Source organism: Leguminivora glycinivorella, chromosome 9 (genome assembly GCF_023078275.1).
Source record: "Leguminivora glycinivorella isolate SPB_JAAS2020 chromosome 9, LegGlyc_1.1, whole genome shotgun sequence".
NCBI lineage: Eukaryota > Metazoa > Arthropoda > Insecta > Lepidoptera > Tortricidae > Leguminivora > Leguminivora glycinivorella.
Genome location: NC_062979.1, coordinates 8,354,791 through 8,409,633, shown reverse-complemented (window position 1 = coordinate 8,409,633; position 54,843 = coordinate 8,354,791). Strand labels below are relative to the sequence as shown.

Here is a 54,843-nt window from a genome sequence, read left to right as displayed (position 1 = left end):
ACGTAGGTAAACTACTACGAGTAGAAATTATGATTTGCCGCATCTATCTTATTAATCTTAATAATAGATGAAGGATTGGAATTTGTCGATTCATTCGCGGATTTCATATGTAGGTATTATTCTAGCAGTGTCTTTTTTTATTTTAAAAAACCGTAAATAACTTTAAAAGTATAAAAAGTAATGTAATACCTAACATCTGATCATACCGATCATGTATAATTTGACAAAACAAATTAAATGGATACCTATTGTAAACCTACCGCAAAATATCTACATTTCGCAGTAGACCTACTGGAGTGATTGAACTATGTTGTGTAAAATCTACTATTGAGCAAAATTAAAAAAAATAATATTGCAGTTATCGTAGATTTGTCCTCACAACATAGCATTGAATTTATTGTACCTAATTTCAGAATGTACTACTTTTTTTTTTTGTAGAGATTAAGAAACTGTTTTAAGCACTAATAAAAACAACTGGGGCCCATTTCTCGAAAGTTATTAGTCTAATAATATTAGTGTGTTGTCATGGCAACCTATACGATTCGACAGTTCGTGGACTAATAATATTAGTCTAATATCGTTCGAGAAATGGGCCCCAGGTCGAAAACTTCGTGGAAAGAAAGCTACCTATCTATTAATGCGATATTTAATTTGGGGGCGTGCGGTCGTGTAATAGCCGCAAAATTGGCTGTAGAAGCCTTGTAGTAAATTACGAAAATTAATATCTTATTTTTAAAAAATTATTTGGTTTATTTTGTGGTAAATTACTTTTTTCATTTGTTTTAATTAATAGGAATTTAGTGTTTTATAAGAACTATTTCTACAGGGAGCTATCTATGATTGTAAAATAAAGTCTACGTAATCCATGTTATGAAAATTAGAACTTTACTATTTTCACTGTGTTGAAAGACTTCATTTCAAAAGTTGCGAACAAAGTTTATAAGTAGACTTATATAATTAAAATAAGTAAATAAATCGTTTTATAAAGTTAAGAATCAAAAGTTGTACTGGATTTAAAAGTTGCCGTACAAGAGACGTGTAAAGGCCAGTCCAGACGGGGCAATGAAATTATAAATTTGATCAGAAATTTAAATTTTGCGTCTATCGCATCTTTAAAATTGCCCATGAACGCCTGGATGATGGTCGATTGGTCACGGCAAGTATCTATTAGATTTAAATAGTAATTATTACGGTATAAATTAAACAAAATATACCTAATCGTAATTCACGTAAGTGTAGGTACATTTTTGTGTAGAATAGACACGTATATAAACTAGTGCAGAACAATAACACAAAAAATAAAATTGCTTTAAGTGGATAACTGCAAAAAATTAGACCCCAATCTTTACCCTACTTGAAATAATTCATAAATAAACCAGCTTGAAATGTAACACCACTTTTATTGCAAGTTCCCTAAATAGTATATTACGATACAAATCAGGTACAAGTGCGAAAGGTAGAAAATTGGCAGTGAGTGCTGATAAAACAACCGTAGGGGGTGTTAAAAGATCGACGTAGTTGCGAATTACCCAAGTATTCACACGTGTATTTTCCGTACATATGTACGTTTACCGTACATAATTATTATTATATAATATGACCGTTCAGAGTTACAATAAGTCAAGTAGTTTTTTCATTCGCGTACAATGTAGTACAATTCTCGTACATATTTTCTGATTCACAAGAAAGTTGCAAAACTGGACTGTTACATAGTGAAATAGATAGCGCCCGCTAGAAAGTATGCTTCCTGGCGGTGACATATTGATCACTGTTTTCTTGTAAATACGTGTAGTACATTTTTTTTTAATAAGCGTACAATTTAGTACAATTCTAGTACATTTTTTTGATGTGACTTTTGATTCCGTAGGATACCATGTCACCGCTAGAAAGTATGACACAATTTATCGCCACTCGTTTCGCACTTGTATGGTAATCATAGAGGAATTCCTTTATCCATGATCGTAATACTATTTCAGTACAGATGGTGTTTTTTTACGCACTAGTGAAGTGGTCCGTCATATATATGTCAGATCGAAACTTCGGAGATTCATCTGTACTGAAATACGTCGTACGATACACGTGCGAAAAGGAAATTTGTAACTCTTGTACCTAGATTTAACACTCCCTTCGGTTGTGTTTTCATTTATCGCCACTCGTTTCGAACTTCCTTTTTTACGCACTTGTATCGTATTTCACTTCTCATGCTCAAAAAGTGCATCTTTATGTCGTGCATCGTATTTTATGCTCTAGAGCATAAAAGTAAAATTTTCTTCTAAGATCTAAGGTAATCGGTCTCAACAGCCAAACAGTTAAAACATATTGCACAATTTTACTGAGAATTTTATTGGTCAATAAAATTGTTGATAACAAAACTTGTTACATTATTTTATTTTTGCTACAATTTATTAGAATTCCGTATTTTCTGTCATTAAATTTAGTAAATCACGTAAAATAAGGAGTCGATAGTCGTTCATAGATGCTCCGAAATGTTTGACTTGGCAGAAAACCAAGCGTCTGAAACTCTGATCACATGTTGAAAATAAAAAAAAAAATTAAAAAGTTAGTTGGCGGGAATTGGGTATAGGCACAAACTACTAAGAAGATACTACGGTATAGGTAATGTTTTTTGAAGACAGACAAATAATATATTTTTCCCCTCACCAGCTGAAACAGTGTTTTTTCCTTTAAAACAGATAGCAAAATTGCATTTTATCCACTAGTGGATAAAGTAATTTGACCTTGAATATAGCCAAATGTTCTGCTTTAAAATTGATAAAAGTGGATTAATCTAGTGATAAAGATGTTTTACCACCTGTGGAACTACTGAAGCATTTGATAAACGCATGTTTTGCGTTGTAGTTTCCTAGTATAGTGTGGGAAAAGTTTTGTGTTACACACGGTGCAAATGTTTGTTTAACTTCTTCGTGTGTTAAAAAACTTCGCAAGTTCAAGATTCTATTTTGAACCACTCGCTTCGCTCGTGGTTCAACTATAGAATCCTTTCACTTGCTCGTTTTTCAATTCCACATCGGCGTTAAAATACAACTTTGCCCCCTTGTATAACAAATAACTATTTCTTATAGAATACTTTATAACGATCATGGAAAGGTGGCTTTTTTATTTTTATTTCGTGTTATTGATTAATTAAATAATACGAAATAAAAAATCGTTAACGTTTCCTACCAGAAAAAAACATTATTTTATTTACCTATCTTCAAAAACCTTACCTACCTAAATTGCCGTGAAAACTATAATTTATTTTCCTCGCAATCGAAGTGAATAGCAGAGTGTACAAAGAACAAGGGCATAAATGTTTTTACTCTCGTCTACTATTTTGGTAAAAAAATTGCCTCGGGTAAAATGCGTCACTTTATGCCCTAGTTGGACAATCTAATATTTTTATATTGAGTTAGGTATTTCACTTTGTGTCATTAGTAATGTAATATATACACAGTTTGTACTTATACAGTGACTGTAGATTATTTATTGCGCAATAATTAATTTATGAACAAAGTACATTACGAGTAGTTTTATGGCGACAAGGGCGGCAAAATTAAGAGAGAGAGAATTTATCAAAGAATGTATTCAACTATACCGTAGTTTACCATCATTGTGGAATGTAAAAAGCAAAGTTTACTATGACCGAGAAAGAAAGAAAAAGGCATATGCTGTGTTGTTGTACAGGGAAATGTTTCCCGAAGCGACCAGAGAAGATGTTAGGAAGAAATTTAACGTTTTGCGAACAAATCACCGTAAAGAATTCAAGAAATACATTAATCAAAGGCCGGCAACGCACCTCCAACACCTCTGGTGTTTCGGGTGTCCATGGGCGGCGGTGATCGCTTACCATCAGGCGACCTGTCTGCTCGTTTGCCTCCTATCCCATAAAAAAAAAATCACCTTAATGCAATGGCTGCTTCAGAATCATACACACCTTCACTATGGTACTTTCATGAAATGGAATTCCTGTATGATAATGAATCATCAGAGAATGTTTGTGAAAATTCTATATTGGATGCTCAAAGTTTCACGATCGATGATGAAAGTGATGAAGATGTAGAACTAACAAATGTTGAGGTAATACTGGTAATTTTGCTTGATCTATAGATTTTTGCTGTATGCGATCATTTAATTAGCAACAGGACTATACTTGATTATAATAATTTTAATCTATAGAGATTAGAGACATGCTGCATAATTGCATACACAAGTTAATTTGTACTTTTACAGTAGCCCGGCAGGTCCGTTTTAACTGCCGCCCCAAATCTCAAGGAAGGTGGTTCTCAATTCGTCTGTATTTTTTTTTAATGTTTGTTAACAATATCTCCGTCGTTACTGGACCGATTTTGAATATATTTTTTTTTATTGATGCATACAGATTGGTCCCATTATAATCAGAACCCAGTTCTGATGATGGGATCCTGGAGAAATCGAGGGAACTCCTCAAAATCTGAACGGCACACTTATACTGACTTCGGTATTTTTATAAGAACAGCGTGCACTTACATCCAGAACAATGACATTTGATGCAGTGGAACTGCTGATGAAGATCAAAACGGAACTCCATAAATCTGAACTGCACGCTAATAATGACGTCGGTATTTTTATAAGACCAGCTTGCATTGACGTTCAGAACAGTAACATTTGTTGCAATGGAACTTTTGATGATGATCAGAACGGAACTCCTCAAATGTGAACGGCACACTTATAGTGACTTTGGTATTTTTATAAGAACAGCATGCATTTAAGTTCAGAACAGTGACATTTATTTGTTAGGAGATTTGTTCTCTTTGTTATGTGTGTTAAGCATATTGGATTTTCTAGTCAAATTTTGTCAAGCTCGATTTCTTATAATCGGATATCGGATTCATGAGGAATTGAGGAAACTCCTCAAACCTTAACGGCGGTATTAAAGATTTACATTAAAAGCAGTTTTAAAAAATACCTACACAATCCATCATTCGCAAGTTTCCTTTCACCAGAACCCCAAAAGCGGCGGTTTTTTTTTCTTAAAAATTATATTATTTAGGTACTGATGGATTTTTTAATATAGGTACATAAAATCCAGTCTATATGTTTTCCAGGAAAGTTCAGAAAAAAGATTAAAATTAATCAAATTTAAAGAACAAGAAACAGTGTCAGAATATCCAAATGTAATTGAAGTCAGGGATGAATTCTACTATTGGGCAATGGCATGCGCTGCAGACCTTCGGAAAATGGAGCGGACTCAACAACTTTATGCTAAGAAAGCATTTGCTGATATTATTTTAGAAGGTCAATTGGGAATGTTGCACAAACATTCTATTAAAATAAATGAAACTTGAGAAGTACCAGAACCTATATACATTTAGCCCTACATGTGCATTAGGGTAATTTCGAATGACAGAAATGCTCGGGTAATTTCTAAAGGGGAATCTTGACATGATGGAAATTACCCTAATGCACCCTATAACATTTTTCTCACTTAAGCCAGCCTTACACAGTCTGAAATATCTGAATCAGTCTATACACATTGAGTTTTTCAGCTTATGAATTCCTCAGAATTATCTGGTTCAGACTGTGTAAGGCCAGTGGGCCGATTTTTGAGTCTCACGCGTTCGAATTCAGAAAATAAAATTGTCACTGAAAATAATACAGCAAGTCACCGTTTTCAACCAGTATTTTAGTGACAAAATCCCGTATGCGAGATTCAAAAATCGCCCCCCAGCATCAGTAAATGTTCTGAATTTCTCAGTTCTATGAATTTTTCAGACTGTGTAAGGCTGGCGTTACTGTAAGCCCTTTAAAGTGGTTAATGGTGGTGGTCACACGTACTATAAATTGCTATAAAAAATAAGCCTGTTCTTTAGTGACTGTTCAGTGTTTACCTATATAAAAGAAAATAAAGCTCTGGCCAAATATTTTATCACTGCCTTACATTTTTCAAATTTGCAGCCTTTTTATAGTGACAAGGATTTCTTAGGTACTGCACTATAGTTTTGTTGTGCAACAAGGGAGGTAAGGGGGATTTTGTCAACGAGTGTTATTGATAACTCGCGACAGCCGCAGGCTGGAGAGAGTTATAGACATGAGTTTACAAAATCCTTACCTCCTGAGTTACACAATATATTTTTCATCACATTTGAGAGGAAAACACAGAGAAAAGAAATCATAAAGCCAGCCAAACCTTCAATGAATGGCGGTGTTGTACTGCCCATTGCTATGGCAACGCGGTCAAGCGCAAATCGAGAAGGTCACAATTTCCTGCCATTGCAAATTATATCGATTTATCTACGTGAAATTTACAAAATAAATGTAAAACACACTGAAATAACTTTAAATCATAAATAAAATGCATTTTTCATATCGTATAATATTTTTTAATAGCTTAATAGTCAAATTTTAGTTGTGCGAAAAAAATCCTTGGCTGATTGAAACACCTTTGCCTGAAGTATTGTACGGATTGTATTAATTTTTAAAACTAAATTCATTACTCCCTTGGGAATAAAATAGTACATTATTTTTCAGTACACGTAGACGCAATGAAACCTTTAAACAGCAAATGTGATGAAAAAGTACCTAACACACGACCTGGATTTTTTTCCAAAAATGACTGCGATCTTATCATTATATTGTTTTCATTGTCTCAAATTATATCAAAATTCCCACGAATAGGTTTAGAACGATAAATATGACCTTTAAAGAAAAATAATGCTATGTGTGGTTTTACGACTAGGGTGACCAATCTTTTTTCTTGCATGGTATTTACTCTTATTGAATGGAGCTAAATCTATCAACTTGGTACGGTTTCTATGTTCATAGTTCATATCACAGTATAATAATACCAACTTTATTGTTTATGTCTTTACAATTAACATGAATAATATTAAACTTTTCAGTGTTCCAAAAGATGAAGGAAGGAGGCAGCGTTGGCTGTCGATTGTACCGATAAAAGGAAATGTTTCAGAGGGTTCGACAATTTGCAGATTTGCACTTTAAGCCTGAAGATTATGACACAGAAAGAAATTTTAAAAATCGGTCCAGTAACGACGGAGATATCGTGGCATAAACATTAAATTGAGATACATATATATATATATATATATATACATGCGAAGAGAATTGAAATACGTACGAATTGAGAACCACCTTCCTTGAGATTTGGGGCGGCGCTTAAAAATAAAGATACTGTTTTAAAACGTCCTAGTATTTCATTATTTCCCCATTGACAAATACTTCCCTTATATTTTTGTGGCTATTCCCACTAGTTACCACCAAGTTTTTACCTGTCCTAACTACTGGGATTTTCCCACATTGTTAATTACCACACCGGGGGTTGATAGCTACTGGGATTAGTTTTCCCAGTAGTTACTACCAAAATATTATTGTGATAGTTTAAAGTGACTGAAACATTTTTTAATAAATACAGGTGTCAGTAAAAGAAAAGTTATATTTTAAGCCTCGTGTTGCAACACTCACCACGCTCTTATTCTGGAACGGTTCTGAAAAAAAAATCCCAGTAGTTTACCACTGGTAAAAACTGTACCGTATTTTGTGGCGTAAGGCAAAGTAACTGCAGAGTGGTATAGAAATGGACCTTATTGGCGGTTGACAAATTAGTATGCAAGACCGGCGTGACGTAATTCAAGGTCAAATTTTCTGGCTTCAACGTAATGTTCGGCACGCAATATCCATGGTATATAATATTCTTGACTGCGAGGAAGAGTTTTGTTTCTAGTTTCTAGGAAGTTTCTCGTTCTCATGTACGTGAAAAAATCCCAAAATCGGATGGGTGCGGTCGTTTGTCAGCTACATAAAATCCAGTACGATAGTCTGTTGTAATATGAACCCTGTCAAAAACGTTTTGTTATTAAACTCGAAAACAACCATTTGACAGTAACAAAATAAGTACACAATGAACGAAACGCATGCTAAAATAACCTCAAAAACATTGAGTTGGGCATGTTCGATTGTTCACTGCCGTATTTAAGATTTTCTTATTATATTGAAGTTCTATGATATGTTAACATAGTGAATACAAGTACAGTACAGTTAATTCTCCAAAGGTATTTGCCGTCTAACAGTAACACTATGGAAGAATCGCCAGTATCAGCGTTTGCGATCTACAGCGCTAACCGAAAACCCGATCAAAAATCAAAACCAAAAAATTTAGCCCAGAAACTCAAACGTAAACAAAAGAAGATAAAAGAAACAAAAAACATTATAACAAGAACGAAGAAAAAAAGCCACAAAAAGAAGAAGTCTAAAAATGTCGAAGAAATAGTTCAGATAAATGTACATAATAAGAAAAACAAAGAGGTTAAGAAAAGTTTAAAAAGTAAGAAAAGCAAAAGTGAAGATGATATAGAGGATGTGCCTGAGCTTGTACCAGCTTTTGATGTGAGTCAGCAATTTAATTCTTCTATCAGCGGTGTATCCAACCAGTCACAGTGTAGTGATTGTAGTAACTGCAGTAATGATGGTTCATTCGATTTCACACCAGTCGTGACCGATAGCGCAGAAGAAGGCCTTAAGGTATTCAAGTGGATGATTGCACCATACAACCCCGACCAATTTCTTAATGAAATTTGGGAAAAGAAACCACTACACATTGCTAGGAAGAAACCTGCATATTACAAAGAAATCATGTCTACTCCATTCATTGATGATATGCTTCGCAACGAGCATATTCAGTTCACTAAGAACATTGATATTACTTCCTACGTTGATGGAAAGAGAGAAACTCATAACCCGGAAGGCAGGGCCCACCCACACCTTGTTTGGGATTTTTATCTAAATGGCTGCAGCATCAGATTGTTAAATCCGCAAACTTATATGCCTAAATTGCACCTTCTTAATGCTACACTGCAAGAGTTCTTTAATTCATTTGTAGGGGCTAATGCTTATTTAACACCACCTGATAGCCAAGGTTTTGCCCCACATTATGATGATATTGAAGCTTTTATTCTACAAGTTGAAGGGAAAAAACAGTGGCGCATTTATAAGCCCCTCTCAGATAATAAAGTTTTGCCAAGGGTATCATCAAAAAATTTTGAGCAGGAGGAAATAGGTCAACCAATAATGGAAGTAACTTTGGAAGCTGGAGATATGCTCTACTTCCCTAGGGGCTTTATACATCAGGGAATCACTATAGATGGAGAACACTCTCTTCACATAACGGTCAGTATGTATCAGAAACATTCTTGGGCAGATTTATTTGAAAAAATGATTCCAGCAGCCCTCCACCTTGCTGTAAATGAAAATGTAGAGCTAAGAAGAGGTCTGCCCTTTGATATTTATGACAACTTTGGGCTTGTTAATTCTGACCTCAAAACACCAAGAAGAAAAGAGATTCAGAAACTAATTGTATCCCTGTTTGATAAAATAAAAGATCATCTGCCAATTGATGAAGCTGTGGATCAAATGAATAAGAACTTTCAGCATGATGCTCTTCCCCCTGTTTTAACAGACTTAGAAAAAGCTGTCACAGTTTATGGAGACACTGATGTCATGGTTGATGATGGAAAAGTCACTAACAGAGTTGAGATCAGCCTTGATACTAAAATCAGGCTGTTGCGTAAAAATATCTTAAGAATGGTTTCCGAGGAAGAGAATATTAGATTGTATTATTACACTGAGAATTCTTTGGAGTACCATGCCAATGAGTTACCATATCTTGAGATTGAGGAAGACATGGCACCTGCAATTGAGACACTCATCACATCATATCCTAAATATGTGGCAGTAGAAAATCTAGATGTACCTAATGATTCTGACAAGTTGAATATAGCAGATGCTCTGTGGGGGCGCGGACTCGTTATGACTGAATATCCTTTAGAAACCATTGAAGATGATTGAATAAATTATGTCATGAATTTATGCTTTTAATTCTTGTTTTATTTATTGGGTTTGATTAAAACACTTCTGTCTCTTAAATTATTATATTTAATTCTGAATTGCATATAAATTTTGTAATTTGTGGACTTTCTGTTACAATAGTACTCTCAAACTGATATATTTTTGTATAAAACGCTAAAATATGTTTACAACTATTGTACCAGAGGACTGGTGCAAACATTTCCCACTTGGTACGTTATAAACAGAAAATTCACACACAAATTTATACCCTAAGCTTAATCCTCTTTTTAATTAACCTATTTAGAAATACCATCTAAAATTTAGGTACTTAATTTTTCTAACACACACACTCGCACGCCCTTAACTCGGGTCTGACGTTTAATAACAACATAAGACTTATGGAAACATTCAACAAAATGCAGTGCGGCGCGCCCGCCGGCAAAACAACCTCAAGTCATCAACTCAGACGTGATGTAACAAAATCGGGATTCATTAAAACTAAATTGTATAAAAGTAAAAATAGATTAAATTATCTATTTTTACAATAGAAGAAGTTTCGAAATGGGCAGTGGCATAACATTTAGTATTCAACTGTACATTGATTCAATGATTTCAATGTAATTTATTCATGCGCGATATTATGCTTGGTCCAAACAGATACACATTTACTCGACGTGAGGATCTGCCAGCCACTATGAGAAACCTTAATTCTTGGAATCCATTTCCTTTGGGTCTCATCGCAGTTAAAACAAGTACCCTCAATTCACGATAGCACATTATGATAAAAGTAAACCAATAGTATCAAAATATATTCTTATTTGAAATCAAATGTGTCACTAAACATTCTGATTACTTTTTAATTCTTTGTACTGATTTTATACAAACTTCGAAATTATAGAGTACCATATCCTAACTTCAATACTCTAGCAAAATTTCAAATTTTATCCTAGTCTTATAAAAAAACCTTTAATTCTATTGCCTATAGCTAGAGGAGACAAACCGCCTCCAGCATTGGATCCAGAAGATTAAAATTAGACTGTTAACATTCATGTTAATCGTAAATATTTACAGTGAATACTAAAATTGTTACAGATACATTAGTAAAAGTTAGTATGACAAAATTATAGTGAATTCTTGATATCCCACATTTTATTATTACAATGAAACATTATTCTTACAGTAGATCACTTATTTAAAAGAAATAACGTGGCCTTTCGTTGACACGAGTCCTAACCTTTAGCGGGCATTTACACTAGTATAGGCCCCTGACCAATAACTGATCAATGATACACAACAGTGTATAAAAGAAATTACATAATTATAATTTACCTTCACTCAGCATTTTCCTATAGTATAACAATATTCCTGATCATTCTTGTGCTTCATAATTACTGTACTTCATCAGTGTCAATAAAATAAAATATTTCATAAATATGCACATAGAGGGCGTTATTTTTTGTGTTTCCATCCATCCCCTTTTAGATAGGTGCAAGACAGAGTCTCTTGAGCCAAGAAATTACTGAACTGCTTAGCTTTCCTCCTTTGAATTACATATACAGTTTATGACTAAATCAATGTTCACAGACTGGCATTTTGACAGTGTTATTATTACATTTATAATTTGCAATGACGACATGATATCAGGTGCACATCTAACACTTGGATTGGGTTTCCTTACACCTATAAGTACAAAACAAGAGAACATTTAAAAAGACATTAGAAATAGTATTCCAATTTGGAACATGATTAAAACATCTGTCAAAATGCATGTCAACCGAAGTTCAGATACAATAAAAATCAATATAAAATGTAAAACATTATTATGCAAGTCCATGTTGTAAAAATAAATATCTTCTAAGACACAAAGTTACGACCTTACCACGAGGACGATACGTTTGATAACATTTGTCTACTCGACTGGTTTCAATGGTTGCATTAAAACGAGAAAAGTAGAGAAATTGACAACTACAGTGAGTCTTCTGTGACGATGAAAACCGCTATTCACTTTTAAAACAAATACAATAAGAATACATATCAACTTAACCTAACTGTTTGTTGCGACATATTTGGTCAACACATTCACTGCCTAGCGGACTCTGTAGAGGCTTTTGGCAACAAAGTGGTTTGTCTGCTTTGTGCTGAGAATTTAATATCGTTCTATATCAACTAGGCGAAGCTCGCGCTGGCAGTAGATGTGTTAAGTCTGGCCGATGTGTTTGTTCTTCATACTAATTTACAAAACCTCCGAAACAAACAGATAACGTAATGTGGCCAAATAAGAACAGTTTTCTAGAACATGTTACAGATTAGGAGGTTGATATTAAATCACCATTGATTTAGGGTCTAAACATATCGACGCCGAAACGTTTTTCGCCGATCAAAAATCGCTCGTTAGTACGAACATGCGTACGCATGCGTTCAGTGACAATGACGCGAAAGTGTCTTCATACTAAGGGCAAAGCCTGACGCGGCGTCTTTTTCCATACATTTGGCCCGACGCTACGCTCGCGAGACGCTAGATGGGGGGGCCCTAACGACAAACGAGCGATTTTTGCTTTAAACTTATTCCGCGTCGATAGGTGTGGGGGAACCCTTACTTTACAGATTATGTTTTAATTTCTTATTCTTTATTAAAATTGAGCCTGTAAGAGCGGTTTTGATATTCACTAGAGTCCCTCACCGCGCTCGGCGTGCGGTCACGCGCAGTGTGGCGCCGTGGCGTGTCTCGTATTATTTCTTCGCGGGGGCTTCCGCGGCGTGCGCGTGGTCTTACCAGTCGACGTTGAGGGCGTGGGCACGATCGGGGACGGTTTGGTGTCTGTGGGAAAAGGTTGCAATTAGAAACACGAGCATTAAGCCGGTCTCCTTTATTAAACATTATATAAAAGTAAGTAAGTAGTAGTCTGCCGTGTGGTGACGGGCTGAGAATTTCACCACCCCTTTTCTTCCCGTGGGTGTCGTAGAAGTCGACTATGGGACATGGGTTAAATTGTGGCGTAGCACTCGCCTACGCCACAATCTGTCACTGCAATGTCACAGTTTCGTTTTCTTTCAACCCCTTTTGCCAAGAGTGGCACTGAAACTTGAGTAGTTTCATGTGATCTGCAAACCCCTTTATGGGATATAGGCGTGATTGTATGTATGTATGTATATTAAAATAAATAAATAAATAAAATAAATAAATATTATAGGACATTCTTACACAGATTGACTGAGTCCCACGGTAAGCTCAAGAAGGCTTGTATTGTGGGTACTCAGACAACGATATATATAATATACAAATACTTATATAAACATAGAAAACATCCATGACTCAGGAACAAATATCTGGCTCATCACACAAATAAACGCCCTTACCGGGATTCGAACCCGGGACCGCGGCTTAGCAGGCAGAGTCACTACCCGCTAGGCCAGACCGGTCGTCAAAAAAAAAACCAAAAACGGTTCTATATGGCTTTTGTGTTTTAAATTTAGTTACTTTACGAGCGTTATGAAAATACCGGACACATTTCTGAAGACTGCATTGCAAGGTTACACCAGGATCATATCTATCATGCCACCAGATTAGGACCAGAGAGTCTGTAGCTGGTATATATCTTGTTCTCTTCTCTTACTAAGGTTTTAGGCGTCGCCTTCTGTTTGATTGGCGTCCTTTTCGCTTTTACTTTCCCTTCACCATGTCGGCGTTTCCTCCTGTTTTACCGGCGTCCTTTTCGGCGCGCTTTCCCGTCAAGACTGATCATGTATTACATTAACTTTACTTGTCACAGTTGACCGTCTCCCGCACGTCAGCAGCGTCTCCAGTTATTTGACTGGCGTCCTTTTCACCGTTATTTTTCCGGTTTAGGGCCGGTTGCATCAAACCGTCTGTTACCGTTAAAGCGTCCGTTAAATTTTATTGTATGAGAAGTTCCATAGACATCTGCTGCGTGACGATGATGTGTCTGTCAAATGTGGTTGATGCAACTGGCCCTTAGACTGAACATGTATTACAAGATCTTTACCTTTCACAGTTGACCGTCCACCCCGCGTGGGCTTGGCCGGTGGTGGCGTCTCCTTCTATTTCACTGGCGTCCGTTTCCGGTCAAAAGAGAATATGTTCAGAATATTTATGTACATATTATAATATATTTACCTTTCACAATTGACCGTTTTCCCCGCGTGTGCATAGCCGGATATGGCGTTTCCTTGTTTGACCGGCGTCCTTTTTGTCGTCTTTGCCTTTTCCGGTCTAAATTGAACATGTATTACATTATCTTTACCTTTCACAGTTGAACGTCTTCCGCGCGTCGGCGTGGCCGGTGGTGGCGTCTCCTTCTGTTTGACTGGTGTCCTTTTACGAGACTTCCTGTCAAGACTGAACGTATTGTAATACGTTCTTAACAGTATCTCTTTACCTTTCACAGTTGTTCGCCTTTCCCGCGTTGGCGTTTCCTTGTTTGACCGGCGTCCTTTTCGTCGTATTTTTTGTCTTTTCCGGTCTATGTACATGTATTATATTTTCTTTACATTTCACAGTTCATAGATTCTCCCTCGCGTTGGCGTTTCCTTGTTTGACCAGCGTCCTTTTCGTCGTCTTTGCCTTTTCCGGTCTAGATTGAACATGTATTACATTATCTTTACCTTTCACAGTTGACCAGACTCTCCCTCGCGTTGGCGTTTCCTTGTTTAACCGGCGTCCTTTTAGTCGTCTTTGCCTTTTCCGGTCTAGATTGAACATGTATTACATTATCTTTACCTTTCACAGTTGACCGTCTTCCCCGCGTGGGCGTGGCCGGTGGTGGCGTCTCCTTCTGTTTGACTGGCGTCCTTTTCGGCGTCTTATTAGCCTTTGCCTTTTCCGTTACTGCTGTGGCCGTCTGAAAAAGTTAATATGTTCAATACTTGCTGAAAATACATGAAAATTCTTAGGGGGACCGGTTGTTTTAGTAAAGACTAGATAGGTATATTCTTCTATAATTACATAGCTTCTAGCTTTTAATAACTAATTTTAATAAAATCTAAGCAAATATAAATGGATAACGAAATATTTTTAATGTAATAATAAAGGTTATCAAATTTTCAATTTCGAAGAAATGAATTTGGCTTCATTAAAATTTCCTTAAGAATATAATATATCTCATTTAGACTTTCCATGCAGTACAAACATGCTGTATATAGGAAAATTCTATAAAACAGCAAAATATAAAAGGAAAGGCAAAACATCAGAAAAAAAAAGATTTTTTATAAATGTAGAAAAACACAACAAGCAAGCAATGATGAGTGAGAGTGAATGAAGTAATTATGATAAAAATAGTTTCGTAGCTACGACCCCACGTTAGAAAATGTTCTATTAGCAAGCTACTTGAGGTGGGCCAAGGGTCTCCGAAACCTATCGACGCGGAATATAGCTTCCATCGGAAACCAAAAATCGCTCGTTAGTATTAACATGTGTAGTACTCATTAGTTGTAATGTAATAATGAACACAGTGTAGCAAACATTTTCAATTGTTATTTATAAAATAAGTCGATTTTGACTCGTTTCCAAATAAAAAATCCACAAAAGTTATAATACCTATATAAAAAAAAATTAATCCACCAAAATGTATTTTGGCATTTGGTAGAAAAATATGCCCAAGAAAACATATAAGAAGTAGGCTTGCTGAGAAATTTTCTTTTTGTGGGGTAATAGCATTTCGTTGAATATAAGATATATAAAAACTATTCTTAGGTCTTCAAAGAAATATAGAAAAAACTATTCCTAGCATAAAATTCAAAGAAATATATAAAACAATATTTAATACTATTTTTACAAGACTTAAAGATCAAGATCTCGTTTGACCATTTATTATTTAAGGCCCATCAAATTTGTATTAAAAAGCTTGCATTTTCTAAAGGAAAACGAGCTCTAAAAACGGACGATTTGCTGAATTACTAATCGCTTCGCCGTCGAGCGGACAGGTGAGAGGTGCCTTATGCATTATACAGGGTGTATCAAAAGTGTTAGGTATGAATTTAAGGGGTCATATTATGTTGTAATGTTCGCCTTTTGTAGGAATAGCAATTTATTCAAACAATACGTCTTTTTTTTCCTAGTTAGTCAATATCACATCGGTACCGAATGTAATCTTAATCGGATCTGCACAATTTTTGTTACTTACTCCTTGTATTGTACTTCGCTAAAAGCACGTCAATTTACTCCAGCCCAATATCTTACTCTTTATTGGCATGTTAGAGGAAGAAATAAAAATAAACTCCTTCAAAATCTATTTGAATTATTTTTCCAAACTATTTCAAGCATACAACTAGGGAACAAATCAAATTATTTTATTAAATTATTTTATTGAATATATTACGGCGGGCGTGTGGTCTAGTGGTAAAGACGTTAGCCGCGTAAGCTGATAATAATTTCATTAGGAATTAATTATTAGGGTCCATCTGGTTTAAGACATTTATCATCTCATAAAGAATTTATATCTCCAATGCATTACTACAACTTCTATCTTTAATACATTCAGGCCCTACATGAACTTTGTTTTTTAGATAAATATAATATTGTTATAAATTATTTGTCATTTTACCACCATGTTTCGTCTCTTGCCGTCATGAATACATGTTCAATATTTATACGTATAGTAAGTTATTTCATAATGTAATGATTTTTGTGGAATGGCAATGAATAAAGAACATAATTTATACCTCGACCCAAAAATAATGCTGAGTAGTAACACTGAAATTATATAAATACATTGGCATATTTTCAATTACTTGCATAACCATCATAGCATGCACTTCGGAAAATTCAAAGAAATCTATGACTAATTCTTCAGTAAAAAATATCGTAAAGGAAAATAAATTCATCTATTTCAATACAAATCAGTGCCTTTATCTGCTTTTGTTAAACATTATTTACATTAAAATACCGGTTTCTGTAACTCTCCTATAGAACATATTGATTAACGTTTTAACGTTTACTAACATCTCTTTGCTAAAATGATGACTGCTTATTGCATTTGCAATACTTATTTTTATCGTAAAGTAATTAATTGCAACATGATTTTTGATCAAAACTGTAATCAACAAAAAAAATTGAAAATCGTATTATTAATATGGTTTCTAAAAACCTAGTGATTCGAATGAAATAACGCTCCCGTTTTCTTTTTAATATTGTTTCAATCTCTGGAAAAAGTAGATATATCGGCACTAAGATTAATTCCTAGCTCCCAGCTGTGTGAAAACTTCCAAGTTACACCTATTTTCAAACCCCACTTCAAACAGAGTCACAGAAACCAGTAATAACTCAAATGGAAGCCAGACGTGTCGCTATCCCGCGGACGCGAGAAAGAGACGGCACATGCATCCATAAACCACACCTCTTACTCACTCTCGGACATGAATGTATATGCTGATGATTGCGGATACGTACATTTCTATATATCCGTTGTACTATGCCTACCTTGCTTGCCGTCGCCACTATGGGCGTGGTACCTGCCGATTTTCGTTTGGTTTGTTTTTGCGGAGTCGCTTTCGATTTGCGCTTGGGACTGCGCTTTGGTGTGGTACGCGCCTTTTTAACTGGCGTCGGTACTTCCTTCTGGAAGGGAAATTGATGTTATGGGCGGCGGGGTAGTTGGCTAGTAGGTATACTTTCAAATATTTACAGCAGTTTTTGCAATTCGTACTTTGCAAGAAATAGGTTTGTTCCGTGGACGCTTTAGTACTAAATCAATGAACCTCTACCAAAACTATAGTATAAATAAATAAGTATCAATACAGGATCTGTGTTTATCCTTGACTGAAGGTGAGGTCAGTCTCTTAGTGAGTCCCCTTACTGTTGTACTTATGTTTTCTAGGTCACTTGGAATTCCGTACACCATGTTTAGGATACCTCGGATATACTATAACCCAGTCTGAAGATGATCAAACTGTTCGCGTAAGCTGAAGGCCCGGTTCGATTCCGGCTTCGGCACCAGGGGATTTGATCTTTTTCTTTGGTGTATATGATATTTAATACAGTTTTTAAAAAAGATTACATTTGACCTCATCATGTAACACTATAGACTGTAGAGTCTGTGCAGAGTAACACACCTCTTTCCACGCAGATTTTAAAAATGCTTACTCGAAATAACTAAGACATAACAGTAAGAGGTGGACTTTGTATGAACACTTTTACTTATTTATATCCATCCCAAAATCTAACTAAGGTACAACAGGGCAAATCTCGACTGGGGGGCAAATGTAACTGGTCCATTTTTTCCACAGAACTAGATAGAAGAAACAAGTTCATCTATTTGTATGGGTCCGAGCGTGTCAGATTTTTACTGAAGTTGTTTTGCCTGTGTTTTTTATGTTGCCTCTGAGTGTTCATAATTTTTGTGTTGTTGTAATTAAATATCACGTAACGAGGCATTTTAAATGTTTTTGTTGACTTCAACTTACAAAATCTGACGCACGAAAGCTGCAAGCTGCGATTAAAGACGGACAATATGGATTTCACTGAGTTCATTTGACACGCTAAGTAGATACGTGTGATCTAGTGGATATGACAGAACTCAATATTTGAATAATAATGGCTTATAAAAATCAGTGGATTAGAACTCGTTACAATTGCCCCCAGTCGAGATTTGCCTTACCAAAATACCGATTTCGACTTCCTAGTTCCTACTTTATCGTCCACGGCACTAACATATTTCAGGAATAACACAATTATTTAACAACACAACCACAATACAACAGACAACTACCCTTTATGCAAAAAATACCAATGAACAATGATTACAAACCCTGATGAGTAGAGTATCAAAAATGACGAGTTAAGTCAAGCCTCAAACGTGTTAATGATTTTGAGCCAATTTAATTACAATTAACTGAGCTATTGTATACCTTAATAATAGAGGTAAGGTACATAAATGCCAGTTAATTGTGTTGTTGTTAGTGTATTAATTAACATCCCAGGAGCCAATGCTAACGGAACTGTTAATATGTACAGAAATTTTAATTAGAATGTGCAACAGGTCAATTAATAATAAGTTAAACCCTAAATCATTTAGTGAAGTCTAAAATAGAACTTCATGAAATCATATATTCCCTGCGGGCCTAGCACACTAGTGTATCGGGCCTATCGCGACCATGCTTGCCAGCCTGATCAAACACTCGAACTTGACAGACTTGACTTAGTAGATAGAGATACAGACAGAGATAAACATACTGTTTTACATTAGTGCTAGAAGCCAAAAGGGTTGTGTAATTTTTTTCTAGCTCTCACTAAAGGACCTTGTGTTTGCCAGACTATAAGTCGCCATCAGAATAAGTCTGATTCTCACTGTATCTGTGCTTCAATTGTCCGTACACATTGGCTCCATAAAGGTTAGTACACACATGACGAAGTCAGCGAATACTCACTTGTGTATCGGCTTGGCGCGGAGACGACTTGCGGGGGGAGGGCTTGCGGGGGGACGACTTGGACGCGCTGCGCTTGCGCGACTTTTTGTCCAGCTGCGATTCGTCCGTGTACAGAGATAGGTCCACTGTTGGATGAAGTTAGTGTTAGTTTGGCTCATATGATGTAAGGGCGAATAATTAGGACAACTTTGACCCAAACAATGTTTTTCTGTGTATTGACAATAATTTTATAAAAACATAAGTATAAATTTCAAACATTCGTCCAAAAATATCCTTATGTTATGAGATAAGTATTACTCAGTAAACAACAATCTTGAACAGGTACTGTTGCACGAGCACGTTTAAAATACGTCGAACTTATTTGTCCTGCCGGCGTATCATGCTTCTAATTTTATCACTTATCCACGTGGATAAGACTTCTGTCACGCTTTGGCAAGTATGTCAGTGTGAGAGTGACAGATGTCTTATCCACGTGGATAAGTGATAAAATTGGAAGCATGGTACGCCGGCTGCAGGGAAACAAGATTTCGGAATGGAGCGGCTACTGTAACTTGCTAAACTGCATCAGGGAATGGGCTCGTTGAGCGCAACAAGTGACGACCTACATGTTATCTCGTAGGTGTCAGAGTATTCACAACTTAACACTCTGGTTCAACGACAATGTAGAAATGACAGAAACCAGTTCATAGACTCCATGTGTGACGACATAGAAAAGTTTGCCAGGGGAGCTCATGCTAGGGACATGTTCCAGAGGGTTAAAGTACTTGCCAAAGAGCATAAACCCAGGTCATGGTCTATTAGTGATGACAAGGGAATCCCGATCCTAGACCAGGACCGAGTACTAGCAAGGTGGAGGGACTACTGCCAGGAGCTCTACAGTGCGAGCGATGAAGAGTCTGCGTATATTAGGCTTGATTACGGAGATAGAGAGCCTGATATTTTGCTTAGCGAAGTAGAAACCGCAATAGCTAAGCTCAAACTGAAGGCTTGTGGTGGTGATGGGCTTACCGCACAATTGCTCAAGCGTCTAGGTCCGGACGGCAACAGAATAGTGCTCAGCATTTGTCAAAAGGTCTGGAGGACAGGCAGCTGGCCAGATGATTGGGTTGAGTCGACCATAATCCCCTTACATAAGAAAGGATCCACCTTGAAATGCGAAAATTACCGGACTATTTCTCTCGTTTCGCATGCGGGTAAAATTCTGTTGCATATCATTAACAGGAGACTGGAGCATTTCATTAAAGGACAAATTGCGAAGGAACAAGCTGGGTTTGTAAAATGCAAAGGTACACGAGAGCAAATACTTAACATACGGCAGCTCATAGAGAAATGCAGAGAATTTTTTGTACCGGTAGCTTTCTGCTTTATCGACTACGCAAAGGCGTTTGACTGCATAAGCTGGTCTAAAATGTTCGAGGTGATGAAGGAGATGGGTATACCCGAACACCTGGTGTTCCTTGTGCAGAACCTGTATTTGGACGGCAGCTCAAAAGTTCGCATAGAAGACGCAGTAACGGCACCTTTAAAACCGGAGAGAGGAGTCCGACAAGGCTGTATACTATCTCCCCAGCTTTTCAACCTGGTTGGTGAACACATCATGCGCCGTGTGCTGGATGGTTGGACCGGAGGGATAAAGATTGGTGGCCATCTAATCAACAATCTGCGATTTGCTGACGATACCACGATTGTTGGAGCTAGCGAAGCGGAACTCTCCGAACTACTGCACAGGATTGAACTGATAAGCGCTGAGTACGGGCTTCTCATCAACCGTAGCAAGACCAAATTGATGTTTGTGGACCGAGGTGGTAAAATGGATAGAACTAATGAGCTGCGTGACCTGGATACTGTGCAAGAATTTGTCTACCTTGGATCACTAATCTGCAACAATGGAGACTGCGACAGGGAAGTTGTAAGGCGAGGACAAATGGCCAAATCAGCTGTTAAGCGTCTGGAGAAAATATGGAGGAACCGCAATATCAAACGCAGTACAAAAGTACGCCTCATGCGCACACTAGTTTTCTCCATCTTTCTCTATGCAGCGGAAACTTGGACATTAAAAGAGCAAACGGTGGCCAGGATAGATGCGTTCGAAATGTGGTGTTGGCGTAAAATGTTGGGAATTTCTTGGACAGCACGTCGCACTAACGTATCTATTCTACAAGAGCTCAATGTCAAGACTCGCCTCTCTGCTATCTGCCGGGAGAGAATTATAGGCTTCTTTGGCCATTTGGCCAGACGAGATCCTGACAGCCTTGAGAAGGCGTTGATCGTCGGACCAGTGGAGGGCCATCGTAAAAGAGCCGGATTACCCACGCGCTGGTTCAACACAATAAAGAAGGTCACGCGCGTTGGGCTCCAGGGATCCTTTAGGAAGGCAAAAGATCGGCCTGAGTGGAGAGCACTGCAACGTCTGCAACGTACAGCGACTTATGGTGGTCACGACCCTCAGTCATGAGGTTTCGACGAAGAAGAAGAAGAAGGTGTCATGTCTTCATTCTTGCGTACTCACTGCCGTCCGGATTCTCTTTAGTGACTGTCAGCTTCGCGTCGCCATGTTCGACATGCAGCGCCCGCTCGAAAAATTAATCGAACCTCATTTTGTTTGGCTAGCTCGATGATCTGAAGAGAATAGTGAGAAAACCGCCAAGACAGTAACCAGCTGCAATTCCAGCAGAGAATGGGCTGGATGAACGCAATAAGTGAACACCCGCCTGTTTTCCCGTACGTGTCCCTACACTACTTCTATATTTTTTACAAGTTGGGGTACTGTCAGTACTCACAGCCATCCGGATGCTTTTCGGTGACGGCACGCTTGACGTCTCCCTGCTCGGCCTGCAGTGCGCGCTCGAGTATAGAACGAGCCTGAGCTCGCTCGACCGACCTCAGGATCCGCGGAGGACTGTATGTGGATGCCACCAGGACAGAAACCTGTTCCAACTCCACCAGAAAATGGACTGGATGAACGCAACAATTGACCACCTCAGTTTTCCAGTAGCAGTCCATTGTCAGGTCAGTACTCACAGCCGTCCGGGTGTTCTTCAGTGACGGCAGGCTTGGCGTCGCCCTGCTCGGCCTGCAGCGCGCGCTCGAGTATAGAGCGAGCCCGAGCTTGCTCGGCGGGCTTCAGAATCTGCGCGCCGCCGCCGCCCGGCGCTCGCGCCAGGGACAACGTTGTTAGGACGCACTCCATGTCTGAAAGAAAACTGGTTTAAAACTTGTACTGAAAAACTATAGTACCTAACTACCTACACCGTGTTTTTTTTATTCCTTTAAATTCGACACGTTGTTAGGTTCATTATCAGGAACCACCCTGACCCTGTATATCACTTTTAGTTAAATTTGCAAACAGTTTTTTTTTTCATCGTGTTCATACATAATAAATGAATTAGTTAGTGTGAGAGATCTTTAAGAATAATATTCAAGTCAATGTCAAGTGATTGAAGTGATTGACAGCACATGTCAAAACAAATAACATTGGGAAGTGGTAAAGGCTGTCACACACATGTTCAGTAATTATTTTTATTTTTTGACGTGATAACGTCTAATAACTCGTTACTACGGGCTGCATGCACGAAAAAGATGACGTCATTGTCCCGTTCCTCAAGGCCACCAAGCAAGAGCAAGTGGTTTGTGTATGGACATGGACGGTTGGGGTATAAGCGATTTTAGGACTTTCTTCTTTCTTTTTTTTTTCATTTATTATTTTTGAGTGTTTGTAATTTAAAAACATGAAAGATTGCATTAAAATAAGCATCTTTTATAGAATGAAGTTGCTTGAAAAACCTACTTATTTAGGAGTTAGAGCAGTACGAAGTTGCGAATTTTCCCATAGTATTTACTAAGGCGCCAGAGACTTAGAAAATTTACGATGATTTTTTTTTACCAATATACATACATACATACAATCACGCCTGTATCCTGTAAAGGGGTAGGCAGAGCACATGAAACTACTAAAGCTTCAGTGCCACTCTTGGCAAAATAAGGGGTTGAAAGAAAACGAAACTGTGGCATTGCAGTGACAGGTTGCCAGCCTCTCGCCTACGCCACAATTTAACCCAAATCCCGTAGTCGCCTTCTACGACACCCACGGGAAGAAAGGGGGTGGTGAAATTCTTAACCCGTCACCACACAGGCTACCAATATAACCTATATTAATAGTGATAAATCATATAGAACACGTTTAAATAAGGATGTTTTGTTATATAAACTTTTTTTTTTCCATTGTTCTAAGATTAGTAAATGGCACTAGCACTTTAATAAAATTAACACGTGTCTCGCAAACGGTCTAGGATACATAATGACGACTTTTATATAGGTATAGGTTAGGTTCGTTAGGTATCTTCAAACGGCCGAAGGCCAAACTGCAGCTGCACAGAATAGCTGCTGCGCGTAAGCGGGGCTCCGTCGATATCGCTTTCTGTCTCTGGCGCCTTAGTAATGCTACGGGAAAATTTTGCAACTTTGCACCACTCTAACTCCTAAATTAGTAGGTTTTTAAAAAAACTTTAATTTATAAAAGATGCTTATTTTAATGCATTCTTTCAAATAAGAACAAAAAAACGTGAAAAAAGTCCCAGAATCGGGCCCCTTTTGCTATACTCTGACCGCCCCTGTCTATACTACTGTAATGTTTGACGTTATCACGTTAAACTACCGTCCGTAAACCGACTTTACAGACAACCAATTTTTAATAACTCGATAACCGTAAGAGTTAAGACGCTAGTTTCTTAGAAAAAATAATTGTATTTGATCTAAAGAACCATCCCTTAAAATTAACGGAATTCAGTAAAAACAGGGTGTATAACTGTATACTAGAGATCCAGTCTGAAGAAAAGCAACTGGCCGCGTAAGCTAAAGGCTCGGGTTCGATTCCTGGCTAAGGGGCCACCAGTGGACTTAGTCGCTTTTTCTAGGCGGCCGGATGGTTTAGTGATAATGACCTAAGCGATGTAAGCTGAAGACCCAGACTCGACACCCATCTCGGCCACTAGTGGATTCGTTCGCTTTTTTTTTGGTGTATGATATTTATTTCAGTTTTCAAAAGCAAATTAGATTATGGGTATTCTAATTAAGACTTAATTGTATGCAGTCATATGTAGCACGACTCTCTCTGCGTGGCACATTGATAGGATTGCGTGCTGCATTTTTTACGACATAACGAGTACCTAATCAAAACTGGCGATACACGGCGGTGGGAACGAAAGCCATGTATTAAACACGCACATATTACAGTTGGGGTAGGTATATTACATAATCTATGTATCGCGACACTTAATTTCGAAGATAAATCACTAAGGTGAAAAACAAGAAATGAATCTTAAGACATGCGAATTGCGTTAAACATGTCCGTGATAGGTCAGTAGATGAAAATATGAAAAAGCGTTAGGACGCATGAAAACTAAACAAAAATACGGAACCCTATGTTATATGGCGAACTAGCCACTTTCCGTGTTTAGCGGTAACACAATGGTTTACTGCGACATAACGCATATTGCTTGGTCAGCGACATTAGCGACGACCAACACATGTAGGTATAGGCATAATATATACATAATATAGATTCTTTACTTTTTCACTCTATCGTTGACAAGGGTTTCTATAATACCTCTATAATACCAGTTCCTGTGACTTTGCCCATCCTCATTTGCAATATCATATCATTATATTGCACCTAACTAGGGATAATGACCTACCGCCTGTTTAAAAAATTTGATACAGCTGGATTCGAAATTTATAAACCGTGTTTTTTTTTTTGTTTTCCGTTAAATTTGACACGTCTTTAGGTTCGTTATCAGGAACCACCTGTATAATATCACTTTTAGTTAAATTCGCCAAAAATTTCTTTTCATCGTTTTTATACATAATAAATGAATTAATTAGTGTGAGAGACACTTAAGAATAATATTCAAGTTAGTGTCAAGTGATTGACGGCACGTGTCAAAACAAATAACAGTAGGAAGTGGTAAAGGCTGTCACACACGTGTTCAGAATTATTTCTATTTTTTTAATAACTCAATAAACGTAAGAGTTAAGACGCTAGTTTCTTAGAGTAATTAATTGTATTTGATCTAAAGAACCTTCCCTTAAAGTTAACGGAATTCAATAAAAACAGGGTGTAGTTATAGTAGTAGTTGTAGTCTTGTCTTGGCCCATCTCAGTGACAAGTCAACTTACCAGTGACGTCATAGAAGTCGGGTTTGTAAGTCTCCCCAGACGGGTCCGCGGCCTTGTCCTGGGACAACCAGCGGATTTTGATCTTGCGTGTGGTGCGGTACACATTCTGTGTGGCCTGGCAGACGTAGAAACCGCCTTCGGAGTTTCGGACCGCTAGGTACTCGTTTCTGTGAAGGAGAAAATAAAGTTAGAGAAAAGAATACAGAAACGATTATTAGGTACTTATATAAACAAATTTACATAGCTACAATCAGCATTTTCAGAACTTGGGTCCCCCCAATTAGCAAAAATTGTTAACAAAAATTAACTCACTGTCAGTTTTGTGACGACGATTAAGCATAAAATCTGTCTAAAAATTTACTTTTTTCACATTCTGAATGTAGATTATCGCTTAAAGTTTATGTAATTAACACAAAAACAATGTTTATATTGAAATTTCATGCTCAATTTTATTATCGTCACAAAACTGACTGTGAGTTAATTTTTGTTAACAACTTACGCTAATTGGGTGGTCCCAAATTCTAAAAATGCCCCAATACAATATGACTTTTCCACAGTGTACAGATGTAGTGCGAAAAAGGTTTCCTTCGTATTTTTCCAGAAACATTCGTATTTGTCATGCTAGTTCAGTCAATGTCAGTACATCTTGTACCACAGAATATATAATAGTACAAGTACAGAAGGCCCACTACTTTGATGTTCGCGACATGCCGCCTTTTTAAATGCCTACAAAATTCTAACAAAGAAATGAACCGCACGTGCGCGGCGTTCGGCGATAGGGTTGCCTATGGATTAAAACAAATTAATACTCAATAAAATGTTATACTATTATATTCAGGTCTTGGGTACTTTCTAGGTATGTATATAGTATTTATATATTTTTGTTTAAGTTCCATCATCACAAGCCTTATTGAACCTTTCCGGGGGTCTTAATCAATAGTAGATATGTGTAAAAATGTCCTATGGTATTTATTTTATTCAAGATATTTATTTAAGTAAACATTATTAGCCATTCCACACGAGGACAACGCATATGAACCTTAAAAAAATTCGCAACGTAAAGTAACAATAGAAAGTGCGAACGTGCGTTCCGCGAGAACGCGCGCTACCCCTGATTAGGCCGCGAACTCGCGGCCGCCAGCATGTACTTGTAGCGCGGCAATAGAATCGCGGAGTGAGCCGCCCCTGCTTGTACTGAAACTGACTGAAATAACATGACACGGTCGTACGTTTCCGTAACAATACGAAGGCAAATCTTTTCGCACTTTATCTGCATCACACACACTGTCAACTTGACAGATAATTGAGATAATGCAGTCTTAATTTGGGATTTAGCAGTAATTATATGGCGCCTCCTATGAGCCGTGCCTTTTACGTCTTAGGATGCCAGAACTACACAAAATGTCTAAGGGTCGCTTGCACCAAACCGTCCGTTGACGAATTTAGCGTTTGTAATTTTTTTTATATGGGAATTTCCATAGACGTCTGCTGCATTACCTTGACGTGTCTGTTAACTGTGGTTGATGCAACTGACCCTAAGCCTTGAAGCTTGAACATTTGCTTTGTAAGCTAGCAAGTGTCGAGTTAAGTCAGTTCAGTAGTGAGCATAGTGTAGTTGTTTACATGATAATGGTGTTTATCTGAATCATTATCAGTTTGATGTCAATTAAGGTGAATAAAAATGCATTTGTTTTAAGTTGGAGACATCATCATATTTATACCTATAGAGTACATAAGCTTTTAGTACCCAATATTTTTTTAATTATGCTGATCCATATGCCACTGATATACTAGCCCAAAACCATTCAAGTATAGCCATTAGCCACCTACATACCAGGTATTATAATTAGATACTTACTTGTAGAACACAATAAGTTTGTCATCATTGGGCTTAGTTGGGGTTGATCTGCCTGCAGAGGCAGACAGCTTAGTTGCCATGGCAATCTCAGGAGTTGGAGATTGGTACAGTTGCACCTGAAATTATAATAATATAGTAAACATTTTGTACCTCAATCTAAATAAATAGGTAAAGTAATTGAAACTGTTGTATTTAGACAGGAAGGCAGTTAAGACAAACCTATATCTAGTAACCATCTTGCTAAAGAGTTATCATTAAAAAAAAATCTTATGCACTAGGCATGGCCATTATGTTTTAATTAGAGATGGGCCGAATATGGACTTTGCCGAATACGAATATTCGGCCGAACATTCGGTTCAGCTCTTACCGAACCGAACATTCGGCCGAATATTCGGTTACGCCATATTTTTAAAGTGGATGTTAAGATTAAAACCATTAAAAATGATTGATAATGGTTACACATGATACTACAACTATGTTTTTATGATTTAGTGGATAACTAAAACAATAAAACAACTCTGAACTCTTCTCAGCTCTTAAACTACCTACGGGTTTTTTTTAACTTTTTTACAAAACAATTGTATTTATATTTTTACGCATAGGTTTCGTTCTTTTTAGCAGTTCCTTAAAAACTACTAAAATATGAGCTTATTATCCAATGGAATACGTAAGATCTTCATTAGTTATTTACTTTGTTTATTCGGTAAATATTCGGCAATGCAACCGAATTATTCGGCCGAAATACGAACATTGAAAAACTTGCCGAATATGCCGAATACCGAATATTTACCGAATATTCGGCCCATCTCTAGTTTTAATGATTTATAAAATTATATATCTATATCTGACCCTTTAGCATAACTTGCCTTGTCGCACGCGGGTCCATACATCAAGCGCGACTTCAAGTCGCGCGCGACAAGGCAAGTTGTGCTATAGGGGCTGTTGTAGATTGGCATATATGACAATTAGTTACGTTATTAGTGCTGGCCAATATTTTGTTCAGCAAATCAGCTCTCATGACCATGCCAAATTTTTACTTGAATTTTTTAAATATTGCCTAAGTAATTTATAGTGTTTTTGTTCACCTATTATTGACTTTTTTTTATAAATATATTTCTAAGTTAAACCTATGCAAATGTATTTATATCTATATTTACTTTATTAATGTGTGATAACTACATGGTGATGTCGCAGGGAAATGGCCAAAACACAGATTTTATCAAATCACTAAGGGGTGTGCATCAGAATGACTGACCAAAGTGGCAGATCGATGTTGGAGTACCATCAGCATTTACTACCTATTTGCTACTATTTACTACCTATATTGACATATTTGCTACCTAAGTTAAAAAAGAGATTTTCCAAAAATAATGTGGGCAGTCATTCTGACGTCAGGATGACTGCCCAAACTGAGTATGTCGGCGTTGGACCCCCTAATTTGCAACAATGTATATACTATGATTTACTACCTATTTGCTACCTACACATATATTTTTTTCAAATTTTTTAGGTAAAAAATAACGATTTTATGAGCAAAGTATTATTTTTAGAGATTTCTTCCATAAAGTGGGCAGTCATTCTGACGTCAGGATGACTGCCCAAACTGAGTATGTCGAGGTTGGACCCCCTAATTTGCAACAATGAATGTACTATGATTTGCTACCTATTTGCTACCTGCACATATATTTTTTTCGGATTTTTTAGGCCAAGATTAACGGTTTTATAAGCAAAATAGTTTTTTTGTAGAAATGTGTTTCATAAAGTGGGCAGTCATTCATACTTCAAGTTGGACCCCCTAATTTGCAACATTCTATATCCTATGATTTACTACCCATTTGCCTACTTACATAATATATGTATGTTTTCAGATTTTTTAGGGTTCCGTAGTCAACTAGGAACCCTTATAGTTTCGCCATGTCTGTCTGTCCGTCCGTCCGTCCGTCCGTCCGTCCGTCCGTCCGTCCGTCCGTCCGCGGATAATCTCAGTAACCGTAAGCACTAGAAAGCTGAAATTTGGTACCAATATGTATATCAATCACGCCAACAAAGTGCAAAAATAAAAAATGGAAAAAAATGTTTTATTAGGGTACTTGTAAAGTGGGGGCGGATATTTTTTTTCATTCCAACCCCAACGTGTGATATATTGTTGGATAGGTATTTAAAAATGAAGAAGGGTTTACTAAGATCATTTTTTGATAATATTAATATTTTCGGAAATATTCGCTTCTAAAGGAAAAAAAGTGCGTCCCCCCCCCTCTAACTTTTGAACCCTATGTTCAAAAAATATGAAAAAAATCACAAAAGAAGAACTTTATAAGGACTTTCTAGGAAAATTGTTTTGAACTTGATAGGTTCAGTAGTTTTTGAGAAAAATACGGAAAACTACGGAACCCTACACTGAGCGTGGCCCGACACGCTCTTGGCCGGTTTTTAAATATGAAAAATTTAATAAAATGAAATAAATATAGGCCCGAAGGCCCCATTTGCCTACCTACATAATATTATATGTATGTTTTCAGATTTTATTTATAAACAAATAAAATGAAAATATATAGATATTATATGTAGGTAGCAAAGGTAGTAAATCATAGGACATAGAATGTTGCAAATTAGGGGTCCAACTTGAACTTTGAAGTATGAACGACTGCCCACTTTATGAAACATTATTTCTACAAAAAAACTAATTGCTTATAAAATCCACTAAGGGAGATGATCAAATCACGCAGGAATCGCAGGATGTCAAAATGGCGAATCCATTTTATCATTTCTCTAGAAAATTTCAGTCATTTGACTAAATCCCTGACTCTGATTAGTGAAGTCACAAAATCGACCAATAGACACGCCACATTTTGTCATTTCACTAGATTTGTTTAGGGATTTGATAAAATCCCTAAACCACGTCAGTAAGTTGACGAAACGAGCTTATAAAGTCAACTAGTTTTATCATTTCGCTAAACAAGTTCAATGAAAAGACAAAATGTTTCAATAAATATGAAAATAATTTAAAATGAAACATTTTTAGCTTTGTTTCTTCACTCATTCTATTTTTTTTCTTATTTATAGAAAACCAAAAACTCATAAAAACGGATTCAATTTTACTACTTCACTAATCTAGTTAAGGATTCAATCAAATCAAGTGACAAAGGCAGGAGTCTAATAAATCTAATTGGATATATTAGATTCTTGGCTTTGTCATTTCACGAAACCAGTTCAGACATTTGATCAAATAACCAGTTGAGACTTTATCATTTCCCTAAATTTGTTTAGGGAAATGTTAAAACTAGTTGACTTTTTGAGTTCGTTTCGTCAACTCACTGTCGTGGTTCAGAGATTTTATCAAATCCCTAAACAAATCTAGTGAAATGACAAAACGTGGCGTGTCTGTTGGCCGATTTTGTGATCTCACTAAACAGAGTCAGGGATTTAGTCAAATGACTGAAATTTTCTAGAGAAATGATGAAATGGATTCGCCATTTTGACATCCTGCGTGATTTGATCAAATCCCTTAGAGATTTGATGAAATCTCTGTTTTGGCCATTTCCCTGCGACATATATATGCATCATATATTTGATGGCCTGTGGCTCAATATGTAGCTATCCAAAATCACATTTATAGCTTAATTATTATTCAGTATTTATTATTATTTAATAAATAATTAAATAAATTAAATAATATAATGATTTACTATTTATTATTTAAGGATAAAGATGAAATGGCGGAAAAGTGTAAAAAAACAGGATGATGGCGATTTTTAGTATGTGATTTAGGCAGATATTTTCGGAGTTAGTAATTAGTTTTTGTTTAAACATTTTATCATGGGGGTTTCACAAATAGTGTACCTTTCTAATAGTAGTAAAACTTTACAAATAAAACTTACCAATAATTATATATTTATATAAATAAGTTTTGGCCTATTTAACTTCTAACACTGATTTAGTATTAAAATCGGTATTAAATATTTTTTTTATTATTTTTCCCAGAGTCAGAAAACCGTTGTCTATCACATATATTAATATCTCATTAAAAGAAAAATTCATGCATTTAAGGGTTAAATTGTAGTAAATTTTATTTTTTAATTATGTTCTGTGTAAGATTTTTGTCAATATTTCCAAGTTGCATAGAAACTATGAATATATTTGATACTAGCTTTTGCCCGCGGCTTCGCTCGCGTTAGAAAGAGACAAAAAGTAGCCTATGTCACTCTTCATCCCTTCAACTATCTCCACTTAAAAAATCACGTCAATTCGTCGCTCCGGTTTGCCGTGAAAGACAGACAAAACAAACAGACACACCCACTTTCCCATTTATAATATTAGTATGGACTTTGATATGTATACAGTATGCACTTTTATATACCTACATCCTCTATCAATGTCCTACTATCAAGCTTTTAATCCTTTACCGCATGTGACGTATGCAATATTTGTTCAAATTTGAACTGTAACAGCTGTCAGTACAGTAGAATTTATAACGGCCAAATATGGAACAATTTGCGGTAAAGGCAGGGGCGGCTCACTCCGCGATTCTATCGCCGCGCTATAAGTACATGCTGGCGGCCGCGAGTTCGCGGCCTAATCAGGGGTGGCGCGCGTTCTCGCGGAACGCACGTTCGCACTTTCTATTGTTACTTTACGTCGCGAGTTTTTTTAAGGTTCCTATGCCATGTCCGCGTGTGGAATGTCTAATAATGATTAGTTAAATAGACATCATGAACAAAATAAATACCATAGGACATTCTTGCACAGATCTACTATTGATTAAGTCCCACCGAAAAGTTCAATAAGGCTTGTGATGTTGGAACTTAAATATATCCAAAGATAATCAAGACTCGAAAATATATACAAATTGAAAATTAAATACTGTACTGTACCTATATATACTTCGAAAGTACCCAAGACTTGAATATAATAGTACATTTTATTTGAGTATTAATACGTTTTAATCCACATGCAACCCTAGCGTCGGGCGCTGCGCACGTGCGGCTCGTTTCTTTGTGAGAATTTTGTAGGTATTTAAAAAGGCGGCATTTCGTGAACATCAAAGCAGTGGGCCTTCTGTACTTGTACTATTATATATTCTGTGGTAAAGGGTTAAGTTCTTTAAATTAGACTAAAAGAGTACAGTGTTATCTTACCGATTTTCTATTTCTCTTGGATCGTGAGTCAGGTGTAGAGGGATCTTCAGTAGGCTTCTTAGCTGCAGTGGGGCCATCAGTGGACTTGCTCGGGCTGGCATGCCGTCTCTTCCTCATGGGTGGTGTAACTGTCGCAAGCTTTAGAGTAGACTTTGGAGTAGCCTTCGGTTCAGGCTTAGCGGGGGTTTTGACTTCTGGTTTCTCGGGCTTTTTCTCTTCAACCTTTTCCGCAGGTTTTTCAGCAGTTTCCACTGGCTTCTCCTCTTTTTTAGGAGTTTCAGCCTTTTTAGGTGCCTCCTCTGGCTTAGCTGGTTCTTCAACTGGTTTTGCTGCCGGCTTTTCAGGCTCTGGCTCTGGTTTTTTCTCTTCAGGTTTTACATCATTTTGTACCTTGGCACTTCCCGCTGCTGGTTGAGCTGGTTGTTCTGCTTTTTGTGGAGTTGGGGCCTTTTCCGGGCACGGACTGTCTTTAGCTGATTCTGGAACAGGTTTACTGTCACTTTGGGATGGTGCAACATCGGCCGTTGGTGCTGGCTTGGGTTCAGTTGGTTTGGCTGGCGATTTTTCTGGTGCCTCATTGGCAGTTGCCACTTTAGGCTGAGCAGGGTCAGCCGCTTGGTTAGCATTGGCAGGTTCAGCCTTTTGAGGAGTACTGGGCGTACTTGAAGGTTTCTCAGGAGGCTTTGGTGTACTTGGTGATGTCTTCGCGATATCAATATATTTGCTTGGTTCAGGATTTTGTGGTTTCAAAGCGGTGGGAGCATTTGCAGCTGACTTTGGCGAGTCTACTGTGCCATTTGATTGTGCTGGTGGGACAGTGGAGTCAGGTTCTTTTTTCTCTGGAGTTCGTGTCAATGCTAAGGGCTGAGATGGGACTGGTGCTGGAGGTTTGTCTTGGACGAGACTTAATGGAGCGCTGGTTGGCGTCTTGGCGGGACTGGTGACCACGGGTGGAACAGAGTTTTGAGTGACGTGCGATAAGTTACCGTGGTGACTCATATTTTGAGCCATCTGCGCCATGTTTGCGGAGACCGGCGCCATGCAAGGTGCGGCGTGTGCGAGGGGCTGAACTGGCGGCGCCAGCGGCTGTGGCACGGCCGCGGGCTGCGTGAGGTTTTGCCCGACGAGACTGCCTCCCAGATTGGGCAAGTTCCCACCCGCGCCCAATCCGCCGCCGGCGACAGTCGCCTTCGCGGGACTTGTCTGCACACCCGGCGCCCCAGGCTGGGGCAAAACGGGCTTTACAGAATTCATATCACGCGAACACTAACACCGAAGCGTTAAATCTGAAACATAAGCGATGAGCTGTAGAACTGTCGTAGACGCGCGCCAACACCGCGGAGTCTTTGACCCACAACAATCGTACGTAATCGAACTCGGCCCGGCCGATAGGCGCGTAACGCGTTTAGCTCGTTTAGCACGCTTTCTACGGCGGCGTCGGTTGATAATAAAGCAGTAAATTACCACTAGCCGGTCCGGCGACAAAGGTCCATCAAGTAACCCGATGTATGCGGTGCTCGCGGAGACGGCCGCAAAAAATATGCGTTGGTATAGCTAAGAAACTTCCGCAAATTTACGACCGCGATTTTATTACGCTTGCACTGCGTAGGCTAAACACTATATTGTGTCACTTTATCTCACTGGCAGCGATATAATTACATGATAAATTACACTTTTTAACACGAATTAGCATTCATTTCACTCTAGGAATAAGTACGCACAGTAGTTAGAGATGGCGTCGGCCGAACGCGCATGCGCCACCCTCCTTCTAGCGCTCGTCCAATGAAACCAAGCCCAAGCGAACGAATCCTTCTGAGAAGTAAAATCTCGTGTCTTTGTCTTACCACAGGACATGGAATAAGATATGTATATTGCTATCTCTTCCTCTATTAATGGTCACATTCTGTTTGAAGAATGATGGATTGAACAGCAGCAAAATAAAATTAAAACGTTTCTTTGATTTTCGAATGTTACGAGCACAAAAAAGGGATTAACGGAAATGTTTTCTTAAATACCAATATTATTTAAATCAAAAAAGTTCATTGTTTAAAAACTACACATCTGATTTAAGTACGAAATTATAAGAATATCGTTGTCAACGCAACGATTCGTTGAAGAAGTCCCATCGTAGTTGGTCCTATCTATGAGGCTTCAAGTCAATTTGTATCTGCTAAATTGAATTAATATCCAATTTATTGAGTGTTTCGTAAAATCGTGTTATATTAAGTATTTGTTCGTGTTATATTTAAATTATTATAGAATGAGAGAATACCACTGTCAATAGTACAATAGTTTTTTATTTTAAAATTAAATTAACTTGGCCACAAATTTCGTTTCGTTACATTCTATTAACTTGACAACACAAACTATTGTTCCTACACAAACTACATTTCCCACGTCATATTTCCCACCATGATTTCGACGATTTCGACAGTCAATTTTTATATATTTTTCGCACGGAACCCCTAAAATTTTTTTAATGAACACCTTAAAAGGAGTTCCAGACTAGATGATCAAATTTACCGATAATATCAGAAATACATTGACGTCAATTTAATTACTAATATCACCACCACCACCATTATAGGGTTGGCATTTTCAGGCATTTTGCACCACATCAAGGTCACCCACAAGGGAGAGCGAGAAATAGACGTCATTTTCTCGTTTTCACTTATGGGTGACCTAACCTTGGCCTTGGTATGGAACAGTAGTCCGTTAGCGATATTACAATTAATAGTTTTTATACACTGGTAACATCTGCAAAAACGTCAGTCTACTGTATGTCATTGTCTTGAAATTGTCAATGAATGACCGAACGAGTAAATTGATATTACGTACGTGCGGCCTGTGTTGAAATTTAATTAAGCACGTGTTAAATTATCTAGCAAACTTGTTAAAACAATAATATTATAATATAGTCAACAAGGATGGTACGTACATATAAAGTATAACATTGTGATAGAAATCTTGATACATGACATGCAATTTGAATTTGGGTTAGCTTTTACAATTATAGAAACGAGTAGTATGCATTTTAATTAGGAATGAATAAATGCATTGTCTGTAATATATTTTAAGCGAAACCATTAATATCTACTGCTTACAAAATAAATAAATACTCTCAAGTTGTTCTTAACGTTGACCTATTGTACTGCCGGTCTTTTGTCTATGAAAAGCGGTACATTATTTTATTTGTGTTACATTTGTTTAGTTTTGATTAGAGAATAGTTTCTTTCCTATTTTCCTTACTTAGTTTCGGAGGATCATCGGACTCAAATTTTGCTTATTATAAACATCTGCCTCATCTCATGTGTACCAGCCAACATTCTGTGGTGAGTTGTTATTTTTATTGTTATATTATTTTTTCCAGGATGTTCTAACTAGACCTGCGGAGGAGTTTGGCAATGACGAAACATTGGAGCACCTATGGGCTGCAAAGGCTATGGAACACAGTGACATTTACTTCAATGTAAGTCTAGATACTTTTATTTTATTTATACAAGAGCAAAGACAGACAGACTGTAACCCACTTCAGCTTTTTTTTTTAGGTAGCTGTAATGTTTGTTCAAGAGCATAGTAGTTGGGTTGCTATCCACCTGTATTAATCCTAAAATTTAAAGAAAAAAAATCTTCTCTCAGTCCCTAAGGGTCGGCTCACACCGGAATGGCAGCGGCCGGCAGCAGCTAGCAGCGCAAAATATTTTTTTTTTGTGATTATTACCTAATATTTATTAAAACTGGGCAATAGTTTAAAAAGCGTAGCACAGTGTGGGATCAGACCTCATTTTTGACCATGGTCTTTTTATTGTAAAAACCGGTAGCCTAGACCAAAACAATGCTACGACTAAAATTCCCGAATGTCAAATATGACTAGTTAACGAGAAATTATTTTTTGAAATTTAGGGTAAATGTACCCGAAAATTGACTAAAACTCAAAATATCCTGAGAACGGTATCGATTATCAAAAAACCCTTTTAGGAGAACTTATAGAACTACCAATATACTATCGTATGGAATAATCAGCACGGTAATAGCATCATTAAGTATGACAAGAACATTAAGTATGACATCATCGGACTCGCTGAGGTGCGACGGTTGGGAAGCACAATACAAGAAGACGAAGATCATGTCCTATGTTGGCATGGCGAAAAACAAGGCCATCTAGGTGTTGGTTTCTTGTTGAAAAAGGAACTAAAAAAACATGTAACTCAGTTCACAGGTCTGTCAGATCGTGTAGCAATATTAAACCTAACATTTAACAATGAAGACATATCGGTTATACAAGTTCATGCCCCCACAGCTGAAGCTAGCAACACTGAGATAGAAGAATTTTACAAAACCGTAGAAACGGCCCAAAGCTTAGCAAATACAACACAGATAATACTCGGTGATTTCAATGCAAAAATCGGCATCCCACATCCAACAGAAAACCTAATCACTGGGAAGTATGGAACAGGAGACAGAAACCACAGAGGCGAACGACTACTCCAATTTGCAATGGAACAACATATGAAGATTATAAATACTATGTTTTTGAAAAAAACCAAGAGGCGTTGGACATGGATCTCACCTAATCAAGATACAAGAAATGAGATAGATTTTATACTCTCAAATAAACCAAATAAATTCACTAACATAGAATTTCTAACCCCACCTTACCCATCAGACCACAAAATGGTAAGAGGAACGTATACCCTCAACAACAATAGAAAAAGTAGAGCTGCATTCAAAATAACACCAAAAACGCCAAAATCTGAAGAAGAAATAGAAATGTTCTCATCGAAACTGTATGAACAGCTATCACAGATTATCTGTGACCCTCCTTCAAACATTCAAGATTATTATGATGGAATAGAAAATAGTATTATTAATGCAACAAAACTTGAACGAATAAAAAAAGAACCCTACTCTGTATTACAATCAAAAACAAAAGACCTAATTGTTAAGAGAACTGAACTACTAAAAAAACAGAATAAGTCAATGCAAGAGAAAAAAGAGCTAAGCTACCTATTTAAAACTACTAATAAAGCTATACGCGAAGACTACAGACACCATAGGAAAAAAACTATAGAAAAAAATATACTATCACACAGAAGTATATCTTATCTTATCTTAAATCTGCGGGGGCCCTTACGGATACACTTCGACCCATCGGGATCTTTTGTGCAATTACCCCCTACGATCCTAAGATCCTTCAGCTATTCAGGAGCTTCTCGACCATCTCCACGTATCGGATGATGAGGCTCATGGGTAGCTCTCTGAAGTCCTTCGGTGCCAGGTAGCCTGCTCCAAAGTTCTTCATTCTTTGTCTGGCGAGGGCGTGACATTCACACATTAAATGTCTGACGGTCTCTTCCTCTTCGCCACACATGCGACAATCAGTGTTGTCGGCGTGTCCCATCTTGGCCAAAATTCCTTTGACCCCGTAATGGCCTGTGAACACCCCCGTTATAATTTGGAGTTGTCTTTTGCCTAGCTTCCCTAGCTTTTTGCTCCATCCAGAGTCTACCCTCTGCATAAAGAGCTTTGAATGCTTCAGACCAACCAGGGCATCCCACTGTTTTTGGTGACTAGCCTTTGTTTGGTCTTTCATAGCCATTCTGATGGTTCCTTGTGAAAGGCCCACATAAGGTTCCGGACCTATGAAGTTGTCTTCAGATCCGGCCTTGGCAAGTTCATCAGCGTTTTCATTGCCAATGAAGCCTTCGTGCCCGGTATCCATACCAGTTGCACCTTGTTTTGCCTTCCAAGCTTGTTAAGAGCTTGGATGCCGTTTAATACCAGTCTAGAGGTAACTCTGGGCGATGTGAAGGCTTTGAGTGCCGCTTGACTGTCGCTGAGTATATAGATAGTCTTACCTTGGATTTGTCTAACTATATTCTCATGTACACAGGCAATTATTGCATATGTCTCGGCTTGGAAGACCGTGGCATAATTGCCCATGCTGATACTACCACTGTAGTCATTTGCATAAATGCCTGCGCCCGTACCAGATGCCATCTTGGACCCGTCTGTATACCAGATGATGGTGTTGTCATCAGGGGTGGGTACACAGAAGTATAAAAAAAGGTCTAAAGGAACTGGACTGTAATAAAAACTGGATACAGCAACTGAATGATAAAGACAAGAAAGCAGTAAAAAGAAAAGATATTCTTTGCACAGCTACAAACTTTTATAAACACCTTTATGAGAAACAATTATCATATGATAGTGAGGATGAAACCCGCCACAATGATACTATTCTACCTGATGAACCACAAGATACCATCCAACCAATAGAAGAAATAGAAGTTTTAAAACATATAAATAATCTAAAAAAAGACAAAAGCCCTGGCCCAGACGGCATTAGTAACGAAACTCTACAAAGGGGAGCAAACCTGCTTGTAACACCACTGACAAAATTGTTTAATATGATACTACAAACAGAAGAAACACCAAAACAATGGCATACATCAGATATCACAATTTTATACAAGAAAGGAGACCCCAAGAATATAACTAACTACCGACCAATAAGCTTACTACACGGAGAAAAAAGTCTCGTCCATGATACCTGAATAGTGTAATCTGAACGAGAAAATCTAGTAAATTCTGGGACAATTGTTCACATAGTATAAATAACTAAACTAGTCTGTTTAAATGCGTTGAGCTTAGTGAACTAGTTATCTTGTAATTGCTACACATTAAAATAGCGTGTATTACTAGAATATTTAGTAATCATAACACGTGGACCGTACAAATAAATAATATTTTCTTGCAGAGCTTAATAAATGAAATGTGACCTTGACAATATATTCTTGTAAAGGTAATATATACATTACGTATCATAAAATAAAAATATTGTAAGGGTCACACAGTCAAATTGTGTGTATTACTATATTATTCAGTATTTATAACAAATGGAGTGTCTAAATAAACAAAATAATGTAAACTCCACAAGAAATTCTTGTAAAGGTTATAAAACTTTAGTTAGGCCAATAATAGGTATCGTTAAGAATACAAGTCATCTGATATATATTACATTCTCTTCATTTATGTAAACTTCATTAAATGGTTGATAGAACAAGAAAGTTAGTTACAGCAACTGCATTTATGGTACTCTCTAATAAATATACAATTGCGTTAACGTGTTATATTTTTATCGGTACCTATGAATTTGTCTGTGCACTGTATAGACAACTAACATTTCTTGTAAATGTAAAAAAAGGTTTGTTGTCTATACAAGGTGGTTCAGTAGGATTAAAGGCCGAGCCACGCCAGATACGTGTACGTAGACGTGTGCGTGGCGTGCGCGCTGTAAAGTACGAATCTTCAAAAGAGATGATACACCGCTAGACACACACGGGAAACACGTCACACAAGCGGTGTAATCTCTAATGAGGATTCGTCATTTACACCGCGTACGCTACGCGCACGTCTACGTACACGTATCTGGCGTGGCTCAGCCTTTAATCCTACTGTACCACCTTGTATAGACAACAAACCTTTTCTTACATTTACAAGAAATGTTAGTTGTCTATACAGTGCACAGACAAATTCATAGGTACCTACCGATAAAAATGCAGGTTGCTAGGACCAGTTCCAAGAGACAGAAGCCTAGAGTTGAAACTGGGATCCGGAAACCTGGGTCACCCAGCATATGGAATGGATGCTATGAGCGGTGAAAATTGGTGAATCTGAAAGTAAATAAAATAATTATATAATTTGTTAAAAAATATATTTCAACGATCCTTAGTGCAAGACTTTATTCATATATTCGTCAGTGTTAATAGAACCGTCCTTCATTTCGTCCAAAATTTATATTTTGCAGAATTTTTCCACTTTTGTTCCACAGTATGGCATGGGTCACAGGAAACTTGCAACCATTGTAAATCATCTGAAAAAGACATTAAAATTTCTATGAATAAATTTTACAATAAGTAATATTCTACGTCCACTTCAGATATATATAAAGACTGTCCACGATAAAAAGTGGTCATATATAACATGGTAAATCTTTTGATACTTACAATGAGAATTTATAAGCAGCATGTTTGTCAAATAATTTGTAGATATCAAACTACATTATAAAAATACAAACAAATTATAAACTTTAGGTGGCCTATGAATTTTAGCAGTATGTATCTCATGATAACAATATTTTTTGTACAGTGTCTTCTTGCAGTCTTTAAGTACAACAGTTTTAATGACAAAAATATTTTTTTAATGTTTAATTATAATAGCCAAAATATACCCTATTACATACTGATTTTACGATAGTAATCATTTTTCTGATTGTAATCAGATTAAGAAAGTACTGAGATTCTCTAACTTTGCTGAATTCGACTTTTTGACACTTTTTGGCTCTGCATACAAAAACAACTGTCAGTGCTTGGAGTAGAAAGTCTTCCTGACTCCCAAAAGTCGAAATGAGTTTCAAAAAGTATTTTTTTTGTATAAGTATTTATAAAATTGTGCCAGGAAGCGTGTGAAGTTTGTTAAAAAACACTGTACAAGAAATGAAATGCTTGATGGTATACATTCGGCGAAACCTCAGACACACTAAAGCATTATAAGGAATAGCTTTAATTATTATATAGTTTTATGTATACAGATTTATCAAAATATAATATTGCTTCAAAATGTGCATTCAGGAAGAAAGATTTATCATGTTATGTATGACCACTTTTTATCGTGGATAGTCCTTATTAGTTCAGTATTTAGATTTTGCCCACGTAATGTCGTATGAATTTGTATGCAATGTAAAATGAATACAACATTAAATGCCTTTTTACTAAGTTCTAATTATCTACTAAGTTCTACATGTACGGCACATGACTCACCTGCTTTTGCCAACTCTGCCATCTCCCATCCTTGCAAGAGTTTTTGCACCTCTTCATCCATTTCCTAAAATGGAAACTACCAAACGAATGGATAATACGTAGTGAGTACGTTTAACGATAAATAATATAACCTATTGCGATCCGCGTCCACGCGTTATCTCTCATGACACGTAAATGGCCGCCGACCACGCCGCGAGTGCTTTGACATTGCGTTTCGTTACACAAGCAAAACATTTATTTATGCGGACAATATTTTTGTTATAACAATTATTTTTCGGTGTATATTACGAGAATATCATTGTTATTTTTTTACAAGAGGCGCAAAGTAAAATCAACTATACTGCTATAGCATTCACTAAGATATACAATGGTACTTAAACATGGCGTTTCGTTACAAAAACGAAACACAATATTAATACTAACTAAATAATTTTTCAACAGAACTATTTGTTCACCAGTATACATTACAAGAATATTATTGTCATTATTTACAAGAGCTGCAAAGTAATACCAACTTATAAAACAGTCATATCAACTATACTGCGATGGCATTCGCTACGATACAAATAATAGAGTTGACAGCGATGCGTACATATTTATACAAACTTAATATTTTTAAATATAACTCTTCGTTGAGTTTACATTACAAGAATATTCTTTTTATTTCTTTACGAGAACTACAAAGTAATGGCAACGTATAAAAAAGTTACAGGAAGTATACTGTGATAGTAACCGCTAAGATTAAGATTGTAAAGATAATTTTTATTTTTTGGCATTACAAGAAGCTTCTTGTTAATAGAATTATCGTAACCTTTATTCTATTAGTTGTAAATAAAACTAGAGTTCTCGTATATGTAATTCAAACAGAACTGTTTAGTGCATATTAATGTTTGCTTAGTTCTATTGAATTCAAGATATAGTAAACGTAACAATACAGTTGTTTTTATTACGAGATTGTAGTATCAGTTACGATAAATCTATTTTACTAAACGTTCTGGTAGTATTGTTAAAATATTTTTTTTCCGTGTAGCAAGCACTTATAAGCTATTCACATCCCTAATATTAAAAAGAATAACTAAACAAATTGATGACAATCAGCCGGTAGAGCAGGCAGGATTCCGATCAGGATATTCTACAACAGACCATATCCACACAATGGAACAAATGATAGAACGCTACAAGGAATACAAAAAACCTCTATATATAGCATTCATCGATTATACCAAGGCTTTTGACAGCATCTCCCACAACGCTATCTGGAAAGCCCTTACTGACTGCAAAATACATCCTAAATATATCAACATCTTAAAGAATATTTACAAGAACAGCACTAGCAGAGTGAAACTTGAAGAAAAAGGACAAGAGTTCAAAATCAGTAGAGGAGTCAGACAAGGGGATCCAATATCACCCAAACTATTTATAGCGGTGCTACAAAACATATTTCGTCAGCTTGACTGGGAAAAAATTGGAATAAAAATATTTGATAAACGTCTGAGTCATTTGCGATTTGCTGATGACATAGTAATCTTTTCAGAGAATCCTAAGAATCTTCAACAAATGCTAAACGACCTAAATAGGGAAAGTTGCAAGGTTGGACTAGAAATGAATCATACCAAAACGAAAATTATGACTAACAGTGAGCCCATAAAAATATCCATACAAAATAAAGAACTTGAATATGTAGATCATTACATTTATTTGGGCAAACAAATATCATTTAACGCTGATAGCAACAAAGAAGAGATAGATCGCAGGATCAACATCAGCTGGAAAAAGTTTTGGAGTTTCAAAGAGCTACTGAAGGGAAACTACAGTCTAGACATGAAAAAAACAGTAATGGACACATGCATTCTACCTTGTCTGACATATGCCTGTCAAACCTGGGTGCACACTGACAAGAACAAAAGAAAAATTAGAACATGTCAACGGGGTATGGAAAGGAGCATCTTAAATATAAAACTTAAAGACAAAGTTAATAGCAAGCACATCAGATCAAAAACAAAGCTCATAGACGCATTAGAGTTCATACTGAAACAAAAATGGAGATGGGCTGGCCACATAGCGAGAATGACTGACGACAGATGGACTAGTAAAATCACCAAATGGCCAGGACCATATGGAAAGAGAAAACCTGGAAAACCAAAAACAAGATGGTCAAAAGACATTACAGAAATAGCGGGGGAGAGTTGGCCAGTTAAGGCCAAAGACCGAGATAAATGGAAAATCATGGAGGAGGCCTATACCCGACAGGGGTCCTTGATATAAACTAGAGATATATATATATTAAATCATACATGTAAACTCTGATAAGGAAATAAAAAGGCTTTATTATTATTATTATTAATAGCATCATTCATATCGGTATTAGAACCAAATTAGTAATTTTCGATTTTGATTTTTTTTCTCGAAAGTTCCTGTATATTAGCATTTCTTTTATTTTTTTACTGAAAGGTGATTAGCTTCCCTATATGCTATAATTTTTGCACTAAGCAATTCCATAGGATCTAGAAATTATGGTGTGCTTAATTACTCTATGGGGATTTTATATGGGACGTTTAAACACACCATAATTTCTAGATCCTATGGAATTGCTTAATGCAAAAATTATAGCATATAGGGAAGCTAATCACCTTTCAGTAAAAAAATAAAAGAAATGCTAATATACAGGAACTTTCGAGAAAAAAAATCAAAATAGAAAATAACTAATTTGGTTCTAATACCGATATGAATGATGTTAGGACCGTGCTGATTATTTCATACGATAGTATATTGGTAGTTCTATAAGTTCTCTTAAAAGTGTTTTTTGATAATCGATACCGTTCTCAGGATATTTTGAGTTTTAGTCAATTTTCGGGTACATTTGCCCTAAATTTCAAAAAATAATTTCTCGTAAACTAGTCATATTTGACATTCGGGAGTTTTAGTCGTAGCATTGTTTTGGTCTAGGCTACCGGTTTTTACAATAATAAATTAATAGTTTAAAAAAACACTATAAAACACGCTTTTATAAATGCACGTAAAAGCCAAAAATAAATTATGGATCCTTCAAGTTGTCTCTATTTGTGAGCTGAAGTTTAAAAACTATGTGCTTTTAATTATAATATTTGATTGTAAAAGCGTGGGGCGCTGGAACAGGAAAGAATTTTTGTATAACTTGCTGATAAATCAAATTATGCTATGTTACGGGAAGGAGGTTACACAGATTGACGCGCTAATTGGAGTTGCAGCATGACTAGTAGGTTCTACATTAAACAGTCAAATCAATTAAAAGTCAGTGTTCAAAGTAGGTACCAGTTTGTCGAACTTAGACAAAATATGCGCTAGTAGCGAGGAGAGTCGACAGTCGCCGACACTTAGAACGCCGCTTTTTTCCGGTAATCAAAGTACAAAAGGGGAAAGTGTCTACAGTGACAGGATGCAGAGTTCTTGTTCGTGGACGAGATATCTTTGGTTCTCTTTGGTAACCCTTAGGCGGCATATGTAAACGTTATGTTCTTATGCAACTTCATTCGCCAGGAAGTTCGGATTAGTATTTGTTTACAAGAAAGTCTTTCCTGTTCCAGCGCCCCACGCTTTTACAATCAAATATTATAATTAAAAGCACATAGTTTTTAAACTTCAGCTCACAAATAGAGACAACTTGAAGGATCCATAATTTATTTTTGGCTTTTACGTGCATTTATAAAAGCGTGTTTTATAGTGTTTTTTTAAACTATTAATTTATTTTATACTTTTTAGTCATTAAAAATGAAATACTTTTAACATTTATACATAAATTTATTTCAAGTAGGCGGATTTTACATGCCATTTATGGCTTGACGTATACTTATTGCTAATTGCTACTGTGAAAGGCGGTAAAGGGGTGATGTTGTTCCCTTTACCGAGCGCAGACTAATTGGGTTGAGGGTCCCAATAAGTCGACACTCTTATAAGATGGTGAGGGTTCAGGCCTGGCTTAACAGAACAACAACAACGATTCCAATTGGATTTATTTAGACAACACAAGAGTTACACGCAGGTTTACACAAATAGTCTTATACAATGTAGTCTAGTAACACTAAGTAACACGAATGCCGTGAGTGGTATATCTAGCACTGTACACTGTTGCTTTCACTGAACTTCACTTTGACTATGGACGCGACGGTAGCGGGTGTACCGAAAAGAGGTGACGTAACGAGACGTACTCCGAACCGGGCTCACGCCTTGCTAGTAGAAGACTCTCCGTGTGTGATCGGAATTGCGACCTTACGCCAAACGCAGGGGTTTACGCAATGTGTGATCGGAACGGGCTTTCTCCGTACTTAGCAAGGAGCTATCTTAGGCCTAGAGTAAGGTCCTAGTTAGGAGCAGACTGGGATGTCAACTGACTTGGGATGTGTCCCGGCGGGCTTTTATACCACCCGACGGCGTGGGTGAAAGCGACGCTTCCTTCCTGAGTAACGGGACGCTGGACCCGCGCATCTGCAGTGGCCGGCCATCGCAATGTAGAAACAATGGTGCGGTACCGTTGGAATCGGAAGGGCCGGCGGAACCTTCTACCTGCGTTACGCGTGGGAAACTTGGTCGTGCTACAGTCTCCCCTCTGGATCCGACGACGTCCCGGCGAGGAGCCAGCACGAGGTAGCACTTCTTCTTTTCCATCGATTTTGCTTTTACATGCCCCTTGGGCTTCTTAGTCTTCTTCTTGAAGTTTTTGAGTGGCTGGAGTGGTGGTTCCGTAGGGGCCACCACCTCTTCATGATATAGCGCAAACGCTGCATCTTGGGGAGGTTTAATCTTTTCCAGACAGTCACTATTCCGAGTGACTATGCATGATGCGAGCTGACGTTGTGACTTTACGTCAGAGCTATCTTGTTTTGGTGCAAGTTTAGCACGCTCAGCATGAGCTGGAATGACCACTGCTGGATCACGTGGCTGCAACTTCAAAGCTTCCTGACTATTCTTGTCTAATGCTTCTTTTCTTTCTTCCGTTGAGGGAATTAGCGTGTAGCCTAATTCAACTTTTGTAGGGCTTTGCCCTATTTCACCAGGGACGCTTGGGGCCCAAGAACATAGACCGACGCTCTGGTTTCCTGGATTTTCATTTCTGCAGCAATTAGGACACTTGCTGCGAACGACGCCGGGTCTGCCGCATCCGTAGCAACTGATGCCAACCGGTGCTGATGGAGCAACCTTGCTCGCATCTCCCCCTGCAGTTGAGCTCATCTCTTGTTGTTGCCGCTTCTTTGTGCGACAATCTTCTTCGGCGTGCCCGTTCTTATCGCAGTACTCGCAGCGTTGTCGGCCTGAAGTGTTCCGTTCATTGTTTGAAGGTACTGAGGCAACATTTTCTTCCCAGCTCGTCTTCTTTTCCAATAGGATTTCTTCAGCACTCCGTGCGAGTTTCAGAAGTTCGTCGATCGATTTGAAAGCGCTTCTTGGCACCATTTCCCGTATATTCAAGTGGAGCTGACCATAAATCATATGGAGTTGATGGGTCTCCGGTGGGATTGGTGCAGGCAGCTGGGCTATGAGTGCCCTCTTCTTTGCGACGAACTTCTCAGTGGGGGTTTTCGCATCCTGCTTGAGTTCTATTATCCTCTGATACAGGATGTCCGCTGGTATTTTCGGGGCGAATGCGTGCCGAAGCCGATTCTCAAAATCCGTCCAGGACTTGACGTCTGACTTGGCACCTTCCCACCAGACAGCGGCGTCTCCTTTTAAAAGGAGGGTAAGCCCTTCGAGAGCGTTCTCGTCGTCAATGTTCTCGATTTTCTTGTACACGTTGATAGCTGCGAGAAAAGTCTCTGCAGCCTCGTTTTCGCCGGTCCCGTCGTATACTGCGTTGCATCGTGCGAATGACCCTTGTCTGCTTGCCGGTGCCAGAGCTGCGATGATGCGCTGGAGCTGTTCTTCGGTCATCGTGAGGGCCATCTTCGCTCTGTGTTGTGCTCGTGTTCTAGGTTCTGAAGCCAGGGCCCCACGTTGGGCGCCAGTTGTGAAAGGCGGTAAAGGGGTGATGTTGTTCCCTTTACCGAGCGCAGACTAATTGGGTTGAGGGTCCCAATAAGTCGACACTCTTATAAGATGGTGAGGGTTCAGGCCTGGCTTAACAGAACAACAACAACGATTCCAATTGGATTTATTTAGACAACACAAGAGTTACACGCAGGTTTACACAAATAGTCTTATACAATGTAGTCTAGTAACACTAAGTAACACGAATGCCGTGAGTGGTATATCTAGCACTGTACACTGTTGCTTTCACTGAACTTCACTTTGACTATGGACGCGACGGTAGCGGGTGTACCGAAAAGAGGTGACGTAACGAGACGTACTCCGAACCGGGCTCACGCCTTGCTAGTAGAAGACTCTCCGTGTGTGATCGGAATTGCGACCTTACGCCAAACGCAGGGGTTTACGCAATGTGTGATCGGAACGGGCTTTCTCCGTACTTAGCAAGGAGCTATCTTAGGCCTAGAGTAAGGTCCTAGTTAGGAGCAGACTGGGATGTCAACTGACTTGGGATGTGTCCCGGCGGGCTTTTATACCACCCGACGGCGTGGGTGAAAGCGACGCTTCCTTCCTGAGTAACGGGACGCTGGACCCGCGCATCTGCAGTGGCCGGCCATCGCAATGTAGAAACAATGGTGCGGTACCGTTGGAATCGGAAGGGCCGGCGGAACCTTCTACCTGCTTTACGCGTGGGAAACTTGGTCGTGCTACACTACTTAATAATAACTAGCGGCTACCTTCTTATTACGGTATTATCATAAAAATGTTTATACCTAGTAAGTTATCCGTAAAAGATAGACAATATAGACATGTGCCATCGCGGACTTTTTGAAGACATGAGAGAGACATACTTTCGCCATACATTGTTTTGAAGCTCTCAGCTAGTGGGATTTTGTTTGACTCGATTAGAAAATATTGTCACATTTCAACTAATTCAAACAAAATTTAAGTATTTCTTTTTTGCCGAGCCCCCCTTTATTTGCTCTTAAGGGTCACAGGAAAACCATTACCCAACTTATTTTAAATACAACGTTGATCTTTTTTTATGATGGGGGCTTCGCCCCCGAGCCCCCTTTGTTTACTCTTAAAGGTCACAAGAAAACGCTAACCCAACTTATTTTAAATACTACGTTAATCTTTCTTTATGCGGGGGCTTCGCCCCCGAGCCCCCTTTTCGTTACTCTTATGGGTAACAAGAAAACCCTAACCCAACTTATTTTAAATACAACGTTTATCTTTCTTTTATGCGGGGGGCTTCGCCCCCCGAGCCCCCCTTTGTTTGCTCTTAAAGGTCACAAGAAAACGCTAACCCAACTTATCTTAAATACAACGTTGATCTTTCTTTCATGAGGGTGGCTTCGCCCCCCGAGCCCCCCTTTGTTTGCTCTTAAAGGTCACAAGAAAACGCTAACCCAACTTATTCTAAATACTACGTTGATCTTTCTTTCATGCGGGGGGCTTAGCCCCCCGAGTCCCCCTTTTCTTTACTCTTAAGGATCACAAGAAAACCCTAACCCAACTTATTTTAAATACAACGTTTATCTTTCTTTTATGCGGGGGGCTTCGCCCCCCGAGCCCCTCTTTGTTTACTCTTAAAGGTCACAAGAAAACGCTAACCCAACTTATTTTAAATACTACGTTGATCTTTCTTTTATGCGGGGGGGCTTCGCCCCCCGAGCCCCCCTCTTCGTTGCTCTTAAGGGTCACAAGAAAACCCTAACCCAACTTATTTTAAATACTACGTTGATCTTTCTTTTATGCGGGGGGCTTCGCCCCCCGAGCCCCCTTTTCGTTACTCTTAAGGGTCATAAGAAAACGCTAACCCAACTTCTCTTAAATACTACGTTGATCTTTCTTTCATGCGGGGGCTTCGCCCCCGAGCCCCCTTTGTTTGCTCTTGAAGGTCACAAGAAAACGCTAACCCAACTTATTTTAAATACTACGTTGATCTTTCTTTTATGCGGGGGCTTCGCCCCCGAGCCCCCTTTTCGTTACTCTTAAGGGTCACAAGAAAACCCTAACCCAACTTATTTTAAATACAACATTTATCTTTCTTTTATGCGGGGGGCTTCGCCCCCGAGCCCCCCTTTGTTTGCTCTTAAAGGTCACAAGAAAACGCTAACCCAACTTATTTTAAATACTACGTTGATCTTTCTTTTATGCGGGGGCTTCGCCCCCCGAGCCCCCCCTTTTCGTTACTCTTAAGGGTCATTAGAAAACCCTAACCCAACTTATCTTAAATACTACGTTGATCTTTCTTTCATGCGGGGGGCTTCGCCCCCCGAGCCCCCCTTTGTTTGCTCTGAAAGGTCACAAGAAAACGCTAACCCAACTTATTTTTAATACTACGTTAATCTTTCTTTTATGCGGGGGGCTTCGCCCCCGAGCCCCCTTTTCTTTACTCTTAAGGATCACAAGAAAACCTTAACCCAACTTATTTTAAATACAACTTTGATCTTTCTTTTATGCGGGGGCTTCGCCCCACGAGCCCCCCTTTTCGTTACTCTTAAGGGTCATAAGAAAACGCTAACCCAACTTATCTTAAATACTACGTTGATCTTTCTTTCATGCGGGGGCTTCGCCCCCCGAGCCCCCCTTTGTTTGCTCTTAAAGGTCACAAGAAAACGCTAACCCAACTTATTTTAAATACTACGTTGATCTTTCTTTTATGCGGGGGGCTTCGCCCCCCGAGCCCCCCTTTTCGTTACTCTTTAGGGTCACAAGAAAACCCTAACCCAACTTATTTTAAATACAACGTTTATCTTTCTTTTATGCGGGGGGCTTCGCCCCCCGAGCCCCCCTTTTCGTTACTCTTAAGGGTCATAAGAAAACCCTAACCCAACTTATTTTAAATACAACATTTATCTTTCTTTTATGCGGGGGGCTTCGCCCCCGAGCCCCCCTTTGTTTGCTCTTAAAGGTCACAAGAAAACGCTAACCCAACTTATTTTAAATACTACGTTGATCTTTCTTTTATGCGGGGGCTTCGCCCCCCGAGGCCCCCTTTTCGTTACTCTTAAGGGTCATAAGAAAACCCTAACCCAACTTATCTTAAATACTACGTTGATCTTTCTTTCAAGCGGGGGCTTCGCCCCCCGAGCCCCCCTTTGTTTGCTCTGAAAGGTCACAAGAAAACGCTAACCCAACTTATTTTAAATACTACGTTAATCTTTCTTTTATGCGGGGGGCTTCGCCCCCCGAGCCCCCTTTTGTTACTCTTAAGGGTCACAAGAAAACGCTAACCCAACTTATCTTAAATACTACGTTGATCTTTCTTTCATGCGGGGGGCTTCGCCCCCCGAGCCCCCCTTTGTTTTCTCTTAAAGGTCACAAGAAAACGCTAACCCAACTTATTCTAAATACTACGTTGATCTTTCTTTCATGCGGGGGCTTCGCCCCCCGAGCCCCCCTTTTCTTTCCTCTTAAGGATCACAAGAAAACGCTAACGCAACTTATTTTAAATACTACATTAATCTTTCTTTTATGCGGGGGCTTCGCCCCGAGCCCCCTATGTTTGCTCTTAAAGGTCACAAGAAAAAGCTAACCCAACTTATCTTAAATACTACGTTGATCTTTCTTTCATGCGGGGGCTTCGCCCCCGAGCCCCCCTTTATTTGCTCTTAAAGGTCACATGAAAACGCTAACCCAACTTATTCTAAATACTACGTTGATCTTTCTTTCATGCGGGGGCTTCGCCCCCGAGCCCCCTTTTCTTTGCTCTTAAGGATCACAAGAAAACCTTAACCTAACTTATTTTAAATACAACGTTGGTCTTTCTTTTATGCGGGGGCTTCGCCCCCGAGCCCCCTTTGTTTGCACTGAAAGGTCACAAGAAAACGCTAACCCAACTTATTTTAAATACTACGTTGATCTTTCTTTCATGCTCCCCCCTTTTCCTGTTCTTATCTTCCGGCACCATCATCAGGCCTTGAAACCTAATCGTAGTCATAGTTCATTACAAGACTTTTCTAAGAAGCCGAAAAACAGCTATGATACGATGTTCCATCATGTAATTCCAGTTCATATCTTCCGGCTCCATCTGATGACCTTGAAACCTAATCGTAGTCAAAGTTCATTACAAGACTTTTCTAAGAAGCCCAAAAACAGCTATGATACGATGTTCCATCATGTAGTTCCAGTTCATATCTTCCGGCTCCATCATCAGACCTTGAAACCTAATCGTAGTCAAAGTTCATTACAAACTTTTCTAAGAAACCCAAAAACAGCTATGATACGATGTTCCATCATGTAGTTCCAGTTCATATCTTTCGGCTTCATCATCAGACCTTGAAACCTAATTGTAGTCAAAGTTCATTACAAGACTTTTCTAAGAAACCCAAAAACGGCTATGATACGATGTTCCATCATGTAGTTCCAGTTCATATCTTCCGACTCCATCATCAGATCAGCTCAACAGTACCATATTATTGTATTGTCATCGGAACTACATATAGCTGCCAATTTTCATTACGCTACGACTCCTGGAAGATGGTTAAATTAGCTTCCTTAGATTCCATTACATACATAGTTACATACACGACGACCTAATAAAAGCGTGTTAAAAAGACCATGGTCAAAAATGAGGTCTGATCCCACACTGTGCGTAGTACCTACAACAAGATGTAATAGTACATTACGATACAAGTGCACTTAATTACAAAAAAGTGGCAATAAATTAAAACACAACCAAAGAGACTGTTTTAAATTGACACAAGTATCTTAATTTTCTGTTAAGTTTACATAATTTCTGTTTCAGGTCCTATGTTCAGTAGACACACGGTTGCTACGCCTCACGCCACACGATGACCTAATATACACACACTTCAGGCAAGACTTCCCCGACCTCAACGTAGCCTACATCAAAGAAAACGAAATTAAAAACAACCACAACAAAGCCAAATGGCGAGCTTATTGCGAAAAATTTAAAAATATCATTGAAGATTACAGTTTTGGGACTTTGATGAGGGCGGACACAAAAGGGGACTACTCCGAACAGAACACCATACTAGTGCCAAGAGTGCAGTTTTACGCTATTGAAATTGCTAGGAACCGCGAAGGATTGAACAATGACGTGAAGAAACGGTTCAAATGCCAGTCTAAAGCTAATTTAGAGGCCCAGGAACACAAAACGGCTGTTGCTGTGTAGGTTTCCACTGCCACTTATCAATCATATTTAGAAAACATGCCTGTTATCTAATTACGATCAACATTTTCATACATTTCGTATGAAGTCATTAGACTGCAGACATGTTTTTCAAATGACCATGTATAATTTTAAGGTGTTGCCAATAACCATTACCTAAGTTAAGAAATCAAGAATGTCAAAGATACAGTTCTGAAAATAAAACCACTGTACATTGTATACCTTATTTTGTATGGTGCCTTCACAATTCATTGTATTTGGCAAAGCAATGCTCTGTAAGGTGCATTAGGGTAATTCCGAAAGTCGCATAAAAATCACCATTATTTCCATCATATGAAGATTCCCCTTTCGGAATTTTCCGAGCATTTCTGTCATTCGGAATTACCCTAATGCACCTTACTTCTTTTCTATTTTTATGTAAGAGAAGAGTTAAGTTTTTTTTTCTATACTTAAATCTGGTGGAATGTGGGGCACTTACACAACAATTTTCACAAATAGTAATTCCAGTGTTCAAAATCCTCTGTTACAAGAAATCTAATAAATATGGAGGGTTGTGTGACTCCCCCTCGTGTAATTAACTGAGATTGTATGAAGCTTATTACAGATCAATCTGCTTTCAATTTGAGTGGTAAGGATACAGAGTTGAGTGACATGTCCTTTGATATGTAAACATGAGTGTTGTCTCAGGGAAAGTCAATAACCAGCCATTTAGAATAATTTCCATAAAAGCCTAGTAGTGTTAAGACTTCTGGCCATTAACTACACATTACATTATATTTTTAGTCACTGGTCCTAATGTTTACGAATAATTCAAAACTTAATAAAAGTCACCAAAAAGCGTAGTTGGAGTGGCTAAGGTCATTAATAATAAGCCGATATTCTTTGATATGATTACCTGCAGCTGCTAAGTATTCAGTCCTAGTGTAAGTAAAAATGAATGAGGTGCTCAATAACTCATACATTTTGTGTAATAAATTTTATACTACAGTTCTGTGGTTTATTTTCACGCTCAATCCTATAGATTCCATTTGAAAATATTCTTGTAAGTGTATTTGGTACTTGGTCGGCGTTCTTTTGTGATGATTCGCGATCAAACTTTCAAGATTTGTCCTGAAATAGTGACACCATTTCCCTACTTTTTGTATGGTTTCTGAATATCTCCTTAAAATGGCGTTGTTCTGCTAAGTAAACGTTCTGAATCACGTCATATTTTTTCTGGAATCCATTCCATCTTCAATGATAGTCCTGCGGCGCTGGCTATATTTTGGGCCCTAAGTTAAAAAAATATTAAAGTCGATTTTGTTTTCGTTTATAAATACATTGATAACATATAAATTTAACATTTCGTTTTGGGTCACATTCCTAGGGTGCTTTTTTAGTAATTTGGTAATTTGTGGTTATAATTTTTAATTTGACCTAATGTGGTAAAAAAAATATTCGAGAGAAAAAATGTAACTGTATTGCATTTAGAATGATATTTTTAGCGTGTATACGTAGTTTGGGTCAATTTACTCGAGTGCTATATGACAATTTGTCATACCTAGCGAAACAGACACAAAAAAATATTCATGTTAAAAAAAATAAGAAACGTCGCATTGCCTCCTTTAAATATATCAATAAACTGAAATTGTGTTTTCCTACTCCAGTGCTTGATAAAATTTGCGATAATTTAGCACAAATAGGTTTTTACCATTCCAAAAAAATATTAAAGTTACTAGAGTTCTTATCTTATTAACTAAAAAGACAAGATAAATAAGATACGTGAATTTGGGTAAGTTTAATAGAATGCTTCGAAAAATAATACGGTATTAATATTTGCGTTCGATCAAGTCAAGCGAGCGCAGTGACGCGGGTAGTGTAGGTATTATGATACCGACCGTGGCCGTGGCGCGGCAGCGGGGAAGGGCAATGACCTCTCTCGACATTCGACAAACCGCACGTTGTGTACAAAACGCCAAAATTTATTTCAACTGTGCGCATCACGCTATTTAATGCTAAGCCTGAAAGGGTTGTATTTGATAAGACTACTAGAGTAACAATTTTAACTTAATATACCTATTTTCCACATGCGTCAGTAAATAATTTAATTTATAAATAATAAATTTAGTATACATCGTGGAATCTACTACTACTACTGCCAAATAAAATAATGCGATTTATCATCTAAGTACTTTAGACATATTTAAGCGTGTCACTCACTATGCAGGTAGCTGAGCGCTTATCTTTCAATATGAATCCACATACATAAAATATATATAATTCAATGAGCTAACACACGCGCCGCCGATTATTCATATTTTATTTTGAAGTACATGTGGGGATCGACGTTGGTACGAGATCATATTATATCGTAAAATGGTGAGGAATTTATATGTAGAAAATACAGGATTATAAAGCAAAATACAGGATGTACTTTTTATAACCGGCAATATTTAACGTGGTGAAGTCATATAACTGATATCGAATACAAAACACTAAACGCCCAATGGACTTGCCTCG

The 54,843-nt window shown here is 37.9% G+C and overlaps 3 protein-coding genes across 9 annotated transcripts; 2 read left to right on the top strand and 1 right to left on the bottom strand.

Annotated features, from left to right (window-relative positions):
- The first annotated feature begins 7,885 nt into the window (after positions 1 to 7,885).
- On the top strand, positions 7,886 to 9,867 carry LOC125229342 (bifunctional lysine-specific demethylase and histidyl-hydroxylase NO66). Its single transcript, XM_048134162.1, has one exon. It carries the CDS (start codon positions 8,071 to 8,073, stop codon positions 9,835 to 9,837), a length of 1,767 nt encoding a protein of 588 aa, XP_047990119.1. The 5' UTR covers positions 7,886 to 8,070; the 3' UTR covers positions 9,838 to 9,867.
- A 37-nt stretch (positions 9,868 to 9,904) lies between these two features.
- LOC125229341 (proteoglycan 4-like) lies at positions 9,905 to 34,333 on the bottom strand. 7 transcript variants are annotated; one of them, XM_048134155.1, is made up of 9 exons: positions 34,107 to 34,333; positions 32,386 to 33,609; positions 27,251 to 27,366; positions 25,393 to 25,559; positions 22,240 to 22,410; positions 19,219 to 19,343; positions 17,243 to 17,410; positions 14,576 to 14,696; positions 9,905 to 12,655 (listed from the first exon to the last, which is right to left on the bottom strand). In XM_048134155.1, exons 1-9 carry the CDS (start codon positions 34,137 to 34,139, stop codon positions 12,534 to 12,536), a joined length of 2,247 nt encoding a protein of 748 aa, XP_047990112.1. In that variant the 5' UTR covers positions 34,140 to 34,333; the 3' UTR covers positions 9,905 to 12,533. The 7 variants fall into 7 exon arrangements, with proteins under 7 accessions (XP_047990112.1, XP_047990115.1, XP_047990114.1 ...); XM_048134158.1 differs by having other exon boundaries at positions 17,273 to 17,410; positions 34,107 to 34,327; XM_048134157.1 differs by having other exon boundaries at positions 32,386 to 33,671; positions 34,107 to 34,194.
- An 849-nt stretch (positions 34,334 to 35,182) lies between these two features.
- Positions 35,183 to 53,331, top strand: LOC125229518 (protein PBDC1-like). Its single transcript, XM_048134377.1, has 3 exons — positions 35,183 to 35,315; positions 35,756 to 35,854; positions 51,958 to 53,331. Exons 1-3 carry the CDS (start codon positions 35,313 to 35,315, stop codon positions 52,345 to 52,347), a joined length of 492 nt encoding a protein of 163 aa, XP_047990334.1. The 5' UTR covers positions 35,183 to 35,312; the 3' UTR covers positions 52,348 to 53,331.
- The last annotated feature ends 1,512 nt before the right edge of the window (positions 53,332 to 54,843 follow it).

What these genes read in the sequence shown, in the direction of transcription:
- LOC125229342 (XM_048134162.1), top strand. Translation starts at nt 8,071, where the DNA reads ATGGAAGAATCGCCAGTATCAGCGTTTGCGATCTACAGCGCTAACCGA.
- LOC125229341 (XM_048134155.1), bottom strand. Translation starts at nt 34,139, where the DNA reads ATGCGCGTTCGGCCGACGCCATCTCTAACTACT. An exon ending in AAACTTATTGTGTTCTACAA is followed by an intron (nt 25,560 to 27,250) that starts GTAAGTATCTAA and finishes TCTCCTTCACAG; the next exon opens with AAACGAGTACCTAGCGGTCC. An exon ending in AAGACGGTCAACTGTGAAAG is followed by an intron (nt 12,656 to 14,575) that starts GTAAAGATAATG and finishes CTTTTCCCACAG; the next exon opens with ACACCAAACCGTCCCCGATC.
- LOC125229518 (XM_048134377.1), top strand. An exon ending in ACAGTGACATTTACTTCAAT is followed by an intron (nt 35,855 to 51,957) that starts GTAAGTCTAGAT and finishes TTTCTGTTTCAG; the next exon opens with GTCCTATGTTCAGTAGACAC.